Genomic DNA, 60988 nt, shown 5'->3' on the forward strand with positions numbered 1-60988 from the left:
CATTTATTATTCCGTCAACAGCAAAAGTATCCCATATCATCAAGGTCGAACGTACTCTAGATTTGATGGACTTGTTTTGACCCTCAAATTTTTGAGTCGGCCTTATACTCTGAAGGGCACCAGAAAACCCTCCAGCACAGTTCAAGAATAAGCCTGTGGAAAGTTACTTCTTCAAAAGCAAAAGTATCTCATATCATCTCTTATCCATTTGCTTCTCCTTATCCTGGCAGTTGAATGAGAGACAAGGAGAAGGAGAACAATCAACCGGAAGCCGAAGTCAAACCTCTGATCCTGGGTTGCTTACTTGGAAGTTTGACTGCTTACCTTGTCTGTCACCTCTTTCGGCAGATCTCCTAGCTCGGCGACTTGGGGGACTCCTACTATAGGGTTTGTATCACACTTGACTAAGCCCGAAACTACAACTAAGCTTCAAGTGAAATTGATACATTACCTTGTGCGTCAACATCAGCTAAATACACCATTCCCGGATGGAGGAAAAGTACTTCCAGAGAAGGGCAGATGAAGATCAGACCACACTTCGGTACTTAGAAGTTTCGTGATTACTCAAGGGATTGGATCTTGCAAGTCCCCAACCGAGGAGTTTCCCTCACTCGGGAACTTAGGGGAGCACTGTTTGTACCATACTTGACCAATCCCGAAACTACCGAGCACCGGCCAACGCTATACTGTCAAGGACCCAGAAGAGTTCCCCTCCGACCAGGAGGCCAATCACTACTCGACACGTGTCAAGATTAGAAGCCAATCAGAGCGCAGCACGTGTCAACATCAAGAACCAATCATAACATGACACATGTCAATGTGACAAAGCTACAAGTTTTTCTATAAATAGGGGTCATTCCCCCACAATATTGCCTGATGCCATTTTGTGTTAAATCATTCACAAGAACTCACTAAATTGAGAGCTTGATCCTTTGTACTTGTGTAAGCCCTTCACTACTAATAAGAACTCCTCTACTCCGTGGACGTAGCCAATCTGGGTGAACCACGTACATCCTGTGTTTGCTTCTCTGTCTCTATTCATTTATGTACTTATCCTCACTAGTGACTGAAGCAACCAAGCAACCAAGCGAAGGTCACAAAACCTGACACTTTCTGTTGTACCAAAGTCTTCGCTGATTTTGTGCATCAACAAAAATAATACCCAAAACAAAATGAAATTACATTACTTTTAGGGATGGGGTTTTACATAACAATGTATTACTAGACGTAAATGCCACTTGATGTGAAGATGCATCTTTAATCAAGATATTAAAGAAATTTAGAAGCTCAAAGAGTGGAAAAATATTTGAACCACATTATTGCTAGCTTATTGTGAAACTAAGCTACCCCCTCCCTCTTACAAAGTTACAGATAATATCGTTTGTTAAAAAAAAAAGAAGAGGAAAATATGTACTAGTCGAAGTAGCAAAGGCATTGTAGTCACTAGGAAGGCCATTTGAGGGTATGTGCTACAAAATCAAGGTCATCACGTGGAGCACCAGCTGCAGCAAGGGCATCAGAGGTCTGCTTAACAAGCTGAAGATAGTCAGACACGGATAGGGCTCCTTTCTTCAAATTTTGAAGCTTAGCTTTGAGCTGCAGCAAGTGGGATCTACTAATACCACCAAAACGGCTCTCCAGGTTGAGAACATAGAGTAGGCGCAGTGGTTGATCCAACGGTGTAAGGGAGAACTGCTTCAGAGAGGCGCAGTGGTTGTAACATTCGGACGCTAAATGATTAATTAATGTATCAAAGTGTATACAAGCAGTCTATATCTCTTGTGATACTCCAACAAAGAAAAGCTTATGGTGGAAGGAGAGCCAATTCATCTTTTATGTTACTATGATCATCGTGATGGTGATCACCCTCATCGTTGTCATCGCTATAACTGTCGTAAACTGGACCAACAGAGAGAGGAGTTTCTAACTTCTCATCTCCGCCCTGCAGATGTCGGAAAGATGTATTCTGTTTCTTGAAGGAACTTCTCTCCGAAGAGTTTGAGGAAGAACTTTCTAGTTTGTGAGTTTCATCCACAATAGAATCGGATGATGTTGATGTCCTCACCAAGTGTGTAGTAGCAGTGGATGAAGTACCTTGTCTGGCCTTCACTCTCCTTTTCCATCCATGTAGCGAATTTCTTACATTTTCGGATACTACAGATTTCTTGAACCTTGAACCCATCTGTGTGATGATAACATAGAGTGGGAATGTTATAAAGCTACACCAGAACTGTGTGACAACCCTGCAGTGAGTGATCAATAAGTCATCAGCATTTATATCTATGATATCGAACCACATTGGCGCAATTTGCAGACAATGAACTAGACCTGAAACACATCAGTTGCAATGGAAAGAGCGAAAAATGCACATTACATACCCAAATGTCAAGCGAATCACAAGGAAAGTACGGTTGTCCATGAAACACAAAGGTTCCTTAATTTCCCACTGGAAACAAAATATTTGAATCAGCGATTCAGCATCACAAGGAACTAAAATAAGGAAGCTTCGAACTTTTTTAATTCAGAGGCCCGTTTAAGATGAAAACTAAAAACTAAAATGGTTATCAAATGGGCCCTTAACAAGTCATTACATTCATACCAGGGACCAGATGAAAGTTGCCATCTCGAGGGCATTCTGAAAAACAAATGCCGGTAAAATATTAGGACAGTGGGAATTAAATGTCATTAATTTTAAGATTTGAAATGGATGCAAGTGTCTAGTACTCACCTGGAAGGATATCAGTTGTATTACACGTAAAAGAAGCCAGGGCTTCTTAAACCAGAAGAGCTCATCTCTTAGTTTAAACTGATGATTTTCCATATACGGACTTTCTTCCATGATTTCGACAGCCAGCTTTACCACTATTCGGTGCAGTTTTGTACCAATAAGCAGGATCAACTGATGTGGGAGTCATGAAAGAAGGGAAACAAAAAGAGAAATTATGCAGCGTTACTTCGAAAAATGTTGAACTTTGGAGAAGCTCAAGGAAATTTGAACATTAGTGACTTACAATGGCTGGAAGGAAGGACAGCCAAAAGTAAAGGTTGCTTCCTGAATGTCAGTAACAAAGTTAAAGCGCGTGGTAAGATTAGCTTGACAGCTAAAATGTATCAATTTTTTTCCAGGAATTTTATCTGCATAAATTTTAATTTGGGTGACAATTGTTATCCTTTGAGACCATAGTCAAGCATTGGTATAAGCTTTTCGAGACAAAAAGAAAATTACCATGAAAATCTAGAACAACGCAACAGATGGTGTAAATCCAAAGAGGCAAACTGCAAAATAAGTGCAAAAAAATGTAATTACGTTCACCAGAATCTCTGTTGAGATGAATAAATTACTAAATTCGTCATAGAAATAAACTTTTACAAAAAAAAACCAGTTTCCGAAGAAGAGTAATAAGTAAAAAGTTTACCTGACACCAACAATATCCCGAAATTCTTCCTCCATGCTGCGAATCATATAATTATGGAAATCATACGACAAAGGAAGTTGATGAGTCTACATGAAGGAGGGGAAACACAGCAGAGTCAGCAATGCAAAGCAAGTCCTGTGATATTTACTCGCACATTCTTTTGCACTCTGAACGACTCAATATGTAATAAAAAATAAAAAATAAACATAAAGCAAGCTATGATACCGTGGATATGACTTATTTTCCATAAATGTAACAGTCGTAAAAAGAAATTAATATTCCAGATGCCATGGCAAAGCCAACTTTTCTACTATAACCGGACTCACCATGTGAAAAAGCATGCAGATATGAATATGAATTATACAAGTACCGTAAATGCTCAAGAAAGACAAAAAAACATTAAGACTAGAACAGAATGTACAGTGATGAAGCCGAAGCGCAAAGCCATGTAAGAAGACCGGTTTATAGAACTCCAGAACTGGCGGCTGAAACAAAGCTGCAAATTGGGTTGAACAAAGTTGATGGTAAAGAAAATCATAACAGCAGATAAAGCGACTCTGAGAGATAAAAGTTTAGGAAACTGCGGTTAACATAGCACAAGCATACATTGCAAATAGCCAAATAGAATATCATTGATTGAAATTGATTGTCCTACGTGTAAATGAACGACGAGGTTAGTTTTAAGCAATGTTGTAGCATCTGTGGAGAATGTGATAATGCCCAAATGCGTGCAAATGTGGGGTCTGAGACCTCAAATTAAAATTTTAAGATACATTTCTCGGTCAAGATGACAAAACAGAATCACCATCTAGCATATAAATCACAAAAAAGTGATAAATTCAAGTGTACGGTTAGATCCATTAAGAAATTAGGATGTGAGAATACCAGCCAAACAAGAACTCTGTGCTGACTCCATGGATGGGATGTGTGGTGACATATGAAAGTAGACAATCTCCTCATTCTTTGAATACCTGGTTGACCTTGCGCGGTATCTGAATACAGGAAACAAAAATGATAGGGCATCCATGACGTCTATAATTTGTAAGGCATATCCAAAGTTACGTCTGGTAATCATGGCAATTCTGGAAATCAATACAAACAGTTTTTTCACCTTCTAAGGTCTTAATTGCTTCTTTGGCTTCATTTTCCCATACTCTCCAGCTGTATAACTGCATAAGATTAGGAAAATGCGCTTAGTTTTCCTGTAAATAGGACGGCACAACCCCATGGACCATTAGAGAAGTTTGATCGATGATATGATATAGTTACCTTAATCATGGCTAGGACAATGGCTACGAAGCTGTAAAAAACATGGGTGATGCCGAGCACAAACATCAAACGGTGAAGCTGTTCAAGACTTTGTTGAGAAGCAAAGGATTCGTGACCCTAGCAACCATATAACAAGATATGAAACAATCTTCGTGTTTATTGCTTTCTATTGGGGCCAATCAGATTTCACTGAGTACCATGTGACAAGCAATTTTTCAACTAACAAGCAAGCGAATGTTGTCACATGTGAAAGAACCATAAACTCTGTCATCAAGATTTTTCCAAATGATCAATACACAAAATTAGAACAAGTGATTGCTGAGATTCACGCGGGAGAATATATACACTTAAAGTATTTCCAACTACAACTGCATTAAAAGGAATTCATTATGCCATGAGCAAGTGAAATTACCTCAGGACAATAGCCGTGTTGAGAACCAGCCTTCACCTGCACTCTGGAGACTGAACTATTCAAATTACCCGAAGTCGGAACAAGAACATGTTCAACAGCATTCAAAAATTCACTCTCCGATGCACATGGAAAGAACCGGCTGCTCATAACCGACGATTTAACACAAATCTTGGCCACAATGATAATGAAGTGACTCATCAACAATGACATAACCCCAAAAAGCATGAGCTCTGCTTCAACAACATTGACAGCCAAAAGGATGAGTCGAAATCATCTTAACAAATAAAAACCAATTCCTAAAATTATTACCTTCTTTAATCTTCTGCAGAGCAGCAATTAGAGACTTCCTTTTAGTCTTATCCAACCACTGTCACAAAGTAGGGGAATAATATAAGACTCTGAGATAATACGATATTCTAAACTACTCTAATTTAGATTGAGGATCAAACTTGATGAAAAGGGGCGGACACACCTGAAGTTTTTCTTTAAATAAGGACAATATTCTAAACTACTGCAATCTACGGATCGATGTTAGATAAAAGGGGTGTGACTAATTGGCTAAACTCACTAAGAAGAGGCACACGATTCAAGGAAAGGTAAGCAAACACCAAAACAAAGACAAACATTGAAGATTTAAGATCAAAATTACCTTTCCAACCCGTTCCAAAGAGCCATTGAAGAAGAACCCAAGAACAACCATGACACAGGTCACACAAGCAACCGTCCATGTTGGGGTTTCAGCCAAGGATCTTCCTTCCCTCTCCTCCATTTTTGACCAATCCCAAACGCAGAAAAACCCAGAAGAACAACTTCTGCTTTTTTCAAAAGCTATCTGCTTCCGCTTGTTTGATGAACCACAACATTAACACTAACAATGGTACGACTGGTTGTTACATGGGTTAAGTGCAAGCCATTAATGGGCTCCGATTAGGTGGTGGGTTGCTGGGTTTGTGGGGTTTCCATGCCCAATACTGAGAAGTGCACCAGCAGAAAATTTAAGGAAACATGCATGGAATATTGTCACGAAATTATACAATGACCCAATTTCAGCATGGTGGGTGGCCACAGAAATGGGCCCCACTAGCTGACACTAGCAGTATGCATGTTTTGAAGTTGTCCCTTGACCACAGCATCTCTGGGGCTTTGAGCGTGTTTCTGTCTTTCATGCTGACCGTGTCAATATAATACTGTTTAGTTAGCATTAGTTAGCATGTCGCATTGATTGCAAGTAGGCCTGGTAAACGGGTCGTGTCAGTCGTGTTCGTGTCGTTTTCGTTTAACACCTGTTATCTTAACGGGTCGTGTCGTGTCACACCCGTTATCTTAACGGGTCCTTAATAGGTCGTGTCACTTTACCCAACGGGTAAAGTGACCCGACCCGTTATGACCCGTTGTGACCCGTTAAGAAAAAAATATTTTTTTTCTTAAATTTGCACATACCACACATTGCCACATAAATATTACTTCAAAACATTAAAACACATTTGTCGTTTAAGTACTACATCTACACTCGAAAATAAGAGCCTAATAAAAAAATAATACATACAATACTAATCTATTACAAATTTTAAATGTGCAAGGATATGCAAAATGAAACAGTTTTTGTTTTCAAGGTTGTGAAATCTTTGTCAAAAGTTTAAACCTCAATTTACAAAATCCTCGATTTACATCGATCATCATGAAATTGCATTGGAACTTTGGCTTGATTTATTGCCTTCAAGAGTTATGTTGATGATGTTTTCAGTAAGGTTTTCCACGTCATAACTATCTTCTGCATAAACTAAGCATAGAAAAACCAAACATTAAAAATCATTCAAATTATGAGAAGTTTACCAAAATAATTATGAAAAAAAATAAAACAATAGTACTATACCATACTTTTATTAAGTATAAACATAAGATTTTGTGGTATCCACTAGTGTAAATATTTTAAATTGAAGATCGAATTCAATCATTGTATTCATATAAGGTCAAGGAGTGTAGTTGTAAAAAATCATCAAAATCTGAGTTAAATTAACCGTTAAATCGTGATTTTTCGTTTATAACCGTCGAAAAGTTTTGTCCCGTTACGTGCTCTCTGAATGTTTGTTTTTTGCAATTTTTGGCGTATACGATCTCGAAATATATACAAACATGTTTGACGGTTGGATCATTAAAACTAGTTTCGTAGAATGAGTATCCCATCAAAACAATAGATTCACTAATACTTAAGAGTTTATTCATACTTTTATTAAGTATAACATAAGATTTTGTGGTTTCCACTAGTGTAAATATTTTAAATTGAAGATCGAATTCAATCATTGTATTCATATAGGGTCAAGGAGTGTAGTTGTAAAAAATCATCAAAATCGGAGTTAAAATGACCATTAAATCGTGATTTTTCGTTTATAACCGTTGAAACGTTTTGTCCCGTTACTTCATCTCTGAACGTTTGTTTTTAGCAATTTTTGGCGTATGCAATCTCGAAGTATATATAAACATGTTTGACGGTTGGATCATTGAAACTAGTTTCGTAGAATGAGTATCCCATCAAAACAATAGATTCACTAATACTTAATAGTTTATTCAAACTTTTATTAAGTATAGTATAAGATTTTGTGGTATCCACTAGTGTAAATATTTTAAATTGAAGATCGAATTCAATCATTGTATTCATATAGGGTCAAGGAGTGTGGTTGTAAAAAAACATCAAAATCGGAGTTAAAATGACCGTTAAATCGTGATTTTTCGTTTATAACCGTCGAAACGTTTTGTCCCGTTAATTGATATCTGAATGTTTGTTTTTTGTAATTTTTGACGTATGCGATCTTGAAGTATATACAAACATGTTTGACGGTTGGATCTTTGAAACTAGTTTCGTAGAATGAGTATCCCATCAAAACAATAGATTCACTAATACGTAATAGTTTATTCATACTTTTATTAAGTATAATATAAGATTTTGTGGTTTCCACTAGTGTAAATATTTTAAATTGAAGATCGAATTCAATCATTGTATTCATATAAGGTCAAGGAGTGTAGCTGCAAAAAATCATCAAAATCAGAGTTAAAATGACCGTTAAATCGTGATTTTTCTTTTTATAACCGTCGAAAGGTTTTGTCCCGTTAATTGATATCTGAATGTTTGTTTTTTGTAATTTTTGACATATGCGATCTCGAAGTATATACAAACATGTATGACGGTTGGATCTTTGAAACTAGTTTCGTAGAATGAGTATCCCATCAAAACAATAGATTCACTAATACTTAATAGTTTATTCATACTTTTATTAAGTATAACATAAGATTTTGTGGTATCCACTAGTGTAAATATTTTAAATTGAAGATCGAATTCAATCATTGTATTCATATAAGGTCAAGGAGTGTAGTTGTAAAAAATCATCAAAATCGGAGTTAAATTAACCGTTAAATCGTGATTTTTCGTTTATAACCGTCGAAAACTTTTGTCCCGTTACTTGCTCTCTGAATGTTTGTTTTTTGCAATTTTTGGCGTATGCGATCTCGAAATATATAAAAACATGTTAGACGGTTGGATCATTGAAACTAGTTTCGTAGAATGAGTATCCCATCAAAACAATAGATTCGCTAATACTTAAGAGTTTATTCATACTTTTATTAAGTATAACATAAGATTTTGTGGTATCCACTAGAGTAAATATTTTAAATTGAAGATCGAATTCAATCATTGTATTCATATAGGGTCAAGGAGTGTAGTTGTAAAAAATTATCAAAATCGGAGTTAAAATGACCGTTAAATCGTGATTTTTCGTTTATAACCGTCGAAATGTTTTGTCCCGTTACTTGATCTCTGAATGTTTGTTTTTTGCAATTTTTGGCGTATGCGATCTCGAAGTATATATAAACATGTTTGACGGTTGGATCATTGAAACTAGTTTTGTAGAATGAGTATCCCATCAAAACAATAGATTCACTAATACTTAATAGTTTATTCATACTTTTTTTAAGTATAATATAAGATTTTGTGGTATCCACTAGTGTAAATATTTTAAATTGAAGATCGAATTCAATCATTGTATTCATATAAGCTCAAGGAGTGTAGCTGCAAAAAATCATCAAAATCAGAGTTAAAATGACCGTTAAATCGTGATTTTTCTTTTTATAACCGTCAAAAAGTTTTGTCCCGTTAATTGATCTCTGAATGTTTGTTTTTTGTAATTTTTGACGTATGCGATCTCGAAGTATATACAAACATGTTTGATGGTTGGATCTTTGAAACTAGTTTCGTAGAATGAGTATCCCATCAAAACAATAGATTCACTAATACTTAATAGTTTATTCATACTTTTATTAAGTATAACATAAGATTTTGTGGTATCCACTAGTGTAAATATTTTAAATTGAAGATCGAATTCATTAATTGTATTCATATAGGGTCAAGGAGTGTAGTTGTAAAAAATCATCAAAATCGGAGTTAAAATAACCGTTAAATCGTGATTTTTCGTTTATAACCGTCGAAAACTTTTGTCCCATTACTTGATCTCTGAATGTTTGTTTTTTGCAATTTTTGGCGTATGCGATCTTGAAGTATATACAAACATGTTTGACGGTTGGATCATTGAAACTAGTTTTGTAGAATGAGTATCCCATCAAAACAATAGATTCACTAATACTTAAGAGTTTATTCATACTTTTATTAAGTATAACATAAGATTTTGTGGTATCCACTAGTGTAAATATTTTAAATTGAAGATCGAATTCAATCATTGTATTCATATAGGGTCAAGGAGTGTGGTTGTAAAAAATCATCAAAAGCGGAGTTAAAATGACCGTTAAATCGTGATTTTTCGTTTATAACCGTTAAAAAGTTTTGTCCCGTTACTTACTCTCTGAATGTTTTTTTTTTGAAATTTTTGGCGTATGCGATCTCGAAGTATATACAAACATGTTTGACGGTTGGATCGTTGAAATTAGTTTCATATAATTCGTATCCCATGAAGTTCAATGGTGTGTGTGTGTATATATATATATTTATTTATTAAGTAGATTTAAATCTATTTATTTTGTATGTATAATTATTATAGTTTTTAGCGGTATGAAATTTAATATATATATATATAATTATTATAGTTAATATTTTGGGTATAATTATTATAGTATATATAATTATTATAATTATTATAGTTAATTTAATATATATATATATATATATATATATAATTATTATAGTTTTTAGGGGTATAAAATTGTTAAATTAATATATATATAATTATTATAGTATTTTTTTAGGGTTATAAATTATTAAATTAATATTCTGCTTATCGTGTATCGTGTTACCCACGTGTATACCCGAACAAACCCGTTATCTTAACAGATGCTTATCGGGTTACCCGATAACGACCCGTTTCGTTATCGTGTCGACCCGAACACCTGTTAATTTCGTGTCGTGTCGTGTCGGGTTATCGGGTCGTGTCAGGAATTGCCAGGCCTAATTGCAAGTGATCATTTACCTGAATGGTGCGTAAAATCAAACTTTGTAAGTGACTAATCTCATATGAACTAGACTTGATTGCTGAAAATTCAGCAGTATCTCCTGTTGCCAACCAATCACGGCTGAATAGGTGTTCAAGTTGTGAATTTTTTAATCAATTTGGACACGTATCTGGCCGTGATTGGTTGGCAGAAGGAGATGTTGCGCAGCTAAGTCTTTTCCATCTAATATTTAATCTAACAAAATTTATCATTTGGTAAAAAAAAAAAAAAAACATGTCACATTGATTAAGAAAATTAATAAAGGATATTGGCAGGGCAAATTTAGGATCGTATTCTTCTGGTGCATTTTTCTACCCATATATTTTTTTTTAAATTAAAATAAAGTTAATTAATTGAAAAATTAATCATAGTTGGTGTATAGGACATATGGCAGTCTAAGGCATGATAAATGCACTTTATTTTTCTAGAGATTGCATGTTGAATATTGAATCTTGTAAGCGTCACTTCTCTGATTCTTAATTGGTTTTGGGTTGAATGTTTATATTTTAATATGGTGTTATAGGAGATAATTCATGTCACAAGCAGTCTTACGTGCTTCCTTGTTGAGACAAGTCCACATGTGAGGAGGAGCGGAAAGTTGTGACATGTAAGATGACGTGTTAAAAGTATTCTATGTTAAATAATGAAAGTTTGGCGTGATAAGTCTGAAAATAACCAGCACATATGTACACATGTTTTGAATTAAATGCCAACATTACAAGAACAAAGTTATTTAAACACATAAAATTAACACATTTGCTAAGACGCTCAATTTTATTAGAATTTAGAGTGGCAACTAATTTGTTAATTTTGGGTGTGTAATTAATGAGTTGCCGACCACCTAGCTATATTCACTGTGGTATATCGATTATCTGCCATGGTTGTTGAGAAGATTATAACAATCAATATTGTATGGGAAGCGATTTCATGGATTTTATATAATATAAGAGAAATGCTAAAGAGATTATCTCAAAGTTGGACTTTCTGTTGCCTCATGTTTATGACATAATTTTTTATTATGTTGGCATGAGAATTGTGCAAAAAATACAAGGTGGCGGATAGTTGAGGTGGCTTGAAGGGACCGGACCGGACTCGCTTGAAAATACAACGGGCTAGGCCGGGGCGGATTATACTATTTTCAAACTGAGAACCAGATCTAACCAGGCCCGTATAAAACGGGCCGATTCCTACGGGTCCAACGGGTACCCTATTTTTTTTTTCCTTCTAATTTTCAGTATCTTCTCAAAACAATAACTGTGAGAAGATGTATCAGAATAGCATTGCAAATATGATAAAGAAACAGACAAAATCAAAGCATGGGTCATATTGTAATCCACTACAGAAACCAGGTGTTCTAATAGAAACCCCATCTGAGCGTTTGGCAACAAAAGAAAAACGGAGAAAGTGCCGCCGGAGCACAAGCTGCACAAATCCAACTTCCTAGCTGGAGAGAGAAAGCTTGAGTTGACCACGTTGTGCGCCTTCTCAGTTCTCTCCACCACTCCCCACTGCAGTTGGATGACTCAAACAGGGAGATTCGATTGAAAATTTCACAACTTTTCACAAATTTTGTAAATCAAAATTTAGAAATTGACGAAATTGGAAGAAATGAGGGAAATGAGTTACCTCGGTGTTGAGATCAGAGAAAGAGTTGGTGGGGAAGGAGGGCGGTGGCAGCATATCATTTCTCGGTGGGGTGTGGGTGTGGTGTGTCTATGCTCCGGGAAGGAGAGTTGCAGAGATAGGGGGAGAAGAAACAAAGCAAAGGAATGAGGGAGAAGGTTCGAGAGATTGGGGGAGGGGGAAACACGGGGAAGTGGGGTGCGTGTGTGTGTGGAGTGTTCTAAAGAGTGAGAAATGTCACAGCCCACGGGGAGGAACAAAAAGAAATGGGCCTGGGAGACAGTAACAGTACCCAACACGGGGGTATTTTACAAATGGGCCGGTCTGGGTACCCGTTTTTCTATACTTTTGGAACTGGCCCGAACCTAAAATTTCAAAGGCCCGCCCCGCCCCACCCCGTTTCTCTTTTTTAAAATTAGGATCCGCCCCTACCCTCGGGCCTAGGGCTCGTTTGCCCACCCCTAGCGTATAGTCCATGAAAAGTCTCAATTTTGAAAGTCGTCTTAGTATTTCTCATAAATAGAAGCCCAGAGGTGGCATTGATGATTAGGGAAAAAAAAAACTCCAACATGTATTATGACAAGCTGAGTACTTGAAAAATTTTGTCGTTCATTATGATAAATTTTTCAAAGTATCGTTTTCAACTGGTTATAATCCGAGTGGAGGGACACAGAAAAATATATTATTTCATCCACTTGTATTATAACTTGTGAAGTACGCTTTGAATACTGGGCACTTGGAAAAATCTCTCATTGGTTAGACGGCTCAATTAAAATTGTGAGATATTGAATTCAATTACAAATGTATATCAAATAGCGAAAATTTTATTATACTCCAAGAATTCTTACTTCATTAAAACTAATTGTAGTTGGAGTCAACATAATGTCTTGTTGATGCACAAAACCAGAGGTCTTGGAATAACGTAAATCCGACCATGAATCTGCAAGTAATGTAAATGACACAAGATGTATCGTGGTTCACCCCAAGGTTTGGGCTACGTCCACACTGAATATGTATTTATCTGAGGGAGAGAGAGAGAGAGGAGGAGGAGCTCTATGTCTGTGAGAGCTTTGAGAAGGGGTGAGAGGCTTAGGGTTTGTGAGGGTGATGAGGCCCTTTTATAGAATAAGGGCTCATCCCCTAATTACATATTTGCCCCTTCCTTTGTTACATAATTACATTTAAGTCATCCGAGTATTTATACGAGGTCTAAATATGAGATCCTAAATATGGTATAAACATGTCTTTTTACGGTAAAGACCACGAAGTGTCCCCACACCTGAAGGATGTGACTAATCTCTGCTCGAGGTTCGGCTTGCCTCTGGCCATAAAGTGCTCTTAGTTGGTTTCAACCCCTACCAGAAAGGTACCAAAGAATCTGCCAACTGAAGGTGACAATTTGCCAATCGCACCACACCTTGTGGTTGAATCAACAGAATGTTTGAATACTTGTGAATTCATACCTTTCTAGTAAGGCTCAATTCAATCTAATCGTGGCTAGTTCTGATATTTTAGAGGCTTTGGTATGTTCTTTTCGTGTTTAAATAATTTAAATAAGGTCGCTTGAAAAAGAGGATGAGAGTCGAACTCTTTTCGATATTTGCAATTACGTAACCAAGATTGTATTCCCCTTACTCATACTTGGGAAGTGATACATTCTTAAATATCATCCACTATATATATACACAGAAATTCAGATTACAGATACATATGTTGCTTGCCATGTAAGAAACTAGAGCTCTTCTTTTGCTTTCTTCTGCTGGTCTACATCTTCTGCCTTTTTCGGTTGCACAACATCTTCTGGCTTTTTCCGGTCAGCGTCTTCCAGCTTAGTAACCGGAAAATCATGCTCGATCCAAGCGAGATAGCCTCCTCCCATGTTGCTCACATTCTTGAAACCCTATCATTTCATTGACAATCTTCTAAGAATTTGATAGAAATGAAAGAACAAAGATGAGCGCAGTGAAAGGTGGAAGTATACGCACAAATAAAACCGGTTTCAAACTTTTAATAACAAATAAACGAAAGGGACAATAAACTGTGGTTGTTATACGACTTATTGTCGATTTAGTTTAGTGCCTTCCAGTTTTAATTCTGATTAAACATCTGTAATCAGTTCTATTTGTACGTATTTCGATAAAATATGCAAAAAATCGATACGGATTTGAGAATACTTACAGCAGCCAGAAGATCAGCAGTTGCATAAAGGGATCTAACACCACTTTGACAACCCTGTAAATATAATTATTTCACATTCAGAAATTTACCAGTAAATAAATGTTCTTGATTCTTGGTAAAAAGCTACAAGATAACCCATGAAAGTAAACAGTAAGAAAAATACCACAACAATAAGGTCATCTTTGTTGCAGGCAGATGAAACCTCTTCCAAAAACTGGGGATTTTTCACCATACCTGAGGTAGAAGAACACATGAAATTGATGGTAAATAGAAATGAAAACTAGTGAAAACATTAATAGCTAACAGAAGTTACAGCCACCTTTAGGTGTATTGAACATGTAAGGAATGTTCAGAATCTTCTTTGTATCCACATGCCCTTTCTTGTACTCCTCCTCCGTCCTATTATAAATACCATTAATTAAATTCCTCATTGAAAAGTTATCATTTAATACTACGGTCTAATAATATTTATCATTACTTATAAGTTAAAGATCTTAGGTTTGATTTTCGTTAAATACGAATTTGAACCACATTATTACTAACTATTATGAGGCTAAGCCCATCCCCTCCCCTAAAGTTCCCTAATTTGAGAAAGATCAAGAAAAAATGAAAGGGGAAAGAGAGCTCTTTACCTAACTTCCAAATAACCATAGCCAGATTCGAGCAGATGTTTTGCTTCTTGAACATCAACGGTGACAACCTCCGATTCCGAGCTACAGCATAACAGAACAACTATATAAACAAACCCAGAAAGCAACCCGGCAAACCAAGAAAAACCCATATCACAATTTGCAATACAGAACTCAAGAAATTAATTTTCTGAAAATTTGGATAGAAAAGGGCCACCTTCCAATAGAACCCATGAGGAAGAACTGGTGTTATATAAGTAGCTCTGGTTTTTGTGAAATCTGTTGGCTGTTTGGTTGATTTTCCGGGAAAAACCAGCTGAGGATGGAAAAGGTGGGCTGAGGAACCTTACTGCTGCTGCGGTGTTTCGTTTTTCTGTGGGGAAGACCGGAAGAGTTCCTTACAGATGGGGAGCTAAAGCTACTTGCAGTTTCAATCATGGGGCCACATAACATCGTGCCACCTAATGAGAACCCACCTTTGATGTGAACTTCAACCAAATTCATAGCAAATGTCCAATCATGGGTTATGTATGTTATGACTTTATGAGAAATTCTCTGCGGATGTTTCTTAAACAAAAACTAAACTCTAAAATCTAATAGAAGATTAGTAAAATGAAATATGGGTTCGAAAAAATGTTATGGCATTACTACTTTCCTACTAGTCACATTCAAAGTGTCCAAAAACATTTTCTTTATGTTTTTAATGAGTTATTTCTATTTGTGCATCAAACTGTGATTCGCATAAATTATTTTTTTTTCTTTCAAACTTGCAGTTATTGTAATATAATTATACGATTATTCAACCAACACGTCGAAGAGTCTTTAATATTTTAATGTGACTTGATTAATAATTTAATAGTATAACAATGGATTTGGACTTTGTGGAATCCATATCCATCAAAATCCACTAATCAATCTCTTGATAGGGCAAATTGCTCAAAATGCTATTTTATTTAAGTAGATCTTGAAATTAATATTTCTAAACTCTTGGATTACATGCTTTGTATTGTATCGAATCCGACTAACATACTAGATACCTTTACACCTAAAATATATATACATATTTACACCTAAATTAATATTTCGTGACACCACCTGAGCTTCATGCAACACATGCGGCAGATTGCAGAGGGTCATCAAATTTCTGGTGATTCATATGAACGGATCTGCGTCGAGAGCGCAGGTTTATTCAAGATGCGTTCAAGGTGTACGCTTTCACGGAAACATTAAGCAGCAGCTGTTACTGATATTTCCATGGCAGTGTAGACAAATATCAACCTTATGTCTCTTCAATCCACGCAATGGAACACATTCGAGTGGCGTTTGTATGGATGTCCACAAAAAACAGGAGCAACCCTGAAAAGAAACAACAGACACAATGTTGGATGTGACAATGGTGATGACAGAAGAAGCCTCATGGTTGCTAGAAAGTAGGAACGCGCCTTAGGCGTGGATTACAACTGAAAAGCATTTGGAAACCAAAAGGGATTGCTGTCACTTCTATAAGTCAAATGATAGAGATTTGTAAAATGATTTGGCTTTGATTTGCATCAAAATGGCCAGCGCAACAGTCCAAATGCCAACAAAGTCACTCTTTCAAAGGACCTCAACATGTCCAGCGAATCTCGTCCATAAAAAGGTATTCATCCTTTTGTTGGAGTACGAGGGAAAAACTTTCAAACTAACCTCGATACCTTGAGAGTCATATTTTCCATTCGCTAATTGTATAACCAGGTTTTTCTCTTGATCTGCAAGAAGAAATAACCAAATTTTCAGTATATAATAAAGGGAGTTTTAACGAAAAGCCCGCGGTACTATTCATTTTACACTAAAAAGTCAAACTTGGTACTATTCACTTTACTCTTTATTTTGTCCTTATCATTAAAACTCAAAATTTTCAAGCCCTTTTCATTAGTTTTCCTTACAATATAATTAAAAGTAACCCCACAACCTGAACAATTCAAACAGTAAAAAAGAATCATCCATCAAACACTAAATAGCGAGGACGGGCCCAATTCTCTTACCTCAGCATTCGCAATTTTCTTTCTTATATCGTTCTTGCACACGGGGCAGTTTCTCCCCCATTTTTTCAGCCATGAATCCACACAGCTTGAATGAAATTCTGCAAGTAGCTCTCAAGCTGATTAACAGACATCAACAGACTTCGAATAACAAGGTGAGGAAGTAGATCTAAACTACAATTAACCTTTCGATTAAGGCCAAAGTCAATTGCCTAATATGATGATGGGCACGAAATGTCCCTAACCCTATAAGGTTATGACCAACATAGGATTTAACAGCATGGCGATAATAGCAGCTTCTCCAAGTTCTTTCTTCTTAGACTGGACACGTGTTCTAATACTTGTGATCACATGTCCACAGTATGAAAGTTCAGCACATTACAAACCCAAGTTCTTCTACAATGAAATTTATGACCAGTTGAAATTCTTCTGTGGTATCATCAAGGTAGGAGGCAAACATGTACTATGATGTCAAACATTTGTGGCTTGATGGAACTGACACCGCAACTATGATGAAAAAACAAGGAATATTAACGTGAGGGAACATCTTATAAATTACCATGTTGGCAGGGGAGAACTTTAAGAATTTCGGAATCTTTGTAATTCTCAAGGCAGATGGCACAAGTTTCTTCAATGTGGCATTCATCCAAACCGGCAGAACTGAATGTGAAGCAAGGTAGAGCATCCACAATCTTGGTATCCGCACTTTTAGGAAGTTGGTTTCTTCCTTGAGTAGTCCAGCTCCAGTTTCTCTGAGCACAGAGGGCAATCACAAGGAGACCCAATACAGTTAGAAATGAGATGAAACATACAGCGAACACCGACCAGGCCTTTTCATTTGGTAATACGAAGATGCAGCATTCCCCTTCTTCCCCACGAGCATGTTCCTTTAGCATTTCACCAGATGCTTTGGAAACAAATACGGCATGAATTGTAACATTCTTGCTGTGTATCGTCACTGATAAAAGAGGACGGCAATCATTATAAATTATAACAGCTCAACGTAGACTCAATACAATCTTCAACGACTTAAGAGGAGCCCAAAATGAAATTGAACAACACAAATATAACAGAAGTAAACAGAAATTTCAAGGGACATGGTGACTCACTGTGAACCAATTTTTCTCTTCTATTATCGTAAACAATCACAGCATGAAATCCGGCATTTTGAGCGTGTTGCACTTTATCCTCAAAAGTACATTCACCTCTTTCTACTAAAGCAAACCTTGTTATATCAGTTTCATTTGATCGAAAACCATAGCGCAGAGGCAAGCAGGCATCCAAAGGGTCTGCTACAAGCAAAGCTCCACATATTTCAGAGCCGCCGACAGTAACAGCTATCACAATATTCAGATTTCAATGATTAGTAAAAGTACTTGGTCTAAAACTAAAAGTGATCATCCAAATATAATCTTGTTCAAGGGCATTTGAATTGAACCCATTTCGAATATATTTGATTTGAGTTGAACCCATTTCGACTTTTTACGTTAAGCTAAGGGATCGTTCGATAACCATTTCAGTTTTTAGTTCCCATTTCTTTCCGAAAGAAGTGAAAACAAAAATTCGAAATGGTTATCTAATGACCCCTTAGATTAACCAAAACCTGAAAATTCCGAAACGGGTTCAACTAAAATCGAAAGCTGTGCTAACTGAAGAGACAAAAGGAAGGAAAGACTAGTTTTCCCACATTTTCTCAGCAACCAAACAGCAAAAGATGGAAAGTTACCATATTTGGCGGGAAGGTCGGGGATAAGAATTCCAGATGGTTGGAGAACAATGTTAGCTGAGCTAAGTTGGAGAAGCTGAAGATAAACAACCACAAAGAATCCCACTACGGCTTCCCTCATCTTCCTCTCTGTCTCTCTCTCTCTCTCAGCTCCAAATTACCTAAATTAAACACAAAATTAACAAAAAAATATAATCAAAATTTATTGAAATTCATGAATTCAAGCAATTAGTGACTAAATAAACCAAAAATCGAAAACAGAAATTGAAAATAAATAAAAGGGCATACCGATTCAGTGAGCTCGTAAGATTAGCGAGACTGAAAAACCCCAGAAGCAGATAGAGAGCTGAAAATTGCCAAGTTTCCAACTTTTCAACGGTATTTTTCTACCGTATTCGAGCTATACGCTGTCGTTTAGGGTTTTGACCTAAAGCGCTGCGTTTTGATCAGTAACCATTAGCCGCCAGAGTTGAAAAGCTTCGGTTTTTAACATTGATCTGATTTTTCAGTTGCAGCTTTCGAATCTGTCTGCGAATTTCATGGAAGAAGAAGAAGAAGCAGCTTCGAAGCCGGCGCTGCTGGACGCCTTCCTCGATTTTCTGAAGGAGAACGGGTTGGACCCTTCGATTTATTCGGAGAGCCAATCGACCCCACGTTACATAAGGTACTAATTCTCTCTGTGAATTTATTATTTGATAAATACTCGTAAATAGAACCGTTACGAACTTTTAATCAAAAATTAGAATACAACGATATTAAACCAACAATAAATCATATATAAATTAATTTTTAGTATTTTTCATTGTATGAGTGCTTCGGTTCGGTTTTTGATTAAAAGTTTGTAACTTTGTTGATTTGTGCATGTTTGCCCCTGCTGTTTTTTGCATGTGTTTTTGTAATGGAAGAATTGGGTTTTGTTTGTTATGATTGAAAGGCTGAAGCCCGGATTCGAAGATCGAATCGAAGAGATTGAAGCTGAGATCAAGTGCAAGCTTGAAGAAGTGGAATGGTTGCCTGGATTTTATGCTCTTCCGCCGGATGTTCAGATTGCTAACTCAAATGCATACCGGGAGGGGAAGGTGAGGGGGGAATTGGGCAGTCGGGTTTTGTTTTTTTACTAGCAAGAAAGTTTCGGTTTTTGCGATTTTTTATTGCAAGATTATGAGTTTGTGTTCGTTGGATTTTGGGTTTTAGATATATGGAATTGACGCGGCGTCTGGTGCTGCTGTTTCAGCATTGAGTATCTCAGCTGGAGATCATGTTCTTGACCTTTGTGCTGCTCCTGGTAAGTTGTTTTCTTGTTTCTGTTTGTTACTATCGTAGATTGCGTCGAATGGGAGTAAATTGATTTCGTAAAATGCAATGCTTAACGTGTAACAATGTGTAAATTTATCAGCTTTTTAAGCCAGTTGAAGATTATGAGCAAATGCAACTAATTCCGTGTGAGATGTATTTGACAATATTCATGTGCGAAATCTGATTCAGTTGTTACAATGATGACTTTTTTTCTTTCTTTTTTTTTTGCAAATGGCTCACTTTGCTTTCTTCTCGTGTATGTTCTATCGTCAGGTGCTAAGCTTTGTATGATATCAGACCTTCTTGGCAATTCGGGTTCTGTAACTGGTGTTGATGTTTCAAGCCATCGTTTAGCAGCCTGTAGGACAATGTTACAGAAATATGCATTGGGCAATCGCTGCCGACTATTTGTTGCTGATGGGACAACTTTTTCCCTCGTACCCACGAGAGTTCTTTCAGATCCAAAATCATGTAACTGATCTGAATCCACATATACCTGAAGCTTCATATCATATGTGGAGTGAAAATCATAAGAATGCTATATCCAAGCATGTTTCTGTTTTTAATATGTTGTCATTCTGTCTAGAATTATGCAGGTGAATCTACTTGGGAAGAAAATGTGACATTCAAGGAGTGGACATCTAGGAGACCATGGAAAGAAAGGAAAGAAGCAGCTAGGGTAAGAAAAAATGGTGCCGTTCGGTCAGGGAATCAACTTCCAGAGCTCATTTATTATGGCCGCCACTCTGGTGTGGCTGGACTGACTAAAAGTGAATTGTACCAAACTTTTCGTGACAGCGAATATTTGAGCTGCGGCTATGACAAGGTAATACTGCATTTTGGTTCGTTCTTTAAACCCGCCTTTACAGGTCTCTTCACTCTTTCTATTTCCGTATTTTTTTGGACAATCACTAACACCATTTCCATATCTTTTATGTTATTTCTTTGTCGTTTAACGTCGTTTATAGTTTCATTGAAGTTTGCTAAGTTAGCGGGATGTTTATTCAGGTACTAGTGGATGCAGAGTGCACTCATGATGGATCAATTAAACATGTCCAGAAATTCGAACAGTGGGGATGGGAAACTCTTCAACGTCGTGTACTGGATGCAGAAAGAAGTGATAGCCTCACCGTGCTTCAGGTATCTGATTTCAGTTTCTCTCAAATGTATTTGCGAACTATGCTACTTCATTTATTATTATTACTTCTCTATTGTAATTTTTCCCATGTGCATTTAATGGCAGAATTCTAGCTTCCTTCTGCATCGTCCCCTGTTATAAAAATGCTTAGTAAAGTGATGAAAATGTGTCTTTGGTTTGCAGTTGAAGCTCCTAACCAATGGTTTTCGATTGCTAAAATCTGGGGGGATTCTTGTTTATAGCACTTGCAGGTGCCTTCTGTTGTTTGCTCCTTTAACCTTTAGGACATTACGCATAAAGGATATTCGCTTGTATTTTGCTAATTTTCGTTTTCTGTTGATTAGTTTGACAGTTGCTCAGAATGAAGACGTGGTAAAGCAGTTTCTTGAGGGAAATCCTTGTGCGGGTAAAGTCCTTTGTGCTTTGTAATATCATTAGTGATGGTTTAAGTAATTTACAGCCTGCAACTTATGGGTATGGTGACTGTATTAAACGATTAAGTATCATTTTACCTGTAGCAGAACGGCTAATCAAAATTAGTTTACCAGACATGATGGTTTAAGTACTTTGTTTTTTCGTTACATTTTTAATGTCATAAAGAAACCAGATAACAATATCTAATCTAGACAAACTCATAATCAGTTGTTAATCCCATACTATCTACATTACATTACGAGCTGAAGTTGTTTCTACGACTTTCTCCTGCTCGCGCAGCTCTTGCATCTCTAGTTCGTACTCTATGAACAATTTATCATTACATCAGAGTATAGTCATATCATTTTACACGCTTATATCCTTGCGGTTCATCGGTTCCTTCTTATTCCGCAGAGTTGCAGGTGATAGATGCTGCTGAAAATTGGCCGTGCAAGAACGGGCGAGTACCAGATACCCTGCGCTTTGATCCCGTGACTTCAAAAACGAGCGGACTGTTTGTCGCAAAGTTCTCGAAATTGACCATTTAATCAAGTTTTAGTTGTACTGCATTTTCTTTTCGTTTCTTTGCACTGCTGAATAGTTCAGACAACCATTTAGCAAGGCAAATGGCATTTCAGCTTTCCTCCCCTCCTTTTTTTGGTAAATAAATGTGGCTCCATGCCCAACAAAGAGAAACTAAAGCAAAAAAGCAAAACATCAAGAGATCTAGAGATTCCATCAGCGTTCGACACCAATATATTATGACAACATGCAAGAGCTTGATCGAAATAAACTGGACTAAGAGAATACGACAAACTTAAGTTAGCTAGTTCATTAGTCACAAAACTCATCTCTTTTTATGCAATTAAAGTTTTGTTGAAGTATTCTCCCCGGATAGTGTAGAAGAACTATACCAAATCGGTCAGGCTTGTCAAGAAACTACTAGATCCTAACGATAATCGGTAAGGCTTTGTTATGTTACTAGTTTAAGACCTAAATGACAATTTTTCTGAAATGTCTAGACTACTTAGTACGGAAAATGAATGATCATAATTGAATTTTAAAAAATAATTAAAAAAAAACCCTATTTTAGCTTACTTGTCAATGTAATGGTTATAAAACTGGATTATCTAGTAGTCCAGGCTATTGAAGATTCACCTCCTAAACTATACGAAGCCAAACTGTAATGTTAATATTAACTTGATTGCTATTTGAGGATTAAATCAAAGTAAAACCAATTAAAAATGTTAGAAAACTTTGAGTTTTAACGATAAAAACAAAATAAAAGGTAAAGTGAATAGTATATGATTGATTTTTTAGTCTAAAAATATGATTTTTCGTTAAAATAAACAATACCAGAAGTTTTTTTTGTTAAAATTCTCTTAAATCAAACCAAATTAGTTCAAGCCCATTCCTACCAATAATGTTTGGAGGGAGCATTTAGGTACGTACACTGCGTGCATTAATTAATAAATAACAAGTGGAATGTACATCCCCAATAATTGAAGAAATTTTTAGTTATGATGCGAATACGGACGGTATATCATATGTTTTTATACAAGTAGTGAAAAATTTTAATTTTTAAGTTATTAACTTTTTAACACATATAATCCACTATTTATATAAAAACACATAATGTACTATCTCGTGTGACGGTCGCACTGAACAATCTCTCTAATAATAATTGGTACGTGTTTTTTGTTCTATAAACTAATAAAGACTGAATCTGAATCAGAAAATGTACGCGGCCGGAAATGTGTACAGATTCATCCGACGTAATTACATATGCATACTTCAGTATCCAAAACCAACACGCCGTCGTTTCATCACGTTGCATTATTAGCAAGCCTCCAAAAAGCTTCAGGACAAACTCGTCGGTAAATCCAGGTCACCGCTGACGTCTCTCAAGAACTGCCAGTCAAACCCAGAATATTGCTACAAGGTACACACAAGCTCCGATCAAAAAGGCTCCAATCCTCGTTTTTCGGAAACCAAAACGTCCACGTTTCATATTCTCGTTTAGCGCTCGGAGGAGCAGATGACCGGCGGCAGCGGCCACGAAATCGCAGCTCCTCTCAGTAAGCAAACGCTCAAATTACAAGTTTCTCCTTCTTTTTCGCCAAATTTACATTTCTAATTCCACTAATTTCCCTCCATTTTGCTATCGCCGCAGTTCCGAAGACTCAATACGATGCCTCCGCCTCATCTCCGCCGCCGGCGGACGAGAACTCTCCGATCGAGCAAGTCGCCCTCACCGTTCCGGTCACCGACGATCCCTCCCTCCCGACCGTCACTTTCAGGACATGGACGCTCGGAGCCCTCGCGTGCGTTCTACTCTCCTTCCTCAACCAGTTCTTCTGGTACCGCCGCGAGCCCCTCTCGCTCACCTCGATCTCCGCTCAGATTGCGGTGGTCCCGCTCGGCCACCTCATGGCGTCGCTGATCACGGATCGAGTTTTCTTCAAGGGGCGAAAATGGGAATTCACGCTCAATCCGGGACCCTTCAATGTGAAGGAGCACGTGCTCATCACCATCTTCGCCAACTCCGGAGCTGGGAACGTCTACGCCATCCATATCGTGAGCGCGGTTAAGATCTTTTACAAGAAGAACCTGTCGTTTTTCGTTGCGCTGCTTGTCGTTTTGACTACTCAGGTGTTGGGGTTCGGGTGGGCCGGGCTGTTCCGGCGGTACTTGGTGGAGCCCGCCGCAATGTGGTGGCCTCAAAATCTCGTTCAGGTTTCGCTCTTCAGGTAAACTCGCCTGATTTCTTCATCCACGTGTCGTTTCATTAATGGCGCATGTAATTGTTGGTCTACGTAGGCTCGTTGACTAGCCAATGGTCAAACCAATTTGCTTATTATTGAGCGATATATCTTTTCTCAACATCAGATGAATTAAAGAAGATCAATAAAAAAAAAATAACAAATTGTGTCGGATGTAAAAATGAACGTGTAAATAACACTATCTTATTCATAGTAATACGCCTTGTCTTGGGCCTTTAGGTAAGGGTGATTTTAATTAAGAGTTTATTCAATCAAGATAAATGAATTTATAGAAGTCATAGTATTTACTATTCAATCAACATTTTAAAAGAGTTAAAGTCTATAGCGATCTAAGTGTATTAATTCCGAATTTTGAAGTAGTTAATAAAACTCTTTATGTATTAAATTAGGATTTGATCTGAAGTATTTTTAAAATAAAGGATTTTAATAGATCTGAAGGGATTTTATAGTGTTGTTTAGGCTTTATGCGTCTTAAGATTTTTAATGATTTCACCCAAAATTAACATAGAGTCTATGGAACTCCATTAAACTCCATGAATTAATAACTATTTTAAAATCTTTTATAGTAGCTTAGGGTTTCCATAAATTTATAAACTCTTGAATTTATTTATTTAATACAAGCTTAAACTCAAGTGCATATAAGTCTTCATCCGCTCTAACCAATATAGCTATGCTTCCGTCTATAATTAACAAGTGGTAGTTAATTACCTATTAGTTGTGATAATTGATGCTAATATTATCTAAACATGCTGGTTTAAGTAATTAGAGGAAAAATTACAATAGAAGTTACTATAGCAAGGAAAATGTAGGGGCCAGAGTTTGCAACTTTAGTAGTTAAAAGCATTTACAAACGATATTTGGGGGAAGGGGGATTCAAAAGCGAAACTAAGGTGTAAAGAAGAATACTCATAAACCAACTAAGCTACAAACCTCTTGCTATGTTAGCCTTCATTTTTATCATAAGTAGTATTTTGAACACTCTGGCATTATTAGGGGTCTCCATATGCTACATAATATGTTCACTTATTTTTCCTCAAGATGGGGCTTTTCTAGCATAATAGCATTACTTGTTAGGCACGTCTTGTAACGTTTTCAGAGAATATTTTCAGAAAATGGAATCGTGAAATTCATGAACGTGCTTTTTCAAGATCCGAGAATGTGTAATTCTTGCTGCCTATTTTTCTTTGCAGTTGGTTTTTAGTGTAATACTATAAGACTATCAGCCTCTCACTTAAGTAGTATAAACGAGAATGTTGAGGAAGTCATGAATCATGACTGCTCTGTGTGGTTTGTGTGCATGTTATGTATTTACAGGGCACTGCATGAGAAAGAAGAGAGGCCAAAGGGTGGATTAACAAGAAACCAGTTCTTCCTCATTGCCTTCACTTGCAGCTTCGCTTACTATGTCCTTCCCGGTTACTTATTCCCAATGCTAACTTCCCTTTCCTGGATCTGCTGGATTTTCCCTAGTTCCATCCTGGCTCATCAGCTCGGTTCAGGACTGCACGGTCTTGGCATCGGTGCTATTGGCCTCGATTGGTCAAGTATATCCTCTTACCTCGGGAGCCCACTTGCCAGTCCGTGGTTCGCTACTGCCAATATTGCTGCTGGTTTTTTCCTTGTGATGTATGTCATTACTCCTGTGACTTATTGGCTCAATGTATATAATGCCAAAACTTTTCCCATATTCTCGGATGATCTGTTCACATCTACTGGCCAAAGCTACAACATATCAGCTATTATAGATTCCAACTTCCGCCTTGACATTAATGCATACGAGGGAGAGGGCCCCCTCTATATGAGCACCTTCTTTGCTATCTATTATGGCATCAATTTTGCCTGCCTTACTGCCACTATTGTTCATGTTCTCCTCTTTAATGGGAGGTAAGTGACACTTTACACATTCAACTGCTGCTGTCTGTTCAATATTCTCTAAAGCAAATTTTCCATAAGTTGTATTAGAATTCTTCACTTAAGCTCGGGTTCTGCATCAATATATGTGCAGTGATATCGATTCTCTGGTGAAATAGCTTATATATTGTTATACATTTTGCTCACAAAGCCTTATTGTATCGAGCGTGCAGAGACATCTGGCAGCTAAGCAAGTCTGCCATCAACGAGAACAAGATGGATGTGCACACAAAGCTCATGAGAAAATATAAGCAAGTTCCTGGATGGTGGTTCATGTGCATCCTTTTGGCTAACATAACCGCAACCCTATTTACTTGCCATTATTACAATTATCAACTACAACTGCAATGGTGGGGTGTCTTGCTTGCTTGTGGTCTTGCCTTGTTTTTCACTCTTCCTATTGGAGTCATCAATGCCACAACAAATCAGGTGTAGTATCACGCTCCTTCTCATATTCTGCTTTTTTTTGTTTTGAGTTAGGATTTTATTTACCTTTCTATCCACTTATGTCATCCAATCTTTTGTCGCACGCGTCTTTCTAGCTTTGCATTTTTATTTCTCTAGCATTAACAATCTTTTCATTTCCGAACAGATGCCAGCGTTGAATGTGATCACAGAGTACATCATCGGGTATCTGTATCCAGGATATCCAGTTGCCAACATATTGTTCAAAGTTTATGGATACATAAGCATGAAGCAGGCCATCGCATTCCTGGAAGACTTCAAGCTTGGGCACTACATGAAAATTCCTCCCAGAGCAATGTTCATGGCACAGGTTAGCATCCTGTGTTTTTCTCTTCTCAAACATATTCGGAAACAAAAAAAACTCACCAAGTTTCATCAAATTTCTTGTCAGGTAGTTGGTACTGTTATAGCAGCGTTCGTCCATTTAGGAACTGCCTGGTGGCTTATGAGCACAGTCCCAGACATATGTGATAGGGCATTACTACCATCAGACAGTCCATGGACTTGCCCGGGCGACCATGTCTTCTACGATGCTTCTGTTATTTGGGGTCTGGTCGGGCCTCGCAGAATCTTTGGTAATCTTGGCCACTATTCCACCATCAACTGGTTTTTCTTAGCTGGTGCTATAGCTCCTGTCCCAGTTTGGCTTGCTCACAAGGCCTTCCCAAGCAAACATTGGATTAAACTTATCACCATGCCGGTGCTCTTTGGGGCAACAGTTAACATGCCTCCGGCTACTGCTGTCAACTACACCAGCTGGATTCTCATTGGATTCGCATCAGGGTTTATCGCTTACAGGTATTATCGCGCCTTGTGGAGTCGCCACAACTACGTGCTATCTGGAGCTCTGGACGCCGGATTAGCGTTTATGGGGGTACTTTTGTACTTGTGTCTGGGGATGGAACATGTTAGCTTGAAATGGTGGGGAAGCAGTCCAGATGGTTGTCCTTTGGCTTCTTCCTCAACAGCCTAATGAGTTACAGCTAAAACATGCCCCCTGCTGCAAGAAAAGTTGTATGTGTTTTTTTTTTTTTTTTTTTAGAACAGAAATGTTGTATGTTTGATATGCATAATTGTGCGCTTAGGGTAGAACTGTAAATAACTTGTGTAATAACTATTGTTAATTGATTATTTGATAGCAAATACCAATTCATTTTTGCTAACATATTGTGAGGCTTAGGTTTGATTCTCGCTAAGGCAAATTTGAATTATATTATTGCTAAACCATTGTCAGGCTTAGTCCACTCTACACAAAAAAAAAAAAAAAAAAAAAAAAATTACCAATTCATTTTTTATTGCAAGCGATGGTTCTAATTTGAGCTGCATTTTGCTATGCATGAATGAGAGCATTTTGCTTAGAAATAGTGATATTGACTTGCCATTTACAAGTTTAATAAAGGGATACTTTGGATACAGTTCCTAATTCTTAACATTCTTTGACTAAAACTTTAACGGTATTCAAAGTTTGATCAAAGTCTCTTGACTTTGTACACCTCATTATATTACAATTAATATTTATATTTTTATAGTTATGACATTAATTGTTTGATATTTTATGAGATTTATAATCCTATAAATTCAAAATCCCTTATTATAATACTATTAGAAACGGTTACAATAAAAAAAATTCAAACATTTTGATTGAATAAATGGATAAAAACTATGTAAAAATAAGAAATAATAAATGGCAACATAATGTATCCATAGTGTTAAAGAAATTGGTACATTTCACATATAACAAAGTGGTACATTAATAAAGAGAATGGGTATATTATAAATTATTTAAAGTACAGATAAAAGATTAAAAAATTATGAGTACAAATGAATTTTTAAAAAATATAGGCGCTAAAATAAATTAATACATGGGTACAAAAAAACCTAAAAATAAAATACTACAAATCTAAAAAAATGTTGCAAATTAAAAGTGGGTACAAACTAAAAATATAAATATATGATATACAAAGTTTAGGCATAAAACATAAATATACCATATGTAATTTTTTCTATCATTGATTAAATATATAATGTCATGTGACGGTATACACATGGGTACAAACACAAATAAAACTTTAAAAAAGATGGGCACAAAAAGAAACTAATATATGGGTACAAATTAAAAATGAAAACAAAATTGGCACAAATTAAAAATAAAAATATATGATAAAAAATTTAGCCATAAATATAAAATATACTAATTTAAAAATAAATAAAAAATTTATTATTCAAATAATTAATGATGTTATTAATACCCAAGGACCTTGATCAAAAATTGAAAATGAATAGAATTTTAATCAATGGAGTAGCAAAAAGAAGAATGTGAACCTAATTTCTCCTTTAATAAAACTAGAGACAGGACTTTTAAGTTACCAACGGATGCGGAAAATTTTTATTTTATTTGAATAATAAGTTCTAAAGTGGATTCAGAGGAGGAAAAAGAAGGTACACACGTAAAAGACATTTTTATCCCTACATTTAACAGAAAATTAATGAAAAAAAAAATTACTTTTGGATTAAAGTTGCTAACGGACTACATCATCAGAGTTTAAATCCTAATTTTTTTTTAGTACGGAGACTATCTCCTGATTATTTTATCACCATAATAACCGTTTATCAGATTAGTCCTATCTAAAATGAGATTGGTTGGGAAGTCCAACTACGTTTATCCGATTAGTCCTATCTAAAATGAGATTGGCTTGGAAGTCCAAATACACTATTGCCACCTTGGGCAAATAAGGATTACAGAAAAAACAGACGGTTTTGATCCAGGGGTTCACCTGGTTTATGTGATGGTTTTAGCTCTAATCTCTCCCGTGGATTTTGAAATGTCCTTTTTGTCCTCTCCATCCACTTGATGAACCCGACATTACATTATTAAATTTGTTATTGTTTAAATAAATTTAATCATATCATTATCAGTCCCGGAATTGTAAAACCATGGACTGAAAAACCAAACAGATATGTTTAGACATTTGTTTTAGTTATTAATAATTTAATAAAGCTAATTAATGAAGGCAAAAACAAACTTATAAATAACTTGGTCAGGCAGAACCAGAATCCTCGGACAAAACTAACCAAAACAAACACATCTGGTCTGAGTTTTCTTTCCTTTGATTACTTTTAACCATGCTTTTTCCGTCGCGATTTCTCGCTTCCCCTGCCGGAAAATGGCTGGGATTTGTGACAGCCATTTGGGTTCAAGCCATCAGCGGCAACAACTACACATTTTCCAACTATTCTGGTGCCCTAAAATCTTTGATGGAACTCTCCCAGACTCAACTCAACAATCTATCCGTTGCTAAAGATGTTGGCAAGGCATTCGGGTTGTTATCCGGCCTTGCTTCCGATCGTTTGCCGACTTCCGCCATCCTCATTGTCGGAGCATTGGAGGGCCTCATTGGATATGGAGTTCAATGGCTGGTTGTTAGTCAGAGAATCAGCCCTCTTCCCTACTGGCAGGTATTGTCGATTCGACATTTAGGTATTATGTTCTCTTATCGTGCAATATGTTATGTTATGTTGTCATACTATTAATTTAAATTTTATTGCGCAATCTGTTGTGTTTGCGTTGTCAAACTGGCAATTTCAACATCTTAAACTCGAGATTGGTTATATGCAAGAACATTTACATCATTTGAACTGCTTTCTATTTTCGTATATATTTTTTACGGGTTCTTGAAATGATTTTCTACTCTGGCTGCAGATGTGCATATTTATGTGCATGGGAGGAAACAGCACAACATGGATGAACACAGCAGTGCTAGTGACATGCATGAGAAATTTCACGAAAAACCGCGGCCCGGTCTCAGGAATCCTCAAAGGGTATGTAGGGCTAAGCACAGCAATCTTCACAGATTTATGCACAGCTCTTTTCTCATCCAATCCCTCCAAATTTCTCTTCATGCTTGCCGTAGTCCCTGCTGTTATCTGCCTCATAGCTACCCTTTTCCTCAACGAAACCCCACCGGCTTCCACTCTACCGGAGATAAAACAAGAAGCCAAGTTCTTCCATGTTTTTGATTTAATTGCGGTTTTCGTAGCTATCTATCTCTTGGCCTTTGACATGTCTGGAAAGCATGGCCATGCTCTCTCTTTGATATTTTCTGTTGGACTTCTTTTCCTGCTAGCTTTTCCCTTGTGTGTACCTATGTACACTTTGCTCTTCAAACGCAATTCTCATCACGATTTAGAACAAGAAATTAAGGAGCCTTTGCTTGCTCAAGTCGGACCAATTGCGAAGCCAGAGATGCAGAACTCTAATGGTGCAGGCATTAAGGTGGAAGATGTTGCGGTGAAGAGACAACCTTTGATTGGGGAAGACCATACCATTTTTGAAATGATAAAAACACTTGAGTTTTGGATACTTTTTGTGTCGTTTCTTTGTGGTGTAGGGACTGGAATGTGTGTCATGAACAACATGGCTCAAATGGGACTTGCCCTTGGCTACTATGATGTCTCCATTTTTGTGTCACTTACTAGCATTTGGGGGTTCTTCGGACGCATAGTCTCCGGCCTAGTCTCGGAATACTATATTGGGTATGTTCCTTCTAATTTTAAACCGTTTATTAAAGTAACTGTTTCGATAATGTAAAGATAATTTGATGTACTTAACTGGTACCGGATACCAATTTACAGTACTTGATACATTGTCGATATTATCAGCACAGTATCAACTGTCAACTATCAACCACATAATAAAAGTTTACCTAATACTGTAGACTAGTAGCCATTACTAAACACTTTTTCCATACTTATGTAATCAAGTTAAAGAGTAACATACTCGATTAGGGTTCCGAAAATGTGCTAACCTTAATTTCACTATTTTCAGGAAATCAGCCACCCCTAGGCCTCTTTGGAATGCAGCTTCCGAGATTCTACTGGCCCTCGGGTTCATATCCATGGCGTCGGCCTTGCCGGCTTCCTTCCATATCGGCTCGAGTCTAGTCGGAATGGGCTACGGAGTCCTTCTCACCATAACAGTTCCAGTTGCCTCGGAGCTATTTGGTCTCAAATACTATGGCCTCTTGTACAACATTCTCATCCTCAACCTTCCCTTGGGCTCCTTCCTATTCTCTGGCTTGCTTGCTGGCATTGTCTACGATTCTGAAGCCACAGTTAGCCCTAGTGGAGGTGGGACCACTTGCGTTGGGTCCCACTGCTACATGCTTGTGTTTGTTGTGATGGCAGTCGCTTGCATGTTTGGGCTTGCAATGGACGTTTTGCTGGCATTTAGGACAAAGCATGTTTATGCCAAGATTTGTGAGAGCAAGAAACCGCAGTAGCTTCAAACTCCCCTTTAATTTTTGTAAATGTTGATTTCATTGTACAGATTTTGAACCCTCAATTTTTAGTTTTGTAACAAACATTTATGTTTTTATTTTGGTTTTTGTGTTTTTGGAGATAAATGAGTTGAAGCGATATTATAACAGCGAGCGTCTTTGTAATTAAAGTGGCTAAGAGTATTCGCATTGCACTCAGAAAGACTTTTCAAGAAATGGGAATTGTTATGCGAATCTGCTTAGCTTTCTGTACAACAATCTAAACTATCTTTTATATAAGTCTCAGTTCATAATTCATTCTTGCAAAAAATTAGCTCAATCGAAAATTATTTGCCCATTTGATTCTAATCATAAAATTTCATATTAGTCAATTCATTAGTCACAATAATGCCCCAGTCATTTTGAATTTGGATAAAAAATTTCTAGTGAAATATACTACTAACAAAATCTTTTGGGTGGTGTGGGCTTGTATATGGGCCATACTTAGAATTGGGCCCACCTGAACCACAGCCCAATCTATGGATCCAATCTCAAGGCAACCGAAACGGCGCCGTAGACAGCGCCAAATATTGCGCACAATCTTCCGTTGATCCGTACCAAACCACCTGACTGAAGTAAGTCCCCGCAGAAAGAGCTGCAGAGACTGAATCCAATGGAAGCCACCGTCAAAGCTTCCTCTCTCCGGTGGAAAATTCTCCGCCAAGCTCTCCTCCGCAAACCCACCGGTGCCTCTATCTCTCTCTTTCTCTCTCTCTCTCTCTCTTCTGATCAAATGGAGTTTTTATTTAATACCGTGAACTGCAGGAGCAGATTCGCAATCCGAAATCAGCGTCAAGAAAATCACCAGGAAGACGACGCAGGGCTTCAACTTGATCCCATCCCACATCGCCAACGACCCATCGTCTCGCTCCGGCGACGTCACCGTCTGCTACACCTTGCCCGGCGACTCTGCCCCCAAGCTTCACCTCACGTGAGTTAGCATTCAATTTTTGTTTCAAATGCTGCACCAAGCTCGAATCTTTCGTGTCAGTAAATGATGCTCGAACTTACATTTGCAAAACCCAGATAGATATATGATTTTCTCGATGTGGGATATTTGAAATTTGATACAGTGATGCGAAAGTTTGAAATTTTTTATTGAATTTTTGTGGGCTTTGTTTAAATTTTGTTACTTTTTGGAGCAGTCAAAGAGTGGTTGACCGAGCTGAGCTCAGTGACTTTGAGATTTGTAATGAGTACAATATTGACAACACTGGGCTTGTTTGTAAGTTCCTTTTTGTGCAATTTGACTGCACATTTTATTGGTTCTGTAATTTTGAGCAAGCTTTTGGCTTAATATATGTTGTTCATGTTGTTGTGCAGGTCAGTGGCCGTCGGAAGAGGTTCTTGCGTATTTTTGCTTGACTCACGCGGACATGTTCAGGTTTACAAATTATGCCTTGCACTGCTCTTTTGGAAATTTTCATTTGGTCTTGAAGTTTCTGTATTGGCTGTTTCGACATTTTGGTGCAACTTTCAGTGTTCATTTTTCTTCTGTGTGATATATTTGCATTTGCCTTGCATTTTTCTAGGTCGAAAAGTGTACTTGAGCTTGGGTCAGGCTATGGCTTAGGCGGCTTGGTTATTGCAGCTGTTACTGAGGCATCAGAAGTTGTAATTTCAGATGGGAATCCGCAAGTAGTACATTGTATCCTAATTGCATCGTTGAACTGTGAACATGGTCGGGCTTGGAATGTTTTCAAACATGAACACGTCCTTTATTTTTATTTTTTGGTTCTGTTTTTGTGTTATGTCATCAAAGAACCATTAATTGTAAATAGACTTCCCCCCTCCCCTTTTCTTTTAAGTACATTTGGAAGTACGTACTTTCTTATTTCTCTTATTGTGATAATTTGAAACCAGATTATTTCTTGGTCAATTGTAAACATTATGTACAGATTCCTTAATATTTAGATATTCAGCACAATATTGATGCAAACTCTGAAGCATTTGGTGGTACAAGAGTGAAGTCCATGATGTTGCATTGGAGTCAGAACGAAATTTCTACTATCTCTAGCGAATTTGATCTCATTGTTGCTAGTGACTGGTATGTTCCTCTTTCGTTGAAGTTTCTTCATTAATATGTGCAATCCCACATCATTTTCTGCCCTTTTCATTAAATGAAGGAAGGGAATCATTGAATCTGGATCGAGGTTATGTGCCATAGTTACCTCAACTTATGTGGCAAGTTCTATGCACTGCCCAAGGATCTCTTCTTTCCATCTGAAAGGCATGAAATTTAGACTTGGTGCTATGGTGTTGTCATGATAGGCCCAACTTTGCAGCAGACCACCCATTATTCTTGAATGGATATTGTCGATTCCTCTTTGGTTATTTTTAATAAATACTTTTTAATGAGTATGGGAGGTTATTGGTGGGGAAAAGTTGTTTGTTGGTTGCAATTTTGGTTGACGTGGGGAAACTTAACCTCTTGGTTTTCTTCATTAAATGACAAGAGGCACTTGTACTAATTATGTAACATAAATGCACCCTAACATGTTGTTAAATCTTTATGCTCTATCTTGTTTATATTCATTAACTTGATATGTCATATTCACAGCACTTTTTTTAAGGAATTCCACAATGGACTTGCTCAAATTCTCAAATTTCTGCTGGGAAAAGTGCAATCCTCCGAAGCTATATTCTTCAGTCCTAAAAGGGGTGACTCCTTAGACAAGTTCTTAGAAACAATCAAAGAATGTGGTTTGCGCTTCAGCATAACAGAGAATTATGATGCAGAAATTTGGAAGCATCACGAGGAATTTTTGGACGGTGATGGTTCCTGGCCCAGCTATCAAAAGGATCACTGCTATCCCTTATTGATCAGGATTACAGTATGAACTTTTGAACCCATATTCCTTCACCAGCTGCACATATTTCAGGCAATATAGATTCTGTCTCTAGGGTGTCAGTTTTTTCTGGCAGCATGGATTGCGTGTGCGAATTGTTTTTGTTATCATTAGGAATGGGAAATGCAATGTACAGCCAAAGTTTGGCCCCTGCAAATGGTGGTGGATACAGATCCATAGTCACTTAAACAGCGTATTCCTTCCTTATCATTGTGTTGATCCTCCCTGATTTGTAGCTACCAATTGGAATGGAAAGAACGGCATTACCGTTGTTGGTTGATGTAAAATAATTGTGATTTCCTTTTAAAGTCTATGTGTCCTGCCAGATTTATAGTTTACCAATTCTAAGGGAAGAATCAGATTGCTTTTCATGATTGATATTATATATTGTTGATTTCCAATTCTCAAGGTCTGAAAGTTTGAAACTTTTGTCTGAAGATTCCTTATCTTTATTTGAGCATCAAGTCACATTATTAGATTTAAAACATAGCCGTCCATGGCTAAACAACGACATGGACGGTAAAGGACGCAGCTGAACAATGTCAAAAGCAACATGCTCTTTGGATCGGTTAAACTAACATATATTGGGTGTGGGAGATTACTTGTTTGCTTTGAAGTTATATTTCACTGCAGGCTCACAGAAAGGAAGAAGGCTTGGATGAAGAGTGTAAAGATGACATGTCCTGGATCAAATCCAAAGCTTTTCTAAAGATAAGTCTATCTCTATTCTCCTTTCACTATTGCTTTACGCTGGTTGGTTCCGAGTGCCACTTGTTTATATGAAATTTTACTTGTTAGAAGTAATAAAAAATTCGTGAGCATTGCCATTGATTGATTACAATGCATGATTCGGCAATAGGGTGCAATTTTGGGAATGATAAATGAGCATTTTATTTTGAATAATACCGTGGTTCTCATACTCTTGCTCTACCTTGAACTGTTTTCCTCTTGTTAGTTTGATCGCTTAAATTTTATCACGAATTAATGTTTTCCTTCTGTTAGTTCCTAACTGCCTCAACTTTCAACACTGATTAATCCAAGAACTGATAAAATACATGAGATGGCAAAATATATATTGTTCTCAATAGGTATAGGCGTCACTGGGAAGGGTATCCCTTAAGATGGTGATCCCAATATTTAGTACTTGAGTAAAATATAATTCATTGCTAGCTTCATCATACCTCCGGTAACAAATTATGTTTGCATTTCTGTGGATGGTGATTTTTGCATTCCCGTTTTATCCATTTGCCCTCCTCGCTCCCTTTTATGCCTGTGCTTTCGTAGTGTATTCGTTCACACAACTTTTTGATCTGGAGACATGTCGAAAAAGATGGATTACGAATCATCTTTGAAAATGGACCGCAGTCATGATCAGGTATCAATCATCTTATCTTAAGGAAAAAGTGGTTCTTTTCTGTCTTTGTATTTGCTTGCTTTGGGGGGTTTCCCCACACAAATTGTTGAAGAATCATCTCTTTGTATACATATACATCCAGGATGTGAAACTCGAAGGAAATCACTGTCATAGGGCGGCAATTTGGAACCTACTTGCGTTGGCATTTTTAGCCTTGTTTGCTTATCTTGTTAGTAATCATAATGAGAGAGAAGATGAACCATTCAGAATTGCCATTACTGATTGAAATCACATTATTTTCTTTTTGACTTCAGGTATGATGATCCGAATGGGAGACCCCTACACGCATCAATTCATCAATGCTCATCGCACACGCCTATTCGTCGTGCTAAATGTTCACACTGAAAAATGCTTGCGTATGTGGGTTACGTGGTGGTAGGTTACGAGTAATTCTTCTGTGTGACCGTCGTACTATCACAAAAAAGAACGTTGGACCTAAAAATATTTGTAGACCCCTACAAGAAGAAAGGCGGTCGTGGTAAAGAGTTTTTTCCATAGAGGAAATGAAGCACATTTTTATTTCTCAACAAATGCTTTTGCTTTATAAATTAATACGTGTATGTGTATCGAACACCAATATTGTGGGGTTTGGATGTGGGTGGGTTACAATCCTTGATTTTGTCGACTTTCCTCGTGACTACCGCCACCTTGGCGTCTCTCAGTTGTATGTAAGTTTCTCTCTCTCTCGAGGATGTGGTCACTGGGCCATTTGGGGCATGATTGGCTAATGTAACTGTCGAAATGTGAGAGCCAAAGAGATGACCAAAATCAACATACTTTGAAGAGCTATGGAAATGGAAGGTTGGGTTTTGGTTGAATCTCCGCTGGCCAAATCAGCTAGCAATGAAGAACCTATTGGGTTTGACCCGGAATCTGACCCCGACCCCGACCCCGACCCCGAATCTCTTGAAGATTTTAGGCTGCAAAAAAACATATTCCGGAACCAAATCAATGTCAATTACAAACATATTTTGCAAATCGTTAAAACTGATTACTGTGGATTGAGAACTAATAATCGAACAACATAACATGTAACACTGTTAAAAAAAATTAAAGTATTTACCTTGAAGTAAGAGAAGCGCAAAATGTGATCGTATAATCAGCACCTATACACGTAAACGTACTTGAAGCGTCATCGTAAGCGTAGCTATATGATTTCGGACACGCTGACTTAAACAACTGCGAGTACATGGACGGCTTGCATGTAGACGGTGAACCGTACGCGCCGTTGCAACAATACTCCGGACTTCCAAATGCATCACACGCGCTCTTGCACGCGCCGTCGACTTTGAGCTCGGCAGGGCACCTACGGTTGAGGTCCGTAACGCACCCAGTGGACGCGCACGCACCCGATGCCCCACTCCCCTCAACGATCATTGGTAAGTTATAACCGTCAACGAGGCTGACGTCATAGAAGTCTTGAGAACCCGAGCCGAGTGTGAACTCGGCTAAGGTGGCCGGTGGCACGGCTCCAGCACCGTTGCACTCGAGCTCGCCCGAGCCGCAGTCCCCGGTTGAACAAGAACCCCGACCCGAACCGTCAAAGGAGCAGCCGGTTCGGCCCCAGAAGCGACCGGACCAGCCGGTCGGGGCCTGGAAAACGCGGGAACTGCCTTTGGGAAGCTCGAAGCCGGTGCTGTCGAGCTTGTCGCTGCCGGCGCTGGCTAGAATTCCCGGCCATACTGTGAAGTCACACTTATTTGTGAACGTGAATGTGGCCCCTAACACCCCTAAAAAACAGAGACAAATGTATAGATTAGTGATAATTCAATTGAATTAATAAACTGGAAGAACAACCCAGGTGGTAAAATTGCTCGATTTATTAAAAGTTTGTGTCTTTTTTTTACCTTCGGTAATGATTAGAAGAATGAAGGTGAAGTGGTAAGAAATTGGAGTAGCCATAAGGATTCTGGTGAAAAGGTTTTGAATCTTGAATGGCAGAGAATGTTGGGTTTTTTCTCACACGGAAACAGAGTCGGAAACAGAGTCTGCAAATGGCAAATGCTGTATGAGAAATTGAAGTGAGGGTGGAGGAGGAGGAGGAGCTGGTGCTGGTGCTTTGGTGGGGGGGGGGGGGTGTGGAGGGAGTGGTGGGAGGTTCCGAATGATCAGCTGAGAGTCTTATTTATGAGGAATTCATGCACAAAAAAGAAACAGAAAGCAATGTGAGTGTCAGCTACCACTGACTCACTATTTTTTTTTTTAATTTCTAATTTTACGAATAAGATTTGGCACCCAAATTTTTGTATTAAATCTGTGCGTCATATGGATTTGATGTGTCACGGACTCACTAGTTAGATATGTGCTTCGATTCACATGGAATTTGGTTAATAAGCGTCACATCATTTATAGCACAAATTTAATACATAAATTTAGTTTCCGTAACACTAATCCTAATTTAATTTTAATAGTGAGAAGTTGATCCAATTAGATATGAGGTTAGTGTTGTGAAATGACTAAAAATGTATGAGTTGTTGGGCAAAGATGTCTCTTTAGCTGGAACTTTGCTCCAGTGGCAGCGTATGATTGGCGGACGTTTTTCTTTTGCAGTTGTCTAATTTCTCATAATTTAGTTAGTTTAGTTTCATTTCATCTCATCATCACCGGGTGGGTTTTCCCCTAATTATCGGGGGAAAAACACTACAAAACAAAATAACCTAACATCAACCTCTTGAAGGAGAAGATGACTGCAAAGGTGGAATGCACCAAAACATTATCGCACATTTGAGAATGCAATTATGTTCGAAATCTCAAATCTCTGAACTTGGGTGAGAATGGCCATAAAAGTGCTTGATTTCCACTATAACACCAGCCTTTCTCTCTTATTCTTAACATTTAACGGGTATCTGTGGTTTCACTCTTATCTTATTAAGTGAGGAATGAGTCCAATTGTATGTTATCCGTTTGAATTGATAAGTCACAATCTCAAATCGTATCATGACACTAGCACTACATTTTATTGAAATTTCATTTCATTTGTGTTCAGTTGTAAGTGAAAAGTTTTAGACTCAACTTTCAAGAACGGTAAAATTAATGTCAAATTATTATTTACCTACTGTATGACTTAGCCCTACCTGTAACTCTCAATATCGTTGCCTATAAAGAAATGAAAATCACAAGACAAAGGCATGCAAAAGGCCGTGTAGTAAAGATTTTTCAGTGTGTCTGTAACTCAGGTCATTACGCCACATGTTATTATACAATTAGAGGGATACTTGAAAAATAATTTCCCTTCAAGTGTTAAATGACATGTGATATCATGTTTGAGATCTCAGCCACACTGAAAATTTTCTCGCCATGTAAAAGCATATTAGTGGAGTCAAAGGCAGTACGAGGCACCATGTGTCCACTCATATTAGTGCGGATTTAATTTGTTCGCTAATAAGATTCTGCTTCACCTGATTATATTGGTAAAAATAGAGAATAGGAAGGAGGCAGATTGTCTGCCCTCTCATCCTCTTCTATTTGTACGGTCACGGTTAAGCCACGTCAACATTTTATATTCTTATTATTTTTTGTCTTGTTATTGCTATAAAAAATTAATATAAAATGTTAATGTGACTTAACCGTGACCGCACAAAATAGGAGGAGATGAAAACGACACCCAAACAGGAGGGCAGACAATCTGCCTCCGAATAGGAATTACATGCACTATTGCAAAATTCAAAGAGACAATGGCCTTTGTCTGAAGGACAAAAGAAAGAACACCGTTGCGTTAGTTAATCAGTTGGTTACATGGCGGTGTTTGGTTTAGGCAAGCCACATGGTTTAATTGGTATTATTGTGGGAGAGCTTTATTCTGCTACCCAATTGAGGTACTTGGTTTCATGGGATTGCTGCTCTAAATCAACTTCAATTGAAAAATCTTGCACTGAATGACACCGATGTGGTATCGGCCAATACTTTAAGAGTATTTTGAGATATATTATGTTTAGAATTCGTTTGATAATGATTTTATTTTAATTTTTGTTCAAGTTTTTTTTGTTAGGAAGACAAAAAAGTTGTATAAGAAAAATGAGGCGTAAAAGTAAAAGAAATATGTACATAATGGTACTTATAAAATGAACACTAAAAGTAATTTGAAATGATATTCTTGTTCAATTTGTTTCGTGCTAAATAGCCATTTCACTCCTCCCTCCGGCCCCTTCCACTCTCTTCCTCTGTGTTTTTATATTTGTCATTTCTCTATTCATGCGTGTTCTTATTTTACTGACTTGATCATTGAAGTAATTGTACCGGAACAACTACGGCATCGCACTTAGGGATGGACAACGATTATGGCGGGCGGGTAACCGAGATTAATTATCTATAATCGTTTATTCTCATACTCGCATAACCATTTACCCGTTGGGTAATTATCTAAACGTTTATACCCATACTCATAATTGTTTATAAACGGTTAACCATACTCATAACCGTGTACTCATTTAACCGTAACCGTTTAGTATCCGTTTACCCATTTATTATTTTTAAACCCGTTTATCCTTTCTTTTTTTACCATTTACTCATTTTTCACCCGTCTACATTTTTTTAACAACTTGAAAATTAAAAAACAAAAATTTGTCATAATTTTCTTTTTCTAACAATTAAACACCGTTATAGTTACATTCATCATACATTTCCGCATTTTAATTTTTTAAGTCCTTATACCATTCCAATAATTGAAATAATAGTTTACAGACAATATTTTTAACTGTTAGCAATGAAGGTAATATAAAATTTGTTAAGTATTCTTGGGTTACAAAAACTGTTAAAAGACAGTATTCTTGGGTTATTTAACTCAGAATGTAAAATATTAACATAATATATATAATGGACCATGAAATTTAAAATGGTTAAGGAAAACTATATTATATTAGCTATAGAAATCATGCACTATAGTCAATAGTATTGATCTAAGTTTTGTCTGATAAGGAATATAGTTTGTGTTAATTTTACATATATAAAATAAATGGGTAAATGGTTACCCGTTTATAATCGTGGTTAATACTCATAACCGTCCATTTAAATTTCGCGGATAAACGGTTATACCCATAACCGTTTATTTATCTAAACGGTTACCCATAACCGTAACCGTGAAATTTAAATAAGCGGGTAACCGCTATTACCCATAACCGATGGGTATTGGCTCTAATCGCACTCTTCGATTTATTTCTTACAGTTGAGATCAAAACTGACTTATCCAGTCCAGCTGAAAAAGTATAAATATTTTGAGGTCTATAACTTTGTCTGCAACATGAGAGAGGAAAGAAGTTAATTGGGAATTTGGGAGTGACCGACAAAGTTCACATGTATGATGTACAAATTACAGAACCTTATGAAAGGGGTCACATAACAACTTGTACCCAGGTTCGTTCGTCGTTTCACCCAATCTTTATGCTTAAATCTTTTCTAGCTTTTTCAGTGGAATAGCATCTGTCTAGCTTCTGTGTAGCAATGCCATGTTACCCTTTTTTATGTTAGAGCATCTCCAATGGGGGCTTTATCCTCTATAAGGTTACCACATTTTCAGCTTTAGCGAGAAATTTCATCTCTGATGAGCTGGAAAATGAGGCTAGATCCACAACTGAGGCTAGCAACTTTCTTTCTTGGGTAGCATAAAATCGGGCTACATCTAGCCAAAAAAACAATGGGTCTCACAAAAAAGTAGCAACCCATGTGAGTGAAATTTTATCACTTTCCCTTTACTTGCGAATACACTTATACTCTCCTTTTATTATTTTTTAAATTCTTTTTTCTTACTTATTTTTCTTGCAATTTGACTAATTAATCAATTGTTTTAAATTCCATAAGAATTAAAATTTCAAATTGATTTAATGTTCATGGGCATTGATGGGTGAAATTTTCAAATATTTTTTTTTTCAAAATTGTATATGATACTAATTTACCAATTGGTGCTATGTAAATTGTTGTGTTATACGTGAAAATCAAATTATTTCAGAGGACGAAGTGGGGGGTTTTTTTCTTTCAACAGAGGAGATTGATATAAGGGAATCTAATCCAACAAACGATTCATAAATGATTAAATTTAACTTTGTCACAATTTGAACTTTTTAGGTTGAAAGGTTCATACAAAAATATATAAAATAACACGTTCAAAAATCAACTTAAAAAAAGCTAACACAAAAGAAAATCATTGCTTAATCAAATTACTACATAAATAAATATATATAACCCTATATAGAGCCCGAAAGATATAGCTTGTGACATGCCCCGACCCTGATATTCCCCGAATACAGGATAGACACGTGCTGGTTGACACCCGAGGGTGACAAAAGCCATTAATTGATACAAAAGCTAAGAATAAGAAGTAAATAAGGGTTAGGAATTTAAAATACAATGAATTAATAATTTAGGAACGTGTTCAGAGTATACAACTAACTAGAGCTTTAAAAGAATTAATATAAAATTGAATAAATAAAAGGATGTGGGTCCTACACCGAGAGGACTCGAATATGCCAAAACGAAGACGTTGACGTCAGGATCGTATGCCTCGATTCTAAATCCTGAAAGGGGGTGCAAAGCAAGGGTGAGTGGACCAAGTTATATATATACATAATATGAAAACAGTTATGAACATACTAACCCCCAGATTTATAAATAATGAAAACTACTAGCATAATAAATGATAGGTTTTTCTGAAACTCTAGCATGCCATAAAATATATCGGCAGGTCTAACGCGGAAAAACATCATATAAATCATCGCGTGTATCGTCTCGTAGATAGTCTCGTAAGCGCGGTGTGCTACTAGTAAGATCACTGAATAAATATAACTCCCAACCCCATGCCTGCTCCGTGGTCTCTGCGCCCGTAGCCAGAGATTACCAACTCTCGGCCCAATGCTTGCTCCGTGTCCCTCAGCCCGTAGCTAGGGATTATTTCTCCCGACCTATTTGCCAACACCAGATCCTCACCCTAGGCGGCATAGTGTCCATTAGGTACGCACAAATAGTTACGCCTCTAATAAATAACCACTTCATAGTATAAAGTCATCCATCGTTTATACTATATAGAAGGGTTTCTAAAACATGTTCTAGCATCCTATCGTCATCCATCAGATAGTCTACCAGTTAATGGTTTTTATAGAAAATACGATATATCAAAATATAGCTCAATATAGGCTAACAATTAATTCCTCACAAAAACACGAGACGAAAATCAACATATTCAATAAACATGTTTAACATAAAATCAAAACATAAACTCATAAGGCATGCTATTCATTTATGCAATTAAATTATAAAATCATGTAATTTTAGAAGGGGTCCACTCACAGTACTTCACCGTCGAAAAGTCACGCAGCTAGCGAAGACAGAAACGCCACTATAATTGCCCCTAAGCACATAAATGTAATAAATAAATAAAAGGATTTTCTAAAGGATTTGGGTTGAATGGGTTAGTGTCTAATGGGTTTAGGTAAAGGGTTTTGATTTTGGTTAGAAATAAATAGGTGGTTTGGGCTTAAACCCAAAGCGGACAATATCGTGCTACGGTGATGGAACAGGCCCGGGAAGTGGTCCGCCCGGGCCTGCTCCGGGCTGAGATGTGACAAATGGTATCAGAGCCTAACCTTGGTCGTGGTGTGCCAACGAGGTCATCGGGCCCCTTAAGGAGGGTGGATTGTAACATCCCACATCACTCAAAGGAGTGATCCTTAAATGTATATTCTCATCCCTACCTAGCACGAGGCCTTTTGGGAGCTCACTAGCTTCGGGTTCCATCAGAACTCCAAAGTTAAGCGAGTTCGCGCGAGAGCAATCCCATGATGGGTGACCCATTGAGAAGTTCTTGTGTGAGTTCCCAGAAACAAAACCGTGAGGGCGTAGTCGGGGCGTGTCAGCCCGATATTGGGAGATATTCTTTTATAAAGCCCCAAAGATTCATCGGAGCTCTAAAATAGACTATATCCATCACTTTTCCAGCCTCATATAGAGCTCCTCAATGTACTCGAAATGCTACCACATATTATTAATATTCCTTTCAAACTAATATATATATATATATATATATATATATCTCATTTGGAACAAAATGTATTTTGTTAACATATAACGAATGAAAAGATCAAATTAACCGTATCAACAAAAGTAAAGAAAAAAATCAAAAGAAAAGTTATGGACAATATAGTAAATTAAACACAAAATAATTTACTGTTTTTTTTTCTCTCCCCTCACAGCCAAGTAACCACATCAATTATCCCCATTTTTCCTCCTATTTTCCTCTCTTTTCCACTTTTTTTTTTCTACCGAATAAAATAAACTTTTAGTGACAAAATAGTTACCTATAAACAATCGCTAAAGATATAAGAAGATTATTCAGCGACAAAAAATCGTTTAAAGGTTGTCACTAAAAAGCTTAAACGACCAGAACCATTGATACATTTTTTGTTTTTGTAAATTTTATTTTCAAAATTTTATTAACTATGTAGATAGCATATATACAATGACCATTACTTTTTAATCAAACTTACGATCCACCTATATCATAATACGTAAAATAATACGCCACCACATAAAACTTTATCGTTAGTCCACATCTAGGTTTTGTTGGTGACGCGAATGCATGCTTTTTAAAACTCGATGACCTAAATAAATGGGACTATGCATGCAAGTTGTCGCCTTAAGTTGTTCTCTGACTCTGTAATTAGGGTTAATGTGTGCAAAACGCCAAATGTGACAATGCTAAAGAAAGAAGAAAAGTGAAAAATGTGAATGTGACAGGAGTACATAGTGATCATTATTTTATCACTCCTCACTAAACTAGAGATTGATCCTTTTTAGAGTTAGTTAAACGCTACTCTAATTTGGTTCTTCCCTTTCAATTCTCATATTCCATTTTGACTAGAAATAAATAAATTCATAAAAACACTACAATTTTGTTTAGTTTTCATTTTTATATTTGAGATGTGGGAGAAATATATAAGAGATAATGCTTGAGAGGTTTCAAAGAGTTCGAGAAACGATGGCGCGGAAGAGATGTAGATAAAATGTATGAAAAAAGGCATGCAAAATGAAAAATAGAAACTAAAACCAAAAACATGTTTAAGTTGTTTTCACTTTCAAGATTTTTATTTTCGTTCTTTTTTATTTATTTCCCTCTCTCTTGTCACCCTTCTTAATGATCACGTATTTTCTCAATATGCTTCCCTCACATCCTACACAAAAAGATACAACTAAAATCAAAATGATTGTCAAACGAACCTTAGCTTACTAATCAAGATCAATATATCCCTAAAACAAACCCACCCGACCTTCTATTGAGTGTTTATGTAACAAAATTGTTGTAGAAGATTGTACTAAGTTGATACGAACTATAAATCCAACACGCATTTGAGCTCCGAATTCCGATCAGGATCCATAACAACTCTAGGGCTTGCTATATAGAATCGAATATCGTTCCTTGTGGGGGAAGAAATGTAATGTTATGTGATATTTAAATCGGATGATTCTGTCAACTCCTTTAAGCCTCCAAGTGATAGGTTATATGCCGTGTAAAGTACATATCTAGATAAGATTTTCAACTTTTTTCCTTTTTCATCAGCATCATCGATCGATCGATTAATCGATCGATCATCCCCTTATTTTGTTTTAGTAAAGAGAAGTATGTCGCCCAAACCCACCGTGGCACTTTTGATAATAAAATTATTCTTTCTGAAAAGGTTTATGTAATCGGGAATCCTTTGTTTTTTAAGCCTTAATTTCCATCCCCTTACCTATAAAATTGTTTATTTGGACATGTGAACTGAAGACCTACCAGATGTTCCATTTAAAAGATGCGACTGTGAGATCTGGTCAGAGCAAAAGAAATAGAGAAAGATCTAGGAAGACTCTGAAAGAGACTATAAGAAAAGGTATGGAGTACTTAGAGCTAACAGAAGATTTGATGCAAAACTGAGCGCAATGATGTTCCATGATTCATATAGCCGATCCTACTTATTGGGATAAGGCTTAATTGTTGTTGTTTAAAGGGAAAGAAATGCATGGTTTTATTACGATTAATGGTGAAAAGGAAAAAGGTTGTTCAAAGTAAAGTTGGCTTAATTAGACAACTAAACATGATAACTATATGAAGAAGAATTAGATGCCTTTTGACACGAGAAAAGTAAAATAATTGATATCCCTAACAGGAACGATACAAGTTGCATGGAAGGGGAGGGGGTGTGAAGGGGCAGTGAACATGGAGGAGGCAATAAGTCATGATAAAAAGAGGAGCTTTAATTAGTTTTGCTTATCAAAATATGGTAATCAAAAGTACTTTTTAATCTATGCTTTATAACTTTGTTATAGTTAAATCAACAGATGTGAGTCGTGCATGGATGACTGGCAAGTTACAACTATATTAGAATGAGAGATTTGTAGGTATAAGCACTTAAAAGTAAGGTCGCCTAATCACGAGAACAATACTTTGGTTGCTAGTATCGTGAAACGATTGTGTTGAAAACTAGTTGATTCTCTGATGGTCTTATTTTGTTTTGCTAGAGAAAATAGAAAAGGATTTGATGGGATTAGCTCTTTGTCAATAAGCAAGTAATTCAGAATTTTCGGTTCTTGCCATATATTGAAGTACATTACAGTCGTATGTTCACAAATTGAGATGCTGATTCAAATGGTTTGGGTAAATAGAGTTTTTTTTTCCTCGATCTGCTCCCAGAGTCATAAAACAAAACTAATGCAAAATAGGGTTTCCTTTTGCTGATGCAGCAGTGATATTTCCTTACTTTATATTTGTTTAATCGTGAGCGAGGCACCTCCCCTTCTTGGGAGGAGAAAAAATTATTATCGACAATATTGTAACATATGTAGTTCAAAGTTAAGACATAAATCATCTGTTTCCTGCTTCATTAATTGAACATGCATGCATGCATACCAATTCAAATTTCGAGATGGTAACATATTGGACTTTCCACCAACTTTGGCAAAACGTGTATTCTTCGACAATTTAGGCATCCTTCTGAGGTGGCATTGGACTTTTTCCAACCAAGCCCACTAAATTGGTTGCTAAAACCCCATCATCTTTTCAATCACCAGTGCAAAGATAGAATTTGCTTTTGAATTTCTTCTACTCACACTCTCACACAGCCACCAGAATTTTCAACTTGTTTTTCGTAGCATGCCATTAGGCAAATTTCTTAGTCAGATTGAGAGTGATTATGTTGGAAAAGTATTAGAAAAGGCCAAGAAAATTAGGTGTGAAATGATAACTTCTGTTGCTGAGTTCAGCATAAATTAATGCACATTAGAAAACAATTAATAACGGAGATTAGATATATACCTTGCGTAAAGTCGTAGGCAATTTGATTTTTTCTCCCGCAAATGAAAATAAAAAATTATTTTAAGTTATTTCGCTTTTGAGACTTTGTTTTCATTTTGCTTATTTATCTTTTCCATCACCATTCTTCTTCTAGGTCTCGTTTATTTCATATAAATTTCCTCATATCTCAAGCACAAAATACAAAAATAAAAAACTAAAAACAGGCTCTTAGATATGAATTTTCATCTTCCTCCAGGGACGGTTTGTATGAAAATTTCACGTTTTACTTGCTCTACAATGTATATATGTATGCATGGTCCTGCCAGGAAGTCAATGCAAACATTTTCGTTATTTGATCACGAGTAAAGAATCTTCTGTAACTTGTTCAACAAAATGTTGATTATATTAATTAAGGTGACTAAGACATTTAGAATCTTAACTTAAGTATCCAACATTTAAAATGATTAAGGGGGCTGGTTTGGAAATACTTTCAAAATGACTGAAATAGCTTTTGGTGAAAATGTTTTTAGAACCAGTTTTAGTAAAAATGCAAGTGAATCTTGGAAGTGTTTTTGGAACCAGAATTTAAAAAAAAAAAAACGTTTTCAATCATTTTAAAATCACTTTCAAATTAGTACTAAGATGTGCTCTGACTTGGTTTGTCATAATTGGTCTTTTAGATCAGAAAAAAAAAAGTTGGGAAATTAGCTAGAAAGAATATAAAGCTTTACTGGTTATATTCTAGAGAGTTTTAACGAAAAGTTAACAATACTGTTCACTTTAACGAAAAACCACATTTTTACACTAAAAAGTCAAACCTGGTATTATTCACTTTACTCTTTATTTTGTCCTTATCATTAAAAGTCAAAGTTTTCAAGTCATTTTCATTAATTTTCTTTATATTCTACGTACAACTTATGGAATTAAAGTTTCTAAATAAATAAAAAATATGAATGAGAAATGGAAAAGTGCATAGCCAATTCGGATTGCTTTCCATGCACATACATGTAGCAATGTCTAGGTGTAAAAGCTACTTAATTGATCAACCCGTTTTATCTACAAGAAATGGTTGAAAAAGCAGTTTTATCTGCTCACTTTGTGTTGTTCTACGTCAAAACGTAAATTCAATTCAATTATCACACTAATTAGAAAGATGAAATGTTAATTAATTCGATAATATGCTCTTTGTTGTTGCATGTTTTGATCAGAAATTCGAAGTGTGAAACAACGACATGACCACATTTTGTTCGGACTTTCATGATGATGCTGACCAAAACATACATCTAGCAGCAAAAGAACTACATTTCCAGCTACTAATTCTATGTACTTTCTATTATAATATATATACTTATTTACATCTCAATCTAAAATCCGAAAATTGACAATAATTAAGTAAAAAGAAATGGAAAACCCTTTCTGCTTATTGCAGCAAAGGCAACGCTCCTGATGTGTCCTTTTGAAATCAGACGACGTGGATCACAGTGTGTATGTGTTTGTATGTATCACCAAAGTTGCATACATGGGGCCATAGCTTTGTTACGGCGCCGTTTGACACCCACGTGCAAAGTTGTAAACTCCGATCGAATCGTGGGCCCCATTTTCTCCGACGTCTGCTTTCAGAAAAGGTCAACATGTTTGGGCCCCCAACGTATTTCGAAATCAAACTGCTGGCCTATTACGTCAGATCTCCGATGAGATATCTCTAGTGTGAAATCTGCTACAGAGATTCAAAATAGCGGCAGCCACCGCCAAGCCGCCGCCATAACAGTGACGGCGAAAACGACGATGTTGGGAGTTGTATTACGTAAACTAGCTGAGACACCGACTGCACCAGGGACTGTCCCATTCGACGACTTCACACTGCAAAACCCACCGTCAATATTTCACTAAAAAACAATCAGAAATTCATTTTTAAAACGATAAATAAATTTAAAAAATGTAATTAAATAATTAAAAAAAATGTTACATGTTTGTGGCAGTTGCCTACAATCATAAAGCGTGGACGGTGCTTGTGGCGATGCATGTCAATTATTAAAACAAAAACGTGACAGCCATGTCTTAACATGTTTGACAATCCAAAAATGGTCGAATCTCAACCGATCTTGTAAAGTATAACAACAATTTCACCAAATACTCGTACAATTTCGCAACATTGGATCTTAATTGTGTTTTACTTTCATAGTTCTTCGATAAGACTTTAATCACACGTAATAGGTTTAAAGTGACATAAATAATATATTTCAAATTTTTTATAACGCAGATTCGAACTAAGACTAGCTCTATGATCATACTGTAATAGAACCAACTCATGCTTAACATGTCATGCAACGTAACAGCTAAACACAATGCAACTCAGACAAACGAACGTGATCATGAGATACAATCGCTTAATGGGTTATTCACTCCGCATCGAATTTTAATAATTTAAACCGTTTATTCTTCAAATTTCATGTCATGGATCATCTTTGAAAAAAATAGTGAAAATGGTTACCTGGTCGAAGGAGCAGGGCAGAAAGTGATGATGTAATTGGCGGAAGCACAGGTGAAGGTGCTGGTGCCGTCGTCATACGCATAGCTGTAAGCTTTCGGGCACGCATTTTTAAAAAACTGCGAATAAGAACTCGGCTTGCATGTGTCCGGCGTAGCGTAGGCGCCGCTACAGCAGTACTGCGGCTCCCCAAACGCCTCGCACGCGCTTTTACACGCCACGCCCTCGTCACTCGCCGTCACCTTCAGCTCCGAGGGGCACCCGTTGTTCAAGTCCACCACGCACCCGGTGGTCGTGCAGTTCCCTCCGGTCCCGCCCTCGGCCACCACTAACATGGGAAGGTTATACCCATCGACCAAGCTCACGTCGTAGAAATCAAGCCCGGCCGCACCGTTCAGCGTGAACTCTGCGAGAGTAGCAGGCGGCGCGGCTCCACCGCCAGCACATTCGACTGCCGAAGATCCGCAGTCACCTGTCAAGCAAGAGAACTTGCCTGTGGTTGAGTCCTGGGAGCAGAGCGTCCGCCCCCATAACCTACCGGACCACGAGGTGGGAACGGAAAACGTGTTGGACTCTCCAGGACCCAAAGCGAATCCAGTGGTGGGTAGCTGGTCAGTCCCGGCATTCGACAAAATGCCCGGCCATATGGTGGTGGTGCACTTGTTTGCGATGGTGAACGTCGCCGAGTAGCCGACTCTAATGGATTGAAGGAGACAGAGAAGGAATAGGAACGATGAAAAAACTTGATGGGAAGCCATTGGAAGTGAAATGCCTCCTTTTTATGTGCTTTTTTGTTTCAGGTAGTGTGGGAGAGGGGGTTTTTATAGGGAAGGGGAGAGAGTTGGGAGTCATGTGGGAGAATATGGGGAGGGGGGGCTCACGAGTCACGATGGCAGAGATCATGTGACGTGTTTTTGTGTCTCTGTTTTTAGTGGCGGCAACTTGTGCAGAGAAGGCATTGTAATAATATGTTTGAAAAGTTTGAGTAACGTTAGAGAAATTAAATTTTTAAGACAAATGCTATGGAGATTTTTTTTAAAGTAAGGGTAACTAGTTTTGAATTTGAGTGAACATAACGATGCATTACTCTAAATAATTTAGCCGACTTACTAGAAAAACTTTCAAGCAATGTGAATATTGTTGCAGCATTATTACCAGAAACTATTTATAAACTATCAAAAGTTAAATAATCAACTATATTAAGTTGATTAGTTTGATTAGTTTGAGCCAATAACACAATTATATTTCTATTAAGTTTCTCTGCTAAACGACTTATGCGTTTGGAGAAGTTTATAAAACTTGCTTGTTATTGGGACGCCCAAAGTTTCTTGTATTAATTTGGGAGGAGGATTGTCTGCCCTCCAAGTTTCGGTGCCCTTCCATGCCCTCCTGTTTTGTGTGGTCACGTTTAAGCCACGTTAATATTTTATATTATTTTTTTATAGAGATAATAAGATAAAAATGAATAATAATATAAAATATTAACGTAGTTTAACCGTGACCACACAATCAGGAGGGCATGAGAGGGCACGGAAACTTGGAGGACAGACAATCCTCCTCCATTAATTTGAGCTTATTCCAGAGCTCAGAAAGTGCGGCTCCAAACTTACATGTTTGGATTTGGATATGGATTTCGGGAAGTGATCCGGTAGAAGCCAGACTCGTGAACTTTCAGCGTGTCAGTTGAAAATATCAGACCAGTCAATGAAGGTAGCAGATATCCACCTTACACGTGGAATTTCGACACTATTGTGTGAGAAGCAACATGAGTCATGCATTAGGAAACTGCCACGTGTTCAATAAATCCTGACACGGTCTTCCTCCCTAGGTCTAGGCAACATGGTTAGGTAATCGGAATCAAATATCATACTCTTGAAGCTTGTAATTGGGTGATTGTCAGCCGTTAATATATGTAATGTATTATTCATTGTTGATGTACATAAATTTTGTACGTGTACAAAAAAAGCTATACTTCCGATTGTATGGCAAAACAGCTCTTAAATGACAGTCCACAAAACGCATTTCAATCGAGTACAAAATTGACGTGACCTGAGCAATTGCCTTGTTCTCAAGATTCTAACCTAGCTTTCACTTACTCTTTCGCAGAACAAGATTGAACAAGTTGAAGGCTTCAAGTAGTGGAAAATGGTAAACAATCCCTCTCAAACACAGTGGTGTTTTTTGATATGTACATACCAACTTGGAAAGCCAATCTCAACTTGGAAACTTGTAATACTAATACAGAGTTTCTACCAGCATTCCGAAATAGTTATTCAACACTCGTCTCATTTTCGAGTGCCAATATGATTCTCTAATATTTAATTTTAGCGGGCGAGAGAGGTGGATTGGTCTTCACCAAATATAAAAAAAGTGGGTATCATGAGATTAGCAATTAGAAAATGAAATTCAACCTTAAATTTCAAACGTTGATTTCGTTTCAAGCAAGCAACTTGACACCAACCCAGGGCAGGCAACCTAAAACTTCAACGATGACGAGTGCGCGAATGTTGCTTTCGTTACAAGTAAGCAACTTGACAACTAGCCCGGGGGAAGGGTTTGGGGCAAAAACAGAAGGGGAACAGGGGCAGTGTCCTCTGAAAACCTGAAGGGCCAGACCGATAGAGACCCAAAACATTTGCCTATTGCTGCAGCCCATGCTCTTTGGGTCAGTTCAAAACACAAATTCAGGTCAACCCAGAAAGTCCAAAAAGATGAGAAACCTCCACTCCATCAGATTTGCAAACCCAAATTAAGACCAGATTTGCACGTTTAATTACTATTTCTTGTACAGTGCAGCTTCAACAAGTGACAGTAAAAACTCTTGTACAACAGAACCAATGCATACAATAGGTTTCGGCCGCTGTTATCACGAGCCGAAGTCATATCCCGGTTTATGGATGCGGGAAGTAGAGCACCTTCAATGTTGAAACATAGAAGAACATGACATCCGCCTGAAGGTTCCGTTCATTCACAGAATTCCAAATGTTCAGTTAGAAACTATCCCTATTGCCTAACCTATCAACTATCCATACAGCACAATGAGCAGGGACCGACAGAGAAGTAGGAAAACGATTCACTCCAAGCGTTTAATGTCCAGAGCTAAGTAAAAGGCTTACAGCTACAAGAGGAAAGTTATACCGTAACCTTGAAACACGGGGCTAAACAGGAAGGAAGCCACACAAAGGCAGACAGGGATGAACAAAAGATTTATAGAAGCAACACTCCAATCTATCCATCAACATTCGAAGGTAAACAATCCACGTGAAAGGATTCGCAAGCTTGACAGGTCCTATTAAAGCTTATGCTAGTTTGAAAACTGCGCCCGGGATATACTAACACTTTGCCGGGAAGGCTTAAAAGGCTTTTCTTGGGTAGAACCAAACAGACCCAGATGGGAGTGACAAGCTGCTTAAGTCATTTGCAGCCCTACTCCCACCCACCATCACTTAAGCAACAGCAGATACGAACTGAGACACACATACCCTATTACAATCTGCTCGTCAAATCCTAATGCTAAATGTGATTTAAAACTTCAAATCCAATGTCCACCTAACGCAAAAAACAACAATCAAAACCCAAGCTTATGCTATAATACAACCTAAACCCAAATCAAGACGGTGTAAATGTGAACTCAGGGCTTTGTGGAGCAAACACAACAGTAGGTTTCAAGTGAATGCAGCACCACGGCGGCAGCTATACTATATGTAACAATCGATTATGACAAAGATTATCACAAGTTCACTAATCAAGCATAATCAGAACAATACGATTACAAATCCTATCCCTTGTTAACTAATAACACAAAAGCAAGTGGTTCATCTCCTTTTCTCCTAATGATCGAAACACCTCAAAGTTTTTCTAGACTACACATGATCTCGATCTCTCAACATCAACAAGATGTAACAATTACCAAATTTAAACAACAATGACAAAAGCAAGTGGCAATACCTAGCTGCAAACAAGATGATAATCAACTCTATTGCCTAAAGTTGAAGACAATTGAAGACATTCGATTCAACTTCCGCCAAACCGAAAATAATAGAACAGCGACCTGAACCGTCAAAGCTGCAGCCAGTTCGGCCCCAGAAGCGACCGGACCAGCCGGCCGGGGATTGTTCTATAGCCGAACCGCCACATATATGTATGTATAAGGGGAAAACTTGTTCGCCAAACGACAACACTTATCATCCATCAGAGAAATTAAAACCCTTTTGCAAAAACCATCATATGTATATCCCACCAAAACGCAAAATTACGGGACCCAATTACAAAAGACTAATGCTTTAGCAAAAAAAGATAAAAGGTTCTTGAAGACAATATTTACTATTACTCTGTCTCTTCTCTTTTATTTTTCAAGCCTTGGCATTAGGACGATTTTAGTCTTAAAATCATCAATAGTGCAAATGGTTACCCGATCGAAGGAGCAGGGCAGAAAGTGATGATGTAATTGGCGGAAGCACAGGTGAAGGTGATGGTGCTGTCGTCATACGCATAGCTGTAAGCTTTCGGGCACGCATTTTTAAAAAACTGCGAGTAAGAACTCGGCACGCATGTGTCCGGCGTAGCGTACGGCCCGCTACAGCAGTACTGCGGCTCCCCAAGCGCCTCGCACGCGCTTTTACACGCCACTCCCTCCTCACTCGCCGTCACCTTCAGCTCCGAGGGGCACCCCTTGTTCAAGTCCACAACGCACCCGGTGGACGTGCAGTTCCCTCCGGTCCCGCCCTCGGCCACCACCAACATGGGAAGATTATACCCATCGACCAAGCTCACGTCGTAGAAATCAAGCCCACCCGTACCGTTCAGCGTGAACTCTGCGAGAGTAGCCGGCGGCGCGGCTCCACCGCCAGCACATTCGACTGCCGAAGATCCGCAGTCGCCTGTCAAGCAAGTGAAGTTGCCTGTGGTTGAGTCCTGGGAGCAGAGCGTTCGCCCCCATAACCTACCGGACCACGAGGTGGGGACGGAAAACGTGTTGGACTCTCCAGGAGGCAAAGCGAATCCAGTGGTGGCCGGTCGCTGGTAAGTCCCGGCATTAGACAGAATGGCCGGCCATATGGTGGTGGTGCACTTGTTTGCGATGGTGAACGTCGCCGGGTAACCGACTCTCATGGATTGAAGGAGACAGAGAAGGAAAAGGAAGGATGAAAAAACTTGATGGGAAGCCATCGGAAGTGAAATCTGAAACGTCTCCTTTTTTCTGTGCTTTTTTTGTTTCAGCAGGGCGTGCAGGGAGATTGGTTTTTCTGTCTTTTGTGTCTATTTGTAGTGGCGGCAACTTGTGCAGACAACGCAACGTAATAAGGACCATATTATCCAATTTACTCACCTTATTAAGTGGTCCAATAGAAATACAACACCTATCTTCTTCCTACATGCAGAGCTTCCACGTTCCATAGACGCAGACCTTGCACGTTCCATACAGTTTCAAGTAGCCTCACCAATCACCACCCACTATCCACTCCCATCTCTCCTCCAACCGCTGTCCTCCGTCGATCACACCCCACACTCCACTCCACCCTCCAATGGTCGAGCCACCCCAGACCTCAGATATCTCTACTCCATCGTTACCCTTCCTCTGCAACACTGATAAAAACCAATAAATCCGACCAAATAGGGGATGGGGCTGACGGCAACCATGACAGATTTGCCATGGTAACCCAGAAAGGGCAGGAAGATGATGATGTTTGGTTATAGGTTTAAAGGGAAGAATATGGTGTTTCGTTGTAGGTTTGTGTTAAATTTTTTTTTGACAGGTGTTGTGATTTTAGTGGGCCGACTAAGAGGGTGAATAAATTGGGTACTCACAAGGCAGTACCCAAGTCTTGTCCCCGCACCACCTACCGACCACCCGCTCTATCCTCCCACTGCTTATATATTTTATTTATCCTTTTATTTATATTAATTAATTAGTAATTACATTAATTAATCACACTCAAAGCCAAAGCCACCACTGCTTGGCAAAGAATCATCCGTCGAATTGGATTTTCATCTGCACGTCTGCAATTCTCTGCCTTTGATTTGACAAGTTCCACGAAATTCTATTTGTAAGGTGGATATTGGTTTCAGCAAGGCGTGCGGGACCGACAACCCACGGCCAACCAACGGGAACAACACAAACGAACAGCAACAACAAAGAAAGCCTACCAACACAAGCAAATGGATTTTCTTTGTCACTCTGTTTGTTTGTTATATGGTCTCTCATGCAAGCTTTAGGAAGCACCAATTCTGCATACGTTTGAAAGGCGCACCCCCCGGGCCCCCACCACCCACTCTACCCTCCCCTGCTAATCTCAATTAGCAAACGCGGTGGGGGAGGACGGAGAGAGAGACAGGAGAAATGAAATTCCAAAGATTTTGATTTGTGGTGGGAACCACAAAAGAGTTGGGCCTCTCAGACAAGCTTTAGGACGCATCAGTCATACGTGGTGTCCGATGAAATGCAAAGCTGCGAGTAAGAATCATCATTGTATATTGAAAAGAGTATGAATAATATTACAAGCTATTTGTAAGAGAAGTAAGGGAAACGGAGCTATTTGTAAGAGAAGTATATATAAAATTTATTTACATCAATATCAAAATCTAAAAATCATCCAAAGTATATTTGAACATCACAATAAATGTTTGAATAAATGAAGGAAATAATAGGTTCAAATATCATCTAAATTCTCTCATCTACATCATTAATTGCTTATTTTCCAAAATATTTTAGCAATCTTTATACGCTTGACCAATCAACTTTTTATTTTAACGATTGGTTTGAGTACAAAAGTATGTCATCTCACATCCATGGTTGCTCATCTCTATCTATGCAGCAAAAATAGCTATACAACTCCATCATCGCAAGTTCTCACATCATCTTTCATTGCATTTTAAAACTTCCTTTTTTCTTCTTATGTGCAGGTGTTTCCATTTCTCTATTACAAATTGAAAAGAAAAAAAAAATACAAGTTGATAATGTAAGTGATAGGTTTAGTAAAAATGAAGAAACAACATATATATGTATATATATATGGTTTGAACAACAGATGATACTGATGAATAAGTTTAAACCGTAAATCATATACGAATCCAAATTATCAAAATCATATTCACACGCAAACCAATCAAGTCAATCATGCTCAAACCAAATTGGTCTAATACGTAAGGAAAAGTTGTAATCCATATTTCGCTTTTCAGTTGATTTCATTTTCATTAGAGGTCGCACTTGGTGCGATAGCAAGTGCCTTCGCCCATGAGCAGTAGGTCTCGGGTTCGAGACTTGGGAGCAGCCTCTCCATAAATGGGGGTAAGGCTAGCCGACATTCACCTCTCCCAGACCCTGCGTAAAGCGGGAGCCTTGTGCACTGGGTACGACCTTTTAGTTGATTTCATTTTCATTCTTAGTTCAGATCAAAAGTATGAGAGTTGTTAGGATAAGGGTGAACGAAATCGACTATTTTAAAGTCGAATTTTCTGTCAGGAACAATATAAATTAGAATATAATATTAAGTTTTTTCTCCACGCTTAGGAAATCAAAGGTATGCTTACGAATTTTAGCTTACTACAAACTGTGAGTGACTTTTGTTTGAGCAACGAAAACAGATCCAATTATATTTGCAATGATGTTTTCGATTCTTGCTCTCAGTTACATTTTCTGAGTATGGAATGGAATTGAAAAGGTGTCTCATGAAAAGAAAGTCAATTTAGAAAAGCTGATTGCATGTAAATGGAAGGGAGAGCAAATCATGCTAACCACTTCATCTCACCAGCTAACCTTCTATTGTTTTCAATGTTTATAGATTATCGAGCAGTGTAAATTTCGCATCCTTTCATTGAAGCCAGAGCAAATAAACTAATTGTAAAAAAACACACAAAACAAGAGAGAAAAAGATACCTGGGATAGATGGAAACTTGTTTGACAATTTCCCATGTATATCGATAGCATGACTTTGAATTAATCTGAACCATAAATGAGTTTTGCAGGAGACACGATATCAGGGAAAAAAGGGTATACACAGATTATGATCGATTGTGGGATGTTGTGATAGGCTTGTTATTAATACTATAATCTATGTTACATGAGCTTAAAATAAATGTTTGATAAGAGAATGATTAACCCCTTTGCTACAATTGCAGAATCAAACAATAGCATCTATAACCCAATTTAAAATTTGTGGTTGACTTCAAAGACTAAACTACTTTATAACAGATCAGATTCTTTATAAACATCTCTTCAAGTGCTTAACGTTATCGAGGGCTTATGCTACAAAAAAACATCCAAAGTAAAACCCTTCTACATAATCCAACACCAACCCATCACAGCTCGATATACTGAACACAAAAATCAAAAAAAAAAATTCACCATTTTAAATTATCATCCGTTTCATTTTCTTAAATCCACTTAAAAAAGCAAAAATTTGAAATGATATTAAAAAAATGAACCTGGTGGTCACCGCTGCCGCCGCCGATGAAGAGGAGGTCGAGGGGATTGATTTTAGTTTATCCATTGAAAAGCTGGCTTTCTTCTTCTCCTTCCGATTCAGATTGTAGCACATTCCCAAAAAAGCTGGATCGATTTTCTAACCATTTACTTCAACTCCATATGTTGTTAAACTCTCGGTTTTCTGTCAGTATAGAATCGAGAAAATAGTAAGTGAAAGTCACAATGTATGATATAAAGTAAAAAGGGAGGTAAAAGGAAGACACTCACAGCTAAGAGAGAAGCATTTTCATTTCTCACAACCAAAACCACTTTTGACTGTGATTGACACAATATATAGAAGCGCTTCTGAGAACCTGTAATGTGCTTTCAAATAAGTATTTGGACTTTTATAAAAATTTCAAAGTGTTTTTACTAAAAGCACTTATGAGCAACAGTGACTTCTACATAAGCAATCCCTATAAACAAAGAAAACTATAAGCCTGCTATCGCAAAAGAATGAAAACCTGCTTGAGTTCTTCTCGAGAAAGCTTGGACATGGCGAAGAACTTGGTGGCTTCGTTTCCAGCAATACGGCCACCTCCATCTAACAATCAGATGTATTATAGATTATCGAGTTCCAACCACATGCCAGTGGATCATAATCCAATAGCAGTTGTTCCAACCACATGCCATTGGATCATAATCCAAAAAATAACATAAAAGTTCACATCTGGATTTGGATCCGTTTCCCCAGTCCAGATCAGGGAGCTGGAAAAAAAATTATATCACATCAAGTTCAAGCCTTCACTTACCACAAAGTATTGTGTGCATACTGGGCATTCATGTGGCTTCCCTTTCTCCGGCCAAAACCAAACAACAGCTTGCTCATCCTGCAATTAAAATACAACAAAAAAAAATTCAAAATAATAAGTTAAAATTTAAAAAGAATCAAAATTTTAAAATAATCAGTGAGCAAGCATAGATTTGCACATACAAAAAGAAGAGAAACAATGAATATAGAAGCACCCGCCGCCGTGATGAGGAGGTCGAAGGGTTGGTTTTAGCTTTTCCGTTGAAAAGCTGCCTTTCTTCTTCTCCTTTTGATTCATATTCTATTACGGGTCGGTCTTCTTCTTTCGACATCACTGTAGTAATCCGAAACTTGAATTTCTCAAATTCTCAATATTTTCTAATCAAATGAGGTTCAGCTAACCCTTTTCAAAACACTGAAAATAACAGATCGAAGGTACTTACTCGTCATAGGGTTTATGCAGACCCATATTCAACCATTAGAGAAAAGGCAGCGGCGAGGGAGTTCTAGAGAAAGAAAGTGGTTTGAAGGAGGAGAGAGATGAAATTTTGGAGAGATGAAATTTTGGAGAGACCCAGATGGGAGTGAAAGTGATTTGCACGTTTAATTACTATTTCCTCTCAGTGCAGCTTCAATACGTGACAGTCTTGTATCTACATTTGTGACAGGATTACCAAAAATAAGAACCAAGCAATGCATACAATAGGTTTCGGCCGTTGTTATCACGAGCTGAATTAGAGCACCTTCAATGTTGAAATATACAAGAACATGACATCCGCCTGAAGGTTCTCTTCATTTAAGACCATCACAGATTTCCAAATTTTCAGTTAGAAACTATCCCTATTGCCTAACCTATCAAGTATCCATACAGCACAACGAGCAGGGACCGACAGATAAGTAGGAAAACGATTCACTCCAAGCGTTTAACATCCAGAGCTAAGTAAAAGGCTTACAGCTATGAGGAAAGTTATACCGTAACCTTGAACCACAGGGCTAAACAGGAAGGAAACCACACAAAGGCAGACAGGGATCGACAAAAGATTTATAGAAGCAACACTCTAATCTATCCATCAACATTCGAAGGTAAACAATCCACGTGAAAGGATTCGCAAGCTTGACAGGTCCTATTAAAGCTTATGCTAGTTTGAAAACTGAGCTCGGGATATACTAACACTTTGCCGGGAAGGCTTAAAAGGCTTTTCTTGGGTAGAACCAAACAGACCCAGATGGGAGTGACAAGCTGCTTAAGTCACTTGCAGCCCTACCCCCACCCACCATCACTTAAGCAACAACAGATATGAACTGACACACACATACCCTATTACAATCTGTTCGTCAAATCCTAATGCTAGATGTGATTTAAAACTTCAAATCCAACGTCCACCTAACACAAAAAACAACAATCAAAACCCAAGCTTATGCTATAATACAACCTAAACCCAAATCAAGACAGTGTAAATGTGAATTCAGAGCCTTGTGGAGCAAACACAACAGTAGGTTTCGAGTGAATGCAGCACCACGGCGGCAGCTATACTATATGTGACAATCAATTATGACAAAGATTATCACAAGTTCACTAATCAAGCATAATCAGAACAATACGCTTACCAATCATATCCCTTATTAACTAATAACACAAAAGCAACTGGTTCATCTCCTTTTCTCCTAATGATCGAAACACCTCA

General features: G+C 37.6%; 11 protein-coding genes across 16 annotated transcripts; 4 read left to right on the forward strand and 7 right to left on the reverse strand.

The window, feature by feature from the left end:
* Positions 1–1295: 1295 nt before the first annotated feature.
* Positions 1296–6105, reverse strand: LOC126604211 (MLO-like protein 4). Its single transcript, XM_050271371.1, has 14 exons — positions 5747–6105; positions 5407–5464; positions 5098–5327; positions 4686–4802; positions 4528–4585; positions 4302–4408; positions 3838–3912; positions 3417–3502; positions 3227–3276; positions 3012–3052; positions 2729–2899; positions 2600–2635; positions 2379–2446; positions 1296–2243 (listed from the first exon to the last, which is right to left on the reverse strand). Exons 1-14 carry the CDS (start codon positions 5864–5866, stop codon positions 1805–1807), a joined length of 1656 nt encoding a protein of 551 aa, XP_050127328.1. The 5' UTR covers positions 5867–6105; the 3' UTR covers positions 1296–1804.
* A 5664-nt stretch (positions 6106–11769) lies between these two features.
* Positions 11770–12400, reverse strand: LOC126604331 (uncharacterized). The gene is made up of 2 exons (XM_050271544.1): positions 12214–12400; positions 11770–12095 (listed from the first exon to the last, which is right to left on the reverse strand). Exons 1-2 carry the CDS (start codon positions 12265–12267, stop codon positions 11775–11777), a joined length of 375 nt encoding a protein of 124 aa, XP_050127501.1. The 5' UTR covers positions 12268–12400; the 3' UTR covers positions 11770–11774.
* Positions 12401–13786: 1386 nt separating this feature from the next.
* LOC126604314 (thiosulfate sulfurtransferase 18-like) lies at positions 13787–15418 on the reverse strand. Of its 3 annotated transcripts, XM_050271530.1 has the most exons (6): positions 15235–15418; positions 15021–15101; positions 14708–14787; positions 14552–14622; positions 14389–14442; positions 13787–14110 (listed from the first exon to the last, which is right to left on the reverse strand). In XM_050271530.1, exons 1-6 carry the CDS (start codon positions 15249–15251, stop codon positions 13943–13945), a joined length of 471 nt encoding a protein of 156 aa, XP_050127487.1. In that variant the 5' UTR covers positions 15252–15418; the 3' UTR covers positions 13787–13942. The 3 variants fall into 3 exon arrangements, with proteins under 3 accessions (XP_050127487.1, XP_050127479.1, XP_050127495.1); XM_050271522.1 differs by lacking the exon at positions 15235–15418 and having other exon boundaries at positions 15021–15228; XM_050271538.1 differs by lacking the exon at positions 15235–15418 and having other exon boundaries at positions 13787–14132; positions 15021–15228.
* Positions 15419–15936: 518 nt separating this feature from the next.
* On the reverse strand, positions 15937–19254 carry LOC126604277 (receptor homology region, transmembrane domain- and RING domain-containing protein 1-like). 2 transcript variants are annotated; one of them, XM_050271481.1, is made up of 7 exons: positions 19053–19254; positions 18765–18925; positions 18148–18375; positions 17598–17996; positions 17042–17139; positions 16712–16765; positions 15937–16373 (listed from the first exon to the last, which is right to left on the reverse strand). In XM_050271481.1, exons 2-6 carry the CDS (start codon positions 18883–18885, stop codon positions 16736–16738), a joined length of 876 nt encoding a protein of 291 aa, XP_050127438.1. In that variant the 5' UTR covers positions 18886–18925; positions 19053–19254; the 3' UTR covers positions 15937–16373; positions 16712–16735. The 2 variants fall into 2 exon arrangements, with proteins under 2 accessions (XP_050127438.1, XP_050127433.1); XM_050271476.1 differs by having other exon boundaries at positions 16704–16765.
* A 31-nt stretch (positions 19255–19285) lies between these two features.
* LOC126604245 (rRNA (cytosine-C(5))-methyltransferase NOP2C-like) lies at positions 19286–22259 on the forward strand. Its single transcript, XM_050271411.1, has 9 exons — positions 19286–19428; positions 19699–19843; positions 19959–20049; positions 20334–20531; positions 20657–20886; positions 21069–21200; positions 21382–21449; positions 21543–21604; positions 22027–22259. The coding sequence occupies exons 1-9, from the start codon at positions 19304–19306 to the stop codon at positions 22158–22160; spliced, it is 1185 nt and encodes a 394-aa protein (XP_050127368.1). The 5' UTR covers positions 19286–19303; the 3' UTR covers positions 22161–22259.
* Positions 22260–23425: 1166 nt separating this feature from the next.
* LOC126604200 (oligopeptide transporter 7-like) lies at positions 23426–27936 on the forward strand. Its single transcript, XM_050271360.1, has 6 exons — positions 23426–23690; positions 23786–24362; positions 25710–26279; positions 26480–26735; positions 26899–27081; positions 27163–27936. The coding sequence occupies exons 1-6, from the start codon at positions 23651–23653 to the stop codon at positions 27742–27744; spliced, it is 2208 nt and encodes a 735-aa protein (XP_050127317.1). The 5' UTR covers positions 23426–23650; the 3' UTR covers positions 27745–27936.
* A 1907-nt stretch (positions 27937–29843) lies between these two features.
* On the forward strand, positions 29844–32145 carry LOC126604220 (protein NUCLEAR FUSION DEFECTIVE 4-like). The gene is made up of 3 exons (XM_050271380.1): positions 29844–30227; positions 30472–31304; positions 31597–32145. Exons 1-3 carry the CDS (start codon positions 29895–29897, stop codon positions 32048–32050), a joined length of 1620 nt encoding a protein of 539 aa, XP_050127337.1. The 5' UTR covers positions 29844–29894; the 3' UTR covers positions 32051–32145.
* Positions 32146–32604: 459 nt separating this feature from the next.
* Positions 32605–35225, forward strand: LOC126604253 (calmodulin-lysine N-methyltransferase). Of its 3 annotated transcripts, none has more exons than XM_050271435.1 (7): positions 32605–32772; positions 32852–33017; positions 33232–33311; positions 33410–33470; positions 33619–33734; positions 34001–34133; positions 34647–35225. In XM_050271435.1, exons 1-7 carry the CDS (start codon positions 32700–32702, stop codon positions 34924–34926), a joined length of 909 nt encoding a protein of 302 aa, XP_050127392.1. In that variant the 5' UTR covers positions 32605–32699; the 3' UTR covers positions 34927–35225. The 3 variants fall into 3 exon arrangements, with proteins under 3 accessions (XP_050127392.1, XP_050127408.1, XP_050127399.1); XM_050271451.1 differs by having other exon boundaries at positions 34001–34148; positions 34660–34904; XM_050271442.1 differs by having other exon boundaries at positions 32611–32772; positions 32858–33017.
* Positions 35226–36835: 1610 nt separating this feature from the next.
* On the reverse strand, positions 36836–38545 carry LOC126604246 (thaumatin-like protein 1). The gene is made up of 3 exons (XM_050271424.1): positions 38197–38545; positions 37413–38079; positions 36836–37269 (listed from the first exon to the last, which is right to left on the reverse strand). Exons 1-3 carry the CDS (start codon positions 38249–38251, stop codon positions 37074–37076), a joined length of 918 nt encoding a protein of 305 aa, XP_050127381.1. The 5' UTR covers positions 38252–38545; the 3' UTR covers positions 36836–37073.
* Positions 38546–48903: 10358 nt separating this feature from the next.
* LOC126604271 (thaumatin-like protein 1) lies at positions 48904–50904 on the reverse strand. The gene is made up of 2 exons (XM_050271463.1): positions 50092–50904; positions 48904–49460 (listed from the first exon to the last, which is right to left on the reverse strand). Exons 1-2 carry the CDS (start codon positions 50844–50846, stop codon positions 49328–49330), a joined length of 888 nt encoding a protein of 295 aa, XP_050127420.1. The 5' UTR covers positions 50847–50904; the 3' UTR covers positions 48904–49327.
* Positions 50905–54279: 3375 nt separating this feature from the next.
* LOC126604306 (thaumatin-like protein 1) lies at positions 54280–55756 on the reverse strand. The gene has a single exon (XM_050271509.1). The coding sequence runs from the start codon at positions 55255–55257 to the stop codon at positions 54496–54498; it is 762 nt and encodes a 253-aa protein (XP_050127466.1). The 5' UTR covers positions 55258–55756; the 3' UTR covers positions 54280–54495.
* Positions 55757–60988: the final 5232 nt, after the last annotated feature.

Source organism: Malus sylvestris, chromosome 2 (genome assembly GCF_916048215.2).
Source record: "Malus sylvestris chromosome 2, drMalSylv7.2, whole genome shotgun sequence".
In the NCBI taxonomy this organism is placed as follows: Eukaryota; Viridiplantae; Streptophyta; class Magnoliopsida; order Rosales; family Rosaceae; genus Malus; species Malus sylvestris.

Coding starts and splice junctions, on each gene's coding strand:
- LOC126604211 (XM_050271371.1), bottom strand. CDS start 5,866: ATGGAGGAGAGGGAAGGAAGATCCTTGGCTGAAACCCCAACATGGACG. Junction 4,409..4,527: donor AGCAATTAAGACCTTAGAAG/GTGAAAAAACTG, acceptor TCCTGTATTCAG/ATACCGCGCAAGGTCAACCA. Junction 3,913..4,301: donor ACAGAGTTCTTGTTTGGCTG/GTATTCTCACAT, acceptor CCCAATTTGCAG/CTTTGTTTCAGCCGCCAGTT.
- LOC126604331 (XM_050271544.1), bottom strand. CDS start 12,267: ATGCTGCCACCGCCCTCCTTCCCCACCAACTCTTTCTCTGATCTCAAC. Junction 12,096..12,213: donor TCTCTGATCTCAACACCGAG/GTAACTCATTTC, acceptor ATCCAACTGCAG/TGGGGAGTGGTGGAGAGAAC.
- LOC126604314 (XM_050271522.1), bottom strand. CDS start 15,169: ATGGGTTTTTCTTGGTTTGCCGGGTTGCTTTCTGGGTTTGTTTATATA. Junction 14,788..15,020: donor TATGGTTATTTGGAAGTTAG/GTAAAGAGCTCT, acceptor TATTTATAATAG/GACGGAGGAGGAGTACAAGA. Junction 14,443..14,551: donor AAGATGACCTTATTGTTGTG/GTATTTTTCTTA, acceptor TTATATTTACAG/GGTTGTCAAAGTGGTGTTAG.
- LOC126604277 (XM_050271481.1), bottom strand. CDS start 18,885: ATGAGGGAAGCCGTAGTGGGATTCTTTGTGGTTGTTTATCTTCAGCTT. Junction 17,140..17,597: donor AGTTCTCCCCTGCCAACATG/GTAATTTATAAG, acceptor AGCTACTTGCAG/AATTTCATTCAAGCTGTGTG. Junction 16,766..17,041: donor AGAAAATTGCGAATGCTGAG/GTAAGAGAATTG, acceptor TTCTTCTTGCAG/ATCAAGAGAAAAACCTGGTT.
- LOC126604245 (XM_050271411.1), top strand. CDS start 19,304: ATGGAAGAAGAAGAAGAAGCAGCTTCGAAGCCGGCGCTGCTGGACGCC. Junction 19,429..19,698: donor TCGACCCCACGTTACATAAG/GTACTAATTCTC, acceptor TATGATTGAAAG/GCTGAAGCCCGGATTCGAAG. Junction 21,201..21,381: donor ATAGCCTCACCGTGCTTCAG/GTATCTGATTTC, acceptor TTTGGTTTGCAG/TTGAAGCTCCTAACCAATGG.
- LOC126604200 (XM_050271360.1), top strand. CDS start 23,651: ATGACCGGCGGCAGCGGCCACGAAATCGCAGCTCCTCTCA. Junction 23,691..23,785: donor CGAAATCGCAGCTCCTCTCA/GTAAGCAAACGC, acceptor CTATCGCCGCAG/TTCCGAAGACTCAATACGAT. Junction 27,082..27,162: donor GAGCAATGTTCATGGCACAG/GTTAGCATCCTG, acceptor ATTTCTTGTCAG/GTAGTTGGTACTGTTATAGC.
- LOC126604220 (XM_050271380.1), top strand. CDS start 29,895: ATGCTTTTTCCGTCGCGATTTCTCGCTTCCCCTGCCGGAAAATGGCTG. Junction 30,228..30,471: donor GCCCTCTTCCCTACTGGCAG/GTATTGTCGATT, acceptor CTCTGGCTGCAG/ATGTGCATATTTATGTGCAT. Junction 31,305..31,596: donor GTCTCGGAATACTATATTGG/GTATGTTCCTTC, acceptor CACTATTTTCAG/GAAATCAGCCACCCCTAGGC.
- LOC126604253 (XM_050271435.1), top strand. CDS start 32,700: ATGGAAGCCACCGTCAAAGCTTCCTCTCTCCGGTGGAAAATTCTCCGC. Junction 33,735..34,000: donor GAATCCGCAAGTAGTACATT/GTATCCTAATTG, acceptor CTTAATATTTAG/ATATTCAGCACAATATTGAT. Junction 34,134..34,646: donor CTCATTGTTGCTAGTGACTG/GTATGTTCCTCT, acceptor TCATATTCACAG/CACTTTTTTTAAGGAATTCC.
- LOC126604246 (XM_050271424.1), bottom strand. CDS start 38,251: ATGGCTACTCCAATTTCTTACCACTTCACCTTCATTCTTCTAATCATT. Junction 38,080..38,196: donor TCTTCTAATCATTACCGAAG/GTAAAAAAAAGA, acceptor TCTGTTTTTTAG/GGGTGTTAGGGGCCACATTC. Junction 37,270..37,412: donor TGCGCTTCTCTTACTTCAAG/GTAAATACTTTA, acceptor GTTTTTTTGCAG/CCTAAAATCTTCAAGAGATT.
- LOC126604271 (XM_050271463.1), bottom strand. CDS start 50,846: ATGGCTTCCCATCAAGTTTTTTCATCGTTCCTATTCCTTCTCTGTCTC. Junction 49,461..50,091: donor TGCCCTGCTCCTTCGACCAG/GTAACCATTTTC, acceptor TGGGTTTTGCAG/TGTGAAGTCGTCGAATGGGA.
- LOC126604306 (XM_050271509.1), bottom strand. CDS start 55,257: ATGGCTTCCCATCAAGTTTTTTCATCCTTCCTTTTCCTTCTCTGTCTC.